The following is a 71,196-nucleotide window of genomic DNA, read 5'->3' on the forward strand; positions in this document are numbered from 1 at the left end:
GTGTCTGTGGAGGCCAGAGGTGCTGGAGTTCTAGGCAGTCGTAAGCTGCCCAGTGTGGGAGCCAAAGGTGGGTCCTCTGCACAAGCAGCACAGGCTCCTAACCCTGAGCTGGCTCTCCAGCACCGCCTTTTATTATTTGAAGCAGATCTTTCCATGAAAGAGGAGCTTCCTGCTTTGCCTGAGAGCCCCAGGGATCTTCCTGTCTGTGCTTTTCAGCTCTGGAATGACAGGTGCATGCCACTATGCTCAGCTTTTTTTTTTTTTTTTTTTTTTCTTTTTTTCGAGCTGGGGACCGAACCCAGGGCCTTGCGCACTAGGCAAGCGCTCTACCACTGAGCTAAATCCCCAACCCCTATGCTCAGCTTTTAAGCGGGCTCTCGGGACTTGAACTTGGGTCCTCATGCTTGCACAGGCTTGCCCTTCACCCACTGAGCCATTTCCCCAAACCTGAAATGCTTGACTATTAAAGGAACAACCACTTCTATTCATAACTTACTAGGCTGGAAATCCACCCTCCCCTGAGACCCCTCCCCCCTCACAGTCGGGGAGGGGCTATGTGCCCCACATGTATACAGGTGCCCTCGTGGTCCAAAAACTTAGAACCAGAGTTACAGGACAGTTGTGAGCCATTTGATGCTGATGCTGGGAACTGAACCTGGGTCCTCTGGAGAAGCAGTACTTACATGCTCCTGACCATCCAGCCAGTTCTCCAGCCCCTGAAAAATCCCCATTTAAAAACCAGCAGCAGGGGGATTTAGCTCAGTGGTAGAGCGCTTGCCTAGCAAGCCCAAGGCCCTGAGTTCGGTCCTCAGCTCCAAAACAACAACAACAACAACAACAAAAAAAAAACCAGCAGCGGCGCCATGCTTGGTGGTGTGCACACGTAGCCCCTGTTACTCAGGAGGATGAGCCAGTCGGGCTGCTTGATCCCAGGAGTTTAAGGCCTTCCTGAGCCACCCAGTGAGAGTCTTATTCAGAAAAACAAAACAAAACAAAAAACCAACCAACAAACCAAAATAACAACAAAGGCCAAGCCAGCAGGGGGAAGAAGGGAGGAGACATTGAAAATTACATTTATTTACTTGTGCGTGGGGGAGCAGACATGTATGGAACCTATGTGGTGGTCAGATGTGGTGGTCTGTGGTCCCCAGGATCAGGACCATGCTGATTATCAGACTCAGTGGCACGGGACTTTCCCCTGCTGGGCCACTGAGGGGGACCCTGCAGGTGTTTATGGAAACAAGGGAAGCGAACCACACAGAGGTGAGAGTGAGAACCTGGTGCTGCTTTACTTCATCAACTTGGATCAAGCCTCTGGGGAGTCTGGTGCCAGGGCGTTTACTGCCGGCATATTTACACCCTGTATAATTTTGGAAAAATGTTTCCTGGTATAATACAGTCCTGGAGCACAAGGAAGCATAATTCCAGCAAAACTCGTCAGGGTTCATGTCATTTATCCCAAGAAAATGGGTTCTAGCGATCGACGACGACAACCTGGACCAGCTTAAGGGCCCAAGGAAGGGATAGCCTGGTCTCCGTCATACAGCTAGCACGGAGGTCTTCTGGGCTATTAGCCACTCTTGGTCCTGGTTGTGGAAGCTTGGGAAACCCCTGGCTCTATGAGGCATTTAGGTTCCTAACCACCTCCTGCGGCCGGTGTATTGGAGGCTTTCCACGGAGATCTCTGGCCCGGCCCGGCCAGGTGGGAGGGTTCAGGCGAAGGGAAGAGAACACAAGCGGGAAGGGGGAGTTACCTCTTCCCCCTCCACGGCTGGTGCTGCTCCACCTCCGTCTCCCCCACTGCTGCTTCAGTTGCTCCAAGATGTCGGCTGGGCTGAGCCAGCAGGAGGCTGACTAGCCGCTGAGGGGTCCAGGGGAGCTTCTGGTGGCGATTTTGGGAGAGAGGGTCTCTTCCCCAAGTGGCAGCTCTTATGACAGAAGCTCTCAGAGGACAGAGTAGTTCTTGCACCCCTTACTCCTTCTGGGTAGGATCCTTATATACAGTTTTGGGGTGGGTCAGGGTCCGACAGTAGTTACTTCCTATTGGCTTGCTCTGAGAGCTTGGGGATACCTCATCTACATGTGGGCGGGCTTGGGGTGCTGCTCCTACATGACTGATGGTCACAAACCTCTTTACAGGGGGCTGTGGCAGGGCTATATCTATATAAGTTTATGTTGATCCTCCTGATTCTCGTCACCCCACAGGACAGGAGTCACAGGCTTGCACAACCACGCTGAGCCTTTTATTTATTTATTTATTTATTTATTTATTTATTTATTTATTTATTTATATTTATTTTTAAGGTGACAGGAGTCTGGTTTCCAGGGAGTTTAAGGAAATGCCTACATCCCTTAGGGTCCCTGGAGTTTCAAACCTCAGCTCAACCAGGAACCAGGATACCTTTCACAGCCTACTACCCCACAACCTCCAGTCCTGGTTGTAGGAGCTTGATATGGTCTGGCCCAACGGATAACACAGATCAACAGGCAGTTAATCACCTCCAATTTCCAGCTTTCTGGAATCCATTTCCTTGAGAGGACAATCCCGTGTGTTTAAGGTCCTGTTTTTGTCTGGAGATGGGGGGCGGGGGGTAAGGGCCTCTGTGCCGTGCCCCTAACATGCCGTCCTGAAGGGTCACTCAACGAAGCCCTTCCAAAGCGTTGGCTGATGGGCGGCCAGGCAGCTGCCTCACACCTGGGCAGGACAAGGCCACGCTAAATATTAACACGTAAGGAGATTAGCACAGATTGCGGGAGGATTCTCACTGGGTTAAAGGCCATTTGCTTACAAATCTCTTTAGCGCTGGGGAGCCTCTGTCCATGAGGAAGTGGGAGCTATCAGGTAGGAGGCCTAGAGGAAGAGCTGCTCTTTCTGTGAGAGGGGTTGATGTCAGCTGCTGTGGGGAGCTCTGAGGGATGAAGATGAAGCCGGTTTTCTCTTCTCCAGGGTCAGAAACAAACGTAAATATTAAAAAAAAAAATTGTTAAAAGTAGAATCAGATTTCCAATATAGGACTTGAAGAAACCTTTTATTTATCTTTTCTTTCTTGTGTGTGCACGTGGTGTATGTACATGTGCGAGAGAGGGTCTGTGACTGTGTGCACATTTGGGGTCCTGAAGAGGACCTCAGGTGTCCTGCTCTGCACTCTACCACACTTTGCCTTATTCCCAGAGACAGGGGACCTGCAGCTTGACTGGTCACCAGAAAGTTTATGTTGATCCTCCTGATTCTCGTCACCCCACAGGACAGGAGTCACAGGCTTGCACAACCACGCTGAGCCTTTTATTTATTTATTTATTTATTTATATTTATTTTTAAGGTTTTATTTATTTTATGTATATGAACACACTGTAGCTGTCTTCAGACACACCAGAAGAGGGCATCAGATCCCATTACAGATGGTTGTGAGCCACCATGTGGTTTCTGGGAACTGAACTCAGGACCTTTGGAAGAGCAGTCAGCGCTCTTAACCGCTGAGCCATCTCTCCAGCCCAAGCTTTTTATTTTTATAGCCTTTAAAAAAAAATTATGTGCATGGTTGGTTTGCTTGTGCATATCTGTGTACCATGTTCACCCAACACCAAAAGTGGGTGTCAGATCCCCTGAACCTAAGTGACAGATGATTGTGAGCCATCATGTGGGTGCTGGAAATCAAACCCGGATTCTTCAGAAGAGTGGTCAGTGCTCTTAACTGCTGAACCAGCCATCTCTCCAGCCCCCGCTACACTGGGCTTTTATATGGTGCTTAGAACCAAACACGGGTCTTCACCATGCAGCGACCAGCGCTCTTGTCTACCGAGCTGACTGCCCAGCCCCAGAACTCTCTTTGCTGTTGCTGCTGTTTGTTTTTAGTGAGTAAGCTGGCCTCATATGCACCAGGTAGTAGGGGATGACCTTGAATTCCCGATTTTCCTGTTTCCACTGTGCGTTCCCCCAAGTGCTAGGGATCGTAGGTGTGTACCACCACCCCCAGCATGGCCTCTCTCCTACCTGGAACAGAGGGGGTGCTGTTTGTGTGGGCAGCACTTTTGGACCAGCTTTATTCAGGAAAGGTGGGCAGCCAGTTCTCATGTTGCGTCTTCCTTGATGGTCCCTGCTTCTTTCCTAATGTGAATTTATTAACGGATCCGTCCACAACTGCGATGAAGCCTGCCTCCTCCTGCCGCCGATGCAGCTTAAATCCACACCTTGAGACTTACTTTGGCCAACTGAATGGAGCAGAAGCGATGTCTTTCAAATTTTTTTTTTTTTTTTTTTGTTTTTTTTTTTTTTTTTTTTTTTTTTTTCTTTTTTTTTTTTGGGGCTGGGGACCGTCTCTGTGTTCTTTCTTTCTCTCGCCCCCAAGGGGTGGGTTTAAAGTTTTTCCCCCCCCCTGCCCGGCTTTTGGTGCATTCTTTCTCCTAAACGATTTTTTTTTTTTTTTGGTTCTTTTTTTTTTTTCGGAGCTGGGGACCGAACCCAGGGCCTTGCGCTTCCTAGGCAAGCGCTCTCCCACTGAGCTAAATCCCCAACCCATCTTTCAAATTCTTGAGCCTCGCTTTCTTTCTTTCTTTTGTAGATCCGAGGTACGATTATTTTTTTATTCCTAAAAGGCTTATTTTTGACTGAGCTCCCTTAGAAGTTGAAGCTCTCAGAGCGTTCGGCCTCCGATTCTCGGCAACCTGTTCCTGTAGTGTCTTGTTTTCTTGAGAGGCCTTGTAGCTCCCACCCGCCAATGCATAGACTATTCCTACCTTGAGACCGAAACGCCTAGGCGGACCGCTGGCTTTGAGGAACCACGTGGCGAGGCTGCAAGCTAACAGCTATGGCTAGCTCATCTTAGCCTCTTTGGAGCCAGCGACTCTGTTAGTGGATCGTACTTGCATAAATAGCTCCAAAGAGACCAGTGGGACTACACAGTTGAGTCCAGCTAGTCACAAGATAAATAATAAAGCACTGTGTATGTATGTGTAGTGCGTGCGCACACTCCCCAGCCCCATATCCTCCGCACATGCGCACAGAAGCCAGAAGACTAGTGCTCCTCCAGCAGTCTCCGCCTAGTCCTTTGAGATGAGGTCTCTCCCCGAACCCGGGACTCAAGTTTCTTAGCTGGGCTAGAAGCCGGCAAGCCCTTTCTCTGCCTACTTCAGACAGGGGCTACACGGGCTGCTGGACTTACTGTCTGGATACTGGGATCTGAACTTATGCTCATAATTGCACCCTCCAACCCCTACAGCTACTATTTTAGGCTGTGGCCTTCTGCAATGGCTTGCTGTGCAGCCATGTGTAGGAGACTCAGCCTTCTCTAGTTTGTTTTTGTCTGGCTTGCCACCGTGCCGCATGGGTAAAGCAGGGAGTGGAAACATAAGGGGTGGCAGAATTTTGAAAATAGAAATCCCTTTAGCTCATTCCTTATGATCTCCCCAGTCCTCTGCAGCAGCCGTCGCTGAGCCGGGTGTCTCCAGCGAGGCAGACCATTGGCGACCTGACCTGACATTCTCTTTCCCTGTAGCACCGCTCTGATTTTAGCAATCTCCCTGACAAAGGCAGGCTATTTCTGAGCCTCTTTTGTAACGAGGAACTGCCAGATGAGAATGTATAATGGGCTTTAAACGGAAGCGTTCTGTGAGATTTGCCAGAGAGACTTCCTAAGCGGAGCTGACTTAAGAAAAGGTTTCTTTCTCGTTCGTCTGTCCTTCCTTCCTCGATTAGAACTTACCTGCTTTGGTTGGAGCTTTAGTCATCGTCATCTTGCGCCATGAGGTGACTAATGACGAGAAGTATGTACCGGGAATAGCAGGATTAAACGAGAAGACTGAGGGGCTGGATGGTTCAGTGGTTAAGAGCCCTATTCCTCTCCCAGCTCCCACATGATGATTCACAACCATCTGTAACTCCAGTTCCAGAGGTCCTGATGGCCTCTGTGGACATTGCATGCATGTGGTACATAAATATAGATATAAATATGGGCAGAACGCCCATACACATAAAATAAAAATAAATAAATCACAAGCCTAAAAAAACAAAATAAAGAAAAAACTCATTGGAATGGTCATGTCACTTTGCATTGTCTTGCTGTGATGGCTGACACCCTCACTAATGTGCCTGTGTGCCTTTAAAAAAAAAAAAGATTTATCAGTGGTAGAGCACTTGCCTAGCAAGCGCGAGGCCCTGGGTTCAGTCCTCAGCTCTGGAAAAAAAAAAAAAGACCAGCTTTTAGCTCAGGGAAACCATCTTTGCTAACCGTGGAAGGGCATGTACCTCCTCCTATCAGGTTGGGAAAATGGTTATATTGTTAGAACACTGTTCAAATAATTCTTCCTTATGTTTATACTTAAAGATTAATAAAACATCTTCTATGTCTTAATCATCAAAAAAAAAATTATGTGTATGAGTGCTCTATCTACACCTACATACCAGAAGAGGGCATCAGAACTTACTATAGATGGTCGTGAACCACCGTGTGGTTGGTGAGAATTGAACTCAGGACCTCTGGGAGAGTAGTCAGCTCTTAACCACTGAGCCATCCCTCCAGCCTCCGTGTCAGTAGGCTTTAACATTTACATCGGTTTGTGTTTCTGACTCTAGTTCCTTACAGGGAGGTTGTCCCACAATTACTCTTCAAAGGCCCCATAGTCTTCCGTTGGCGTTAAGATTGGTTTATAAAACGTAGTCCAGGGCTGGAGAGATGGCTCAGTGGTTAAGAGCACTGACTGCTCTTCCAGAGGTCCTGAGTTCAAATCCCAGGGACCACGTGGTGGCTCACAACCATCTGTAATGAGATCTGATGCCCTCTTCTGCTGTGTGTGAAGACAGCTACAGGGTACTTATATGATAAATAAATAAATCTTTAAAAAAAAAAAGTAGTCCACAGAACCAGGTGGTGATGGCACAGACAGCACTCAGTGGAGAGAGGCAGTTGAGTGTGAGGCCAGCCTGGTCTACAGAGAGTTCCAGAACAGCTAAAGCTACACACAGAGAAACTCTGTCTCAAACAAACGAACGAACAAAGAAAGGAGCCCACAGGCAAAGTGGAAACTTAGGGGTTCTTTGGCAAGTTGGTTGGATGGTGTTTTGCTGGTCAAACATGTGAAGGAATGCTTCATTAGAGTGGACAGAGGTGCGAAAGACTAAGGCAGACTCAGGAAGCAGACGCAGGAGAGAGGATGCTCTGCTAAAACAAGCAGGTGGAAGGACTGGTAGTGGATTCTTTGCTAATGACACACATGTATTCGTCTGCCTTAATTTACATAATTGAGCTGCATTTGTCGGGATAGAAAGAAACTGGCCAAAAAACTTCCGATGGTGTGCTGCAGTTTTTTACTGCTTCCATGGACTTGGGGTGATTGACAGAGTGACGTTAGCTGAGACAGACTCACGTACTGAGGCGAGATACATGCCAAGGCAAGACCCGTGGAGGACACGGGATGTTTGGAGAGCGAACAAAGAGGACTCAATTGGCAATGAAGGAGGGTGAGCTCCGCTTGCTTGTAGCGCTAGCTGTGCAGTGCTTGTGGGTCTCACATCTTTGCTGATCTTCGCTTCCCTGAGAGAGGCACAGCTGAGAACTTCTGGTGTTCCGTCCGGGTCCCCTGGCAACTCTGCTAGGTCCAGTCGTGACCGTTGCTAACCCAACTCTATTGAACTGGACTGCTGGCGTACCCGTGAAGTGTTTACGAGTGGATCGAGCCTGCTGACTTGTGAACTGAACTGCTGAGTTCCAGACAACAAAGAGTTGCTCCAAAGAACCTTTCTACACAGGTCCACTCCCCGCCCCGCCCCTCCTCCCCCATATCCTTTCTTTTCCACTACCTTTGGTGGGTGGTGGGCTACAAGGGAGGGTAAAACGTTTAAAAAACAAAATTAAAAAGAAGGTTTGAAAAAAATTAAAGTTACACAGAGGCTCATGGGTGGAGCCACGCCGTCCCTCTGCTAGTCTCCAGACATGTGAGGTTCCTGCAGTCACAGACTGGCATGGCTGCCCCAACTGCAGATTCTGAGACAAGGATTTGATTGATAGGTGAGGGCACCATGGTGAGCACTAGGAGTGGAGAGAGAAGAGAGGGAAAGCAAGATCACTACAGAACAGACTCCCGCTTTAGGCATGTGGGGCTAGAAATGACAAAACAAGAAGAAAACAGGAACATTTTGACCCCAGCTCCCACTGGTTGTACATTGCTGGGGCTCTCCTTGCCTGGCCTCGTTTGCTTTCTGGGACGAACAGACCTGAGCAAGCCTGCGGCCAGAGCCAGGGCACTGGTGGTCTTGCTTCAGTAGGAAGTGGTCTGTCAGGAACCGAGATTGCTCAGGGAACGGGAGCACAGCTCTGACGAGGTCTGCAGAATACACCCCAGACCTGAGAGCTCTAGCCTTCTACAAACAAGGACTACAAACAAGGAAGGACTAGGTGTTCTTCTATGATGCTTTCTTCTTCCTGGGGTCGGGTGTACATGCGTGTGTTTTGCACATGTGTGCACATGTATGTGGAGGCCAGCGGTCAGCCTCAACTATTGCTCCTTAAGTGTCATCAACCTTGTTTTTTTTTTTTTTTTTTTTTAAAGATTTATTTATTTATTATATATAAGTACATTGTAGCTATCTTCAGATACACCAGAAGAGGGCATCAGATCTCTTTACAGATGGTTGTGAGCCACCATGTGGTTGCTGGGAATTGAACTCATGACCTCTGGAAGAGCAGTCGGGTGCTCTTAACCGCTGAGCCATCTCTCCAGCCCTCAACCTTGTTTTTTAAGATTTACTTTTATTATTTTAAATCAGGTGTGTGTGGGGTGGGGCTGGGGTCTGTGCATGGCAGTGAAGGTACCTGAAGAGAATGGCGGATTCTACATCTGAAGTGACACAATGGTGTGAGTCACCTGACATGGGTGCTGGCCTCTGAACTCTCCAGTCCTCCATAAGGGCAGTACTCCTAACTACTGAGTCATCTTTGTTTTTATAGACAGGCTCTCTCACTAGCCCATTCAGCTACACAGCTAGCCCCAGGGATCCACCTGTGTCTGCCTCCTACTGCTGGGATTACAATGTGCAGTGTCACCTCCATCTTTTGTCACGTGGGTTCCGGGACCTCAACTGAGGTCTTCGTGTTTAAAGCACTTTATTAGATGAGTCAGCACTCCAGCCCCACCTGAGGTGTTACTGACTCTCAGAGCAGCAGACTAGGAGCCTCCTTCCTGAACGTTGATGTCGGCTCCTAGACACTCCTCCAAACCTCATGGTTCATCCCAACATAGGAAAAGACAGCCTATTTTACCAGGCTAGGTCAGCTGATGAGGAAGGAGGTGGCTTTCGGTCTCCTGAGAAGGAGAAGAATACAGCTGGCTGGCTGGCCATCTGGCATGTCCCTTTTCTGTGTTATGATGCCATCGAGTTTCTAAAAACAACCTAAGCCTGCAGTCTGAGGGTCTGGCCAAGTCTGGACCAGAGGTTCTGCTCTCAGAGAGGTTTGTCCAGGGCTGACACGGGTGTCCAGGACAAGTGGTGGAGGACTGCCAAACATGACAAGTGACTTAGTGCTTTTGCCATCCGGTTTCTTTATCAGAAAATGAGGAGAGTTAAGGGGAGCTGTCTAGGGCATTTGCAAGCTCGGGGATTCTAGGACTGAATGTTACTGGCCTGGCCTGTACCCTCCAGCTGAGGAAAGTCATCCTGTGTGACAGACTTTTTCTTTTGGCATAGTGTCTCATGCAGCCCAGGTTTGCTATGCAACCCAGGATGACCTTGAACTCCTGGTCTTTCTGATTCTGTCTCCCAAATGTTAGGATTATGCACATGTGTTACTATGCCCAGTTTATGGGGTGCTGGGGATCAAACAAAGGGCTTTGCAGATGCACACGACCGACTGCACTGCATTCCCAGCCCAGAGGGTGCCAGATGTTTGGGGTGTGTGTGTGTGTGTGTGTGTATGGTATATGCATGTGTTGCATATGTGTGTGGGGTGGATATGCTCTGTGTAATTGCATGTAGAGTTGCAGGAAGTAGAAGTTGGGAGGCATTCCTTAAAGTTTTTTCCACTGTGTTTTTTGAGACAGTATTTCACTGAGCCCAGAGACAGATTGGCTGGCCTGTAAGCCCCTCGAATGCTTCTGTCTTTACCTCCCAGTGCTGTGGTGAGAGACACATGTGGCTAAGCCTGGCTTTTAAGTAGGTGATAATATTGATTGATGTCAGGTTTGGTGCCTCAGTAGAGAGAAACGCTCACCCAAGATGCTATGTCTTCATTTTCTGAAGGAGCAGAGGGGTTCAGCCTTCTTGGGAAAGACTGATCCTTGGCTAGCTCACTCCAGTAACTTTATTCAAACCGTATACAAGGTTAATTGGGGCTGGGAAGGGTTCCAGCTACCAAAGCTATCTTGCCCTTGCTGCCCGTGAGAGCAGACAACCCACATAAATCAATCCCAGTCTCTTTTGACCATGGCTAAGCCATAATCAAAAGTAAGAACTCCACGTTTGGGCTGGAGAGATGGCTCAGTGGTTAAGAGCACTGACTGCTCTTCCTAAGGTCCTGAGTTCAAATCCCAGCAACCACATGGTGGCTCGCAACCATCTGTAATGAGATCTGATGCCCTCTTCTGGTGTGTCTGAAGACAGCTACAGTGTACTTATATATAATAAATAAATAAATCTTTAAAAAAAAAAAAAAAAAGAACTCCACGTTTGTCCCCAGCTCCAAAAAAATAGAAAAGAAAAAAAAAAAAAAAGAACTCCACGTTTGCCAGGAGTGTCTTAGGGGCAAGGTTGGTGCAGCTGCATGTTCTCAAGTGCAGATTCTCTAGAGAGACAACATTTCTTTGAGGTTCAGGTAGTCTCAAAACAATTTCTCAGCCTCTACTGATTGACCCAAACATGGCAAAAGCTGTGCTAAAACATTTCCCTTAAAGCCAGGCACAAAGGTTTGCTATACATTTTACTACATGGTAGAGATCAAACTCAGGGCCTCATGCCCAGTGAGTAGTTCACCCAATGTGCCACTTTTTGTCAACTTGACACCCTGGAGTTATTGGGGAAGAGAGAACTTACCTGAGAAGATGCCTCTATCAATTTGTCCTGCAGTAAGTTTGTGGGACTTTTTCTTTTAGTGGTTCATGTCAGAGGGCCTAGCCCATTGTAGGCAGTGCCGCCCCTGGACAACCTTGTCCATGCTGAGCAAGCCAGTAAGCAGGGTTCCTCCATGGTCTCTGCTTCAGTTCCTGCCCTGACTTCCCTTCACGACGGACACGTAGCCAAATAAAACTTCTCTTCCAAAGTTGCTTTTAGCCGGTGTTTTATCAGAGCCATAGAAACGAATCTGTAATAACCACTGAGCCAACCCGTCAGCCTGGATTTACCATCTTTTGACCCTGTAATCTCGTCAGGGAACACTTCAGTGTAAAGTGATGTAAAAAAAATAAAAGGAATTAGACACAGTCATAGAAACTTGAAGAAAATGGCCAAACGACTTACGGTACAACCAGACAGAGTACAGCTGAAATGACAGAAATATTTCAAAGAACCTTTTTCTTTGTGGTGCTAGGGAATCAAACTCAGGGCCTTGTTCTTTTTTTTTTTTTTTAAGATTTATTCATTTATTTTATATATATATACACACACACACACACACACAAAAACACACACACACTGTAGCTGTCTTTAGATATACCAGAAGAGGGCATCAGATCTCTTCTACAGATGGTTGTGAGCCACCATGTGGTTGCTGGGAATTGAACTCAGGACCTCTGGAAGAGCAGTCGGGGCTCTTAACCACTGAGCCATCTCTCCAGCCCCCAGGGCCTTGTTCTTGTTAGGCAAATACTTCACTACTGAGTTTCATCCCCTGTTCAAAGAACTTACACAACTGTATAAACTGCATGTGATTCATGGGAAACCGAGCGTAAGGCTGTACACGTAGAAGAACCCTAGCTGGTTCTAATAGACAATTATATTATGTTAGATCTGGAATCAGGCAAGAGGGTCAGGAGTTCAAGGTCACCCACAGCCAAGAGAGTTCAAGGCTGACCTAGATTACATAGGATCCAGTCTCAAAAAAAAAAAAAATTGAAAAATTAAATTAAAAAAAGATCTGAAATTTATTTGTATATTTTACTTATGCGTTGATAAAATATAGCCAAAAGCAAATTTTAACCTCTCCCTTCTTCACATTTATTTTTTTTAATGGGTCTTATGATGTAGCCCTGGATGGCCTGCAACTTACTATGTAGACCAGGCTGGCCTCAAACTAGTAAGAGTCTCTCTGCTTCTGCCTACTGAGTGTTGGAATTACAGGCAGGTGTGACCTACCACGCCTGGCCTTTCATGTTTCTTAAGTGTTCTATAGTTACCAAAAACACATACAGTTATTTTGTCAAAGAGATAAGAAAGGTGTTTTTGTCTCTTTAGAGGAAGTATGAGTGCTGGAGAGATGGCTCAAAAGGTTAAGAGCAGTGGCTGCTCTTCCAAAGGTCCTGAGTTCAATTCCCAGCAACCACATGGTGGCTCACAACCATCTGTAAAGGGATCCGATGATCTCCTCTGGTGTGTCAAAGACAGCGTGTTCATATACATGAAATAAATAAATAAATCTTTGGGGGGGGGGAAGAAGAAGAATCATGAAAACAGGGTCCACTTCGGCCTCTTGTGTGCTAGAGCTCTCGTGTGGGCACCAGGGACTACACTGTCAACTCCTGCTCCCTGGGTTTGATTAGCATAGGCAGAGGGGATCAGCACCATCATGACTTGCTGCGACACTGGAGTCAGAGCTTTTGAAGTACAGATGCTGCCTGCCTGGTTTTCAGGGGGGTTTCCATGCTGTCAGACTTGCTTCCCCTATAGAGAAAGGCTGACATCACTCGTTCTTAGCACAGAGTTGGGGGATGGGAACCACAGAGGAGAATGTTGCCATTTATGGTTGTTTGAATAAGAACGGCTCTCAGAGGCTCTTAGTTTGAATAGTTGGTCCCCAGTTGGTGGAACTATTTGGCAAGGATTAAGAGATTTGGACTTGCTGGAGGAGGAAGAGGAGGAGATGTGTCACTGGGGGTAGGCTTTGAAGTTTCAAAGGACCCCATTACTCCCAGTTAGCTCTCTCTGTCTGCCTCATGGCTGACTCAAGGTGTGAGCTCTCAACTATGGCTCAAGCACCTGTCTGCCCGCCTGCTGAGGGACTCTACCTCTCAGAAACGGTAAACATGTCCTTTATGAGAAGCCCTAGTCACAGTATCTTACCAGAGCAATAGAAAAGTGACTCAGACAGCATTACAAGTTGCTTTTTTTCCATGGCCCACAGTAACAGCTAGCTAGTTCTGCTAATTAAAGTCAACTAGACCTTGTAAAGGTAACAGTGGGATTCAAAAGATCCTACCTCAGGGGCTGGAGAGACAGCTCCAGTGGCTAAAGGGGACCTCCTCTCTGAGCACCTGCATTTGTGGGTTCATGCTCATAATTAAAGATAAAGTAATTATTCAAAAAACCCGATAATATTTTTATATGCACACAATAAATAAATATAAAAAAGTTTTTTTTTAAAGCCATGTATTCCTAAATAAAAGCATATGGTATGGAAGCCAGGTATGGTGACACACCTTGTAAATCTCAGCATTTGGTCAGTCAAGGTAGGAGGATTAAATGTCATTCTCAGTTATACTTTGTGTCTGAGGCAAGCCTGGGTTACGTGAAACTATCTCAGAATACCAAACAAACATACAAACAAACAAACAAACAAACAGGAAGATGCCGTAAAATGACTCAGCAGGTAAAGGAACTTACCAACAAGACTGGCAAAGTGAGTTTGATTCCTGGAACCGCCTCCCAAAAGTTGTCCTCTGACTACTTTGACATACATGTTATCATAAAACTCTCTCTCTCTCTGCCCCCACAATCCAAACGCACGCATGTGTGCGCATGCATGCATGCATGCATGCACACACACACACACACATACACACACACACACACACACACAGAAAAAAGTTAAAATAAGAGGTGAGCAGTGTAGCTCTGTTGGCGGACGGAGTGCTCACACAGGAAGGCCTGTGCTGTTCCCAGCACTTCAGGAAATTGGCAGACTGGAGCACATTCGCAGTCTTAGCACACACGGGCAAAGGCAGAAGGACCAGAAGTTCAAGGCTACCCTTAGCTACACAGAGAGGGAGGGAAGCCAGTGTAGAATATGTGAAATCCTATCTCAAAAACAAAACAAAACAAAAAAGTATAGCAGAATCAGGGCTATTAATTTTATTATAGTGGAATCAGGGCTATTAATTTTATCTTCATAAATAAAGGCCATCAAACAGGAAGACGCCCTAAACCCCAGTGGTTTAAAGCTCTTCACCAGTTAAAACCTTAGTAGAAGCGATCTGTGGACCTTTCCCTGTTCTTGTAGACGGACAACTCTCTGGCTACTGGGTGGAACAGAAAAACCCCTCGTTTCCCCGGAGGGCTGAGGACACTCCCCCAAAAACCCAGGCCGGTCTAGCGAGAGCTTTTTATATTGCAGTGCCCTAAAAATAACACCCTCACTTGCGAATGGGTTGGAAGCCGTGGTGGCCGGTTCTTTACATCCACCTCCGGAGCAGCTGATCAGAAGCCCCGAAGAAAAGGAATTACGCAATGATTTGCTGTCTTGCATGGGCAAGGCGGGGGATGAGCTTTCAGCGGAGTGACACAGGGAGGGCTGAGGATAATACAGAGAGAGGAGAGGACGCAGCGAAGGTGCGCGCTCGAGTAAACAACGGATTAACAGCAGGCTACACAAAATCCCTGTTCCGCCCGGGCCTCGGTGAGACAATAGAACGTTAAAATGGAAGGATGCAGAACCAGGACGAACGACAGATCGAGGCATCTCTTTACAGCGCGAGAACCTCAGTAAATGAAATGGTTGTGCTGGCTGGTTTTTGTTTGTCAACTTGTCACAAGCCAGGATCGTGTAGGAAGAGGAAATGCTATTGTCAAAATGCTTCCATCAGTTTGGCTTGTGGGAGGGGCCAGAACACTGGAAGTGCCACCCTGGGGAGGTGGTCCTGGGTGGTATAAGAAGGCAGGCTGAGCAAGCGTAGGGAACAAGCCAGTAAGCGGTGTTCTTCAAGGATCTCAGCTTTCGTTCCTGTCCTGACAACTCTCAGTGAAGAATATGTAAGCCAAACAAATCCTCCCCTCTACACGTTGGTTTTGGTCCGTTTTAACACAGCAATAAAAAGCAAACTAGATGATCTTACTGTAAAATCAGGTGATATGGCACAGTGGGTAAAAATGCTTGCCGGCTGCAAAAGCCTGAGCGTCTGAGCTGAATCCCTGGAACCCAACTTTAAGAAAAACCAAAGCCAGATGCTGGGGTGGGGACGCCTGTAATCACAGCACTCCGGTGGGGGTGGGAGGAGGGGAGAGAAGCTCCTGGAAGCTTACAATCCAGCATTCTGTGTGAAGTGACAGAACTTAACCCCAGTCACTTCTATCATTTGCTGGTCTAGTTTCCAGAGATTAGCTGAGTCTTTTGAGGATTTCCAGAGATAATTCATGAAGCACATCTAGCACGATATAAAGACTCTGAGAGGCATCTGGTGCCTGGCATACAGTTAATTCCTGAAGGATTCGTTTCCTTTTATTCTAGATCCAGGAAAAGATACTGAACTCTATCTCCAACTTTTAACCTCGGAGCCCAGTAGCTCAACAGGGAAGAAGCAAGAAGGCCAACAAAAGGTTCTTACCTTGGAAGAGGCTCAAGAAATGATCTCCTACTGAGCTACATACATCTCTAATCGACTTTGTAGTTTTTACTGTGAGAGGGTCATACTGATTTCCTGAGCTGGCCTTGAGGTCATTCTGTAAGCCAGACAGGCCTGGACACTCAGGTATATCTCTTTATGTCTGGTCTTACCCTGAATGCAAACTGACCGCACAAGAGGAGTTATTAGAGGCTGCAGAAGGAAGAGAGACTGAATCCGGCACTCGAAGTGGGATGTACGTGCAACTCGATGCTAAGGCAAGGTTAGGTGCACTGTTAGGAATGCAAGGTGTATATTCTATGTAGGGGGTGTACGAATCAGGCCAGCGTGCATGAAAACCCAGATCATTTGGGAAGTTCTCCATCCTTAAAATGTAGGAGAGACAGTTCACTCCCACTTACCAAACCTGGGCAACTGCACTTCCTTGTGCTTTCTTGCACGTTCATCCCGGTGACAATGAGGCTGCTTCACATCTGGTTGTTGGAGTTGACTGTTCACCAAAGACTCTGCAGTGACCTGGGAGAGGGGCTCTGGGCATGGCTGTGGGGGAGTATCTTGAAGACCAGCTGTGGGTGGCGTCATTCCCTGGCTGGGGTCCTGGAATGTGTACCTGGAGAAAGGAACTGAGCATTAACCTGCCTCTACCCCTCTCTGTGCCTGACTGTGGATGTGGCATGGCCGCTGCTTCCAGCCCCATTGTCCCTTTGGCTCTCCCACAGTGATGGACTATACCCTTGAACTCGAGCCAGAGCAAACCCCTTCCCCTTAAGCTGCTTTTGTGGGATATGTCTTTACCACAGTGACAGGAAAAGAAACTAACAGGTTTTGTGGTTCCCTCCACCATTATGCATTGTAAACTCCAGACCAGACAGGAAGCCAGGGCTACACAGTGAGATCTTGTTTCAAATAAATGAATGAATGAATAAATAAATAATAAAAGAAAAAGGAAACGATAAACTCAATAGTCACTGTGTAATCCCAGAGTTTGTGGCACTTACATAGGAAAATTGGCAGCAGGGTTCAAGGTCACCCTGTAAGACACACTGAATTCTAGGCCAGCCTGGGGCTACGTGGTGAGATCCTATAACCAAAGCAAAGCAAAGCAACGAAGCCTATTTCTTTCTGCTTAGAATGTTGGCTTGTGGTCCAGCTATGGCTATCCATCAGAAAGTGTATTAGAGATGAACATTCAGTTGCTGTCCTACGGTCTTTTGAGCCAAAGTTTGGGTTTTAAGGAGTTTCCAGGGGTGTACTACATTTTCATTGTCAAGTTGACCCATTTGGGGAAGGAACTTCAACAGAGGAATTTCCCACATCAGATTGGCCTGTGGCCTTGTCTGTGAGGGATTATCTCATTTGAGACATGGCAGGGCCCAACCCGCTGTGGGCAGCACCATCCCTGTGCAGGTGGCCCTGCAATTTACAAGAGGCAGTTGAGCATATGCTGATGAGTGACCCAGTGTAGCGGAGAATAGTTAATCTGCTTTGAACTCCCAGTGGGTGATCTCGCACTTCTAGCCACCCACCAGAGCTCTCTGGATTCAAGAATGAAAAGACACACACACACACACACACACACACACACACACACACACTCTTTATATTTTAATATGCCTAACTAGCTCAATGGTTGGGCACTTCCAAACCTCCCCACTAGTAGCAGACATTCCCCTCCAGTATTCTTGAGTTAACACTTACTAAATCTGTATTTTATCTTTGCTGCCCTGTTTCCTTCTGGGCAGCCCCCCCACGGGGACGATTTTCCTTTGCATCTACATTGTGTTTTTTGTTTTTTGTTTTTTGTTTTTTGTTTTTTTGTTTTTGTTTTTTTTTGCCCAGGAATCCTGAAAGTCCCCCCCTTTCACCCTGCCCAGCCATTGGCCATTGGCTTTATACTGATTAATCAAAAACCAATTGTGGACAGGGGCCCTCAGCATCTGCCCACGCAGATTCCCATGCGATTTTGGGAACTGAAGTAAGACAAAGCATTAGAACCAATCTCCCACAACCCGGTTTATGAGCCAGTGAACACTGTCTACATGGTTCCTGCATGGTAGGCTGTGACCTGGAAGTCTAGCATCCTTTGCTAAATTGCTTTCGGTCATAGTGTTCGTGACAGTAACAGAAAAGCAAAGTAAAACAATGTATTCACTTGAGCCATCCAAACATTAAGAAACTGCTCTATAAGTGTTTGCCTAGCAAGCGCAAGGCCTGGGTTTGGTCCCCAGCTCGAAAAAAAAAAAAAAAAAAAAAAAAAAAAAAGAAACGAAACTGCTCTATGGAGTAGCTTTATAAATGTGTCCCAAATAAGAATAACTAGGGGCTGGGATGTGGGTAGACTGCCTAGCCGGCAGGAGGCCCAGAGTTCAGATCCAGGTAAAACAGGCATAGCAGACTGTTTCTGTGATCCTGGTATTCTGGAAGGAAAGGCAGGAGGATCCGAACGTCAGGTTCATCCTCCACTCCACAGTTTGAGGCCAGCCTGGGCTACGTGATTCTGTTTTCATCTTGTGTGTATGCACATGTTTGTGTGTGTGCACGTGTGTATGTAGGCACATGTATACGTACACGTGGTGTAGATGTAGGCTCATGTGTGTGCACAGGTGTGTGAAAGTCAGAGGCTTACATGGGCACTTTCCTCACTCGTCTTCCACCTGTTTGGACACAGGGTCTCTCACTGAAAGTAAGAGTTCCCAATAGGGCAACCGACTCTCTCACCCCCTTCCCACATGGTGTTTTGTAAGTACAGGGTATAAGAGATTCCGATTTCAGACTTACTTCGCTAAGAGTGGGGGGAAGTCATAATTAGCTTTAGACTAAACTAAGTCAGTACAAACAAGCATGACGTCACCTACAGCTACAAAAGGTAAAAAATAACAGATTTCATATTTATTCCCATTACGCCTAACGCAGAACCTCCAAAGTAGAAAGACCTAATTAGTAACCTCTGGGACCAAAGTCAGCGGACCTCCAGCTACAGAACTCTGAATAAAATTCTCTTCCTTTAGAAAGCAGAAATGGCAGTAGAATATTAGCTCTGGGGATTTAAGAAGCAACATTAAAATGTCACCACCAAGCAGGGCATGTAGCTCGACCATTAGAGTTCTCATCTAGCGTGCAAAGGGCATTGGGTTCCCCACCCCCAACCCCTCATAAAGCCTGGTGTAATGGTTCTCCCTGCAGCCCTGTCACTCGAGATGCTGAGGCAGGAAGACTGTTGTAAAATCTGAAGCCGGCTTGACCTGTGTAGTGAGCTATCAGCCGGTCACTGTTACAGAGGGGACTCCTATCTGAAAAGAACAAAAGACGTGTGGGAATGTGATGGTTTGTTTCTATGGATTATCAATCTGACAAGACCTAGAACCACCCAGGAAAGGCTCTGGGCTTGCCTGGGAGGGGCTCCCTGGGTTAGGCTGCCCCCTGGGCGTGGTTGTAAAGGACTGGCATTTTTTTTGTTGTTTTGTTTTTGTTTGCTTGTTTGTTTGTTTGTTTATAGGCTCTCTCTACATAGTCCTGGCTGTCCTAGAACTTGATATGTAGACCAGGCTGGCTTTAAACTCAAGAGTTCTTCTTGTCCCTGTCTCCTGAGTGTTGGGATTCGAGGTGTATGCCCAGTCATGAAGAATTCTCTTGATTAGGTTAGTGGAGGTGAGAAGGCCCACCCTTAAAGTGGGCATCTGGGGTCTGACTTGCTAAGAAGGAGGAAGGCCACTGGAAGGCCTCGTGTGTCTCTTCCTTCTTCCTGGCTGTGGATGCGGTGTGACCAGCTGCCTCAAGCTCCTGCTATGTCTTCCCCCACCACAAAGGACTGTCCCCTGGAGCTCTGAGCCGAAATAAATCTCCTCTCTTAAGCTGTGTGTGTGCCAGGCATCACAGCAGCAGGAAAGGAACTAACATAGGGGATTCCAATACACTAAACGGACAGTTCTCTTTCTGCTGTTTCCTGGGGGAGGGATCTCTCTCTCTCTCTCTCTCTCTCTCTCTCTCTCTCACACACACACACACACACACACACACACACACACACACACACACACACGAATAAAAGAAATTGTTTTGTGGGTATACGACAGGATTCCTCACAGTTTCAAGTTTCCGTTTAAGGTCTGAGAGAAATAGAGAAGTTAAAATTGACTCAGGTTTTGGGCCTGAGCAACAAAGGGTTTCTCTGTAATGGAGAAGTGGCTAATGAAGCTACTATGGGAGATGGCCAGTTTAGTTTGGGGTATGTTGAGTTTGAAATGCTTAGTAAGCTGGAGAGATGGCTCAGTGGTTAAGAGCACCCGACTGCTCTTCCAGAGGTCATGAGTTCAAATCCCAGCAACCACATGGTGGCTCACAACCATCTGAAATGCTTAGTAAACCTCTGCATGGAGACGTGATGTGGGAAGGTGGGTATATTAGTTTGAGCTGCAGAAGACGCTCTGGGCTGGAGAGAGAAGTCTACAAGTCTGTATCATATGCAGACATCCTTTGGTGTCTGTGTGGTGCGAATAGGCATTGGTTGCAGTGATCAAGCCAGCTCTGTCAGTCTACTGGGTCTCAAGGGAGGGAGTGAGGGTTGAAAAGAAAAAGACAACTAAAGGACACTATAACATGACCCCAGGAAGTTCTGAGGCTGAAGCGACTTCATTTTTTTTTTCCAGTCTGCTTTAATATCATTCTAGATACATACAAAGAATATGGTCAGTCCCAAGGCATAAACAGAGTAGTTAAGGAACAAAGCATAAAAAAAAAAAAATAAATAAAAGGTCCCCTGATTACTGTATTCAGGGTCTTAACAAGACCCATCAAGATACAGTGAATGCATTCCCCAGCTGTATTCATCTTCAGCCTACTTCCTAGTCTTAACCCAATGTCAGATTCTTGCCAAATTTCTAGAAGCAGTCCCAAGAGCTCTCCACATCCCAGGACCCTGTGAACACTACCCACCATCTGATGATGCCAAAGTCCCTCGTAGAAATGGTGCTGTGTTTGCCTATAACCCATGCATATTCTCCTGCATATCCTCATATACTCTTTCCCTCTCTCTCTTTCAGACAGAGCCTTGCTTCCGATTTGCCCATCTCAGCCTTCCTAGTGCTGGGATTGCAGGCGCGTGCCACTATATCCAGCCCACGTTGTTTAAATCTCAACTTCTTCCATTTTGGATTGTAGTTCTACACAGCGTTTCATAACTGGATTGGGGTTATGAAAACTTTGGCAACAATCTGGGGGTTTTGGACAGACAACTGCAGATGATTAAAGAATCAAATGTGAAGGGGATCCAGGGTGTTTCTGGCCCGACTCACCTGGCAGGGCGTCACCACAGTCGTGGTTCTGAGCACACGTGCACCTTCGCATGGTGCATGCTAGTAGTACGCCGTGCAAAGGTAATGGATGCTTCCTGAAACAGGTCAGCTTAAGTGTGAGGCTTTTACATCATCAAGTTTTCTGATCTTACAGAAACATGCATTTACAGAACAAAAGCCTTTTAATAGTATCCAGTTGCCATTCCTCAGCTCGTGAGCATCAAATTATCTTTGGGTAGTAATGTGTTAAACTGTTTGATTTTTTTAAGAAGTTGCTAAATGAGTTATTAAATTTCGGAAAAAAAAAAAAAAAAAAAAAAAAACACTAAAGGGCAGCTTGAGAGATGGCTCTGTGGTGGAGAGCACAAATTGCTCTTGCAGAGGACCTGGGTCTGGTTGCCAGCCTCCCTGTGGCTACTTGAAAGGGCCTGAGGCTCCAGTTCCAGGTGAGCTATGCAGTATTCCAGCCTCCACGGTTACCTGCATGCGTGTGGCACAGATATGCTCTAATAAGTGTATGTGCACACACACATACGCATGCCCATGCGTGTGCACAGGCAGTCTTTTTATTTTTTTAATCATTAAATGAGGGTCTGGAGAGATAACACATCAGTTAAGAGTACTGGCTGGTCTTGCTTGGGACCCCAGCATGATTTCCAGCTCCCACATGCTGGCTTACAACCATATAACTCCCAGGTGATCCAACATCTTTCGGCACCAGGCACTCCTGTGGTGTAGATGGATGCAGGAAGCTAACATTTATACGCATACGATTTAAAAAATGAAATCGTATAAACACAGATGAAGACAGAAAAATCACATTGCATAGAAAGCAGCCTGGCACATGGTAGACATTTATAAGGAATCATGCTAATCAGGTATATATCTTAGTAGAAGAATGCTATACATCACAGGAATGCTAAAAGTCACAGGAACTGGGAAAGGGGATAACATTTGAAATGTAAATAAAAAATATCCAATTTAAAAAAAAAAAGTAATGTCACAGGAATACAACTCCCCTGTTTTGTTTTGTTTTTGTGTGTGTGTGTGTGTGTGTGTGTGTGTGTGTGTGTGTGTGTGTTTTGTTTTGTTTTTAATTTTGTTTTGAAGTGGGGTCACATGTAGCCCAGGCTGCCCTTGAGTTGAGTGCGTATCTAAGGATGACCTTGAACTTCCCATCCTTCTGTCTCCACCTACCAAATGCTGGGATTATAGGCCGGTCCCACCACACCTGGTGTATTTCAGTGCTGGGGATAGAACTCAGGGCTTCATGCACCGGGGACAAACACTCTACCAACTGAGCCGCATCCCCAGCCCCACAGGAAACAACTTCGACCTCAGTTTACATCTTTAATGAGCTATCTGACTTCTCAGACCAAGCAAACCTGACATGGAAACCACAACTCTGTGTATAAACAAAACTGAGAAAACTCGCGGAGGGAAAACGATGGCTGAAGCAATACACAGAAAGTGAACTCAGAGGGGCCGGAGTTCTTGGAGCTTTCCTTTGAGGCTGTAATGTGGGAGGCCATCGTGGGAAACCTAGGGTGCCTGGGAAATCTCTGGGTCCTTTCCTGATCACGACGACAGGAGTCTTAGCTGCAGGAGGTTATTATGACCACCGTTAGCAGGGTTTGGCCAGATATGGTTGGGAAGGTTAAGACAACCATTCATAATAATTAAGTAGGTGAGGGAGTTTTCCTCTGTAATGACCCCATGGGAGGTCAGTGGCTCAAGGTCATCAGCATTCACACAGAGTCAGAGCCGCCCTTAGCTGTGTGAGTCTCACATATCAGTAAAGTGGGCTGGAGAGGTGGCTCTGTAGGCAAAGGGCTCGCAGCTTGAGGGCCTGAGCGAAGATGTCTAGAATCCATGTAAAGCCAGACAAGCAGGGTTTCTATATCAGGTGGGAAGTGAAGCAGAAGAATCCTCGGATGCTCCAGGGCCAACTCGTGTGGTCTGAGCCGTGGCAAACCACAAATGCACCAACCACAAGAGACCCCACCTCAAACACGGTGGAAGGTGGGGACTGACACACAACATTGTTTTCTTGAGAATACACACATACAGATACACGCAGAGACATATAAACACACACATGCATAAACACAGATACAGACAGACAGACACACACACAGAGAAAGACAGACAGAGAGAGAGAGAGAGGGAGGAGGAGGGAGGGAGAGAGAGAGAGAGAGAGAGAGAGAGAGAGAGAGAGAGAGAAGAGGTCTGCAGATATAGCTCAGCAGTTAAGAGCACTTGCTCCTCTTCCAGATTCAATTCCCAGCACCCATATGGCAGCTCACAACCGTCTGTAACCCCATTCTAGGGAGTTGATGCTCTTGTCAGGTCTCAACTGGCACCAGGGCATAGGCATGTATGTGGTGCACAGACATACATCCAGGCAAAATACCCAAGTACATAAAATAGTAAATACATCTTTACAAAAAGATTTAAAGATAAAAACAGTAATTAACGTGCACTGAGCACTAATGATTTTCTGGGCACAGTTATAAATCTTTCATGTGAATCATCCCATTTAATCTTCCTTTTATCTCCACCTTACAGAAACCTGAAACTCTGCTGGGACAGAACCTAGTAAATGCAGTGGTTGTGGATTTTCTCACTAACATAGCAGTATTGTTCAGGTCACGTGAGCCAGCTGTCTTCAAATATGGAAAAAAATGTTCGAAAGCCAGACTATCTTCAGCAATTGCTCTTACTGTGAGCATGACAGCCTTAAAGCCACCGACTCTTTCTGGAAAACGGGCTTTAGATATGCCGATATATTTAGCTAATAAAATTCTAATAGATAATTATCTGGGGTCTAGCTTAGGTTCTCTGTGCTTGTGTATTAATTAACCATGGTGACGGAGGGATGACTCCTGTAGGGGGTCTTTTCAGATCTCACAGTGGACATCTCAAACATCAGACCAGAGGCGGGCATGGTGATGTGCACCGGGTAACCTGCCTCAGCACTTAGGACCCTCAGGCAGGAAGATCAGTCAAGAGTCTAGCCTGGGCTATATGAGATTCCCATCAGGAAAACAAAAACAAATCCATCAAGACCATTAATTTTACAAGTGTTGCCAGCATTTATTGTCACGCTGCCTCATAGAATCTGGAAGAACCGGCTCCAGATGTGAGTCCAGCTTGAGGTACTCATCATCCTTTAAAGAGGATGTAAAGAGGAAAGACCAGAAATCCAGGACCCCTGGGGTAGTTAAGGCTGCGGACCCCTCTTGGCCCGACTGGAGTGTGGGCAGCACAGGAAATCTACGCCGATCCCAGGTTACCGCCCCACTGAAGGGTGGGAGGCTGAGCTGCTCACCTGACATGCCCCGCCCGCCCGCTGCAGTCCGGATGACGGGTGGTGCACTTTGGGCAGCGTTTCAGCTTGGAGACACAGGGAAGACCAGCGTTACCAGTGCAAACGTATAATCAGCCCGCGCATGCGCAGCCCGGCCTGCCGCGCACGCGCAACAGCGCCCCGCTCTCCGAAAACCCCTCCCTAGGCCCCGCCCTCAAGCTTGGTCCCCGCCCCCGCAGGCGCGGTCAGCTCCCGAGCCCCGAACGTCCATATCCGGGTTCCCTCCGCCGCTGCCGCCGCCGCCGCTGCCGCTTCGCTCTTCTAGCCTTGTCAGGAGTGGTGTGATTCCCGACCAAGATGGCGGCCGTGGGGCGAGTCGGCTCGTTCGGTTCATCTCCACCCGGGCTAGCCTCGACTTACGCCAGCGGACCCCTAGCCAACGAGCTGGCTTCGGGCAGCGGCGGCCCCGCGGCGGGCGACGATGAGGACGGGCAGAACCTTTGGTAAGGACCGCACCCCTCTCCTTTCCCCCGCGGGTTATCTCCTCGCCAGGGCGGACGCCTCTGAGATCCCCGAGCCCCGCGGGAGCTGGGAGCCGGGCGGGGCCTCACGGGAGCTGGGCCGGGCGGTTCTAGTCCTCGGTCGGGCCCGGTCTCAGCCTGCGCTTTGCTCCCGGTTAGGTCCTGCATCCTCAGCGAAGTCTCCACGCGCTCGCGCTCCAAGCTCCCGACCGGGAAGAACGTGCTGCTGCTGGGTAAGTGATCTCTGCTGTGGCCGGGGTGCACGGTCACATCCGCTCGCCCACTGCCTTTGTGCGGACAGTCGGCCGGGCTGCGCCCCGCCTCCCGGCTTGCGGCTAACAGCTGGGGGACAAGGGGTCCCGGGTCCTTCCGGCCTGGACCCTCTGGTCTTTTCTCCACCCTGGGATGTGGGGTGGCTCTGTCATCTCCGCTGGGAGAGACAGAATGAAAATAACACCCGAGGGAATCCCAGTGGTCTGGGATTCTACCTAGAAAAATGGGGACAGTTTTTCTGAAAGAGCATTGGTAGCATGAGGGCTCTTGGTGAGAGCTCCAGCGCAAATGCATGCCATTAATATTTAATAGCTGACTCTTTTGTGTAATTGACAGGAGCCAGGGACTGGGTCGTGATGAGTGTTATTTGAATCAGCGTTCTCCCGTTCTCCCAGTGCTGGGTGCTCGGGTTGCAGTTGCCTTTTTAACTGTCACCTAATAACTCTGAAATTTGTAAAGGGCAGTAGAACAGCGTTCTCATTTAGTGCCTTCAGCCGAATGACTAGAGTAAGGGAGACATGTCTCTCGCCCTTCTCTTAGGTAATTTTTTTTTTTTTATCTACTGGCTGCAAAGTAGGGATAAAGGACCAAGGGACAATAAACAATCCCGGCTTCACATTTTTGCAAGCCTTTCCAGCCCCAGGAGAAATTGCAACCCCCACCTTTTCTTTTTACTTGCAGGATATTGGGGTGTATAATAGGATGGCAGTAATATTTTAAAACTTGGAAGTGGGTGTTTCAAGACTTCAGATTCTTGATTTTAGCCAAAAGGTGGAGGGAGAGGCTGTGCCTGAGGAGTTTTAGCTATGTATGTCTAAGAATTGCTACCTGAGATGCTCCACAGGTGACAGGTAGGAAGAAATGACTCATTTTCTGTGATCCCCACCAATGACAAGCATATGCCTGTGTTGTCGAAAGCTGTGGTCAAGCTCGTTGAAAAATCAGTGTTGTGCCTTGCCCAGCTTTTCCTGTGATTGAAAGCACCATGTGCAGCGTGCAGATAGCCAGGACTGAATAAAGGCCCGTCAAGTACAAACCATTCGAGTCTACTGGTGTCCGCAAACCTCAGTTCATTCACCTTGCAAATGAGAGTTATGGGAAAACAGTGGCTGCCTCCTAGAGCTTCGGGAGGGTCAGATGGTCCACCGTGTAAAGCCAGGTAGCACAGACTCTTATGATAGACTTGAGTGAATGAGAAAGCATTCCCGGGAAGTCTTTAACCAGTGGATTAGGGATGGCAGTGGAGTTGCCGCTCTGCCTGCTGCTTGCATTGCTCTGTGCCCAGGAAACCCATCTTCTTCCTTAAAAACAAGAAAGGATTACTGCCTAAATAAGTGGTATCAATAGAGCAGAGGTAAAATAGGGCCCCAAAGCAACAAAACAAAAACCAGTTCCAGGGAATGGTTCTAATTACTAATGTAGATTACTAATGTAGACAGATCGTGTGTTGGTAAAGTGAACTTAAGACTGAATGACCCCCTTGGAGTGGATTCTGTTTAGTTACTCTGTTAAATAGATTTCTTTACGAATCTCAACAGTAAAAATTGGCAGTCTTTGACCTTTCTGGTGTTTTCTAGATCCTTCTGACATTGGGTCAGTCTATAAGACTTGAGGTACATAGAGGCCCCACACTCCTAGGCTAGATTTTCTTTCAATGAACTTGATAGTTCAGAAAGCTCCATCCGGTGTCATTATATAAGCTTGAAATGTCGTGTTTTTCTTTCAGTACTGTTAGGGTTTTCCTGAGCCCTTTTCAGGTTTGGGAAAGGCTAATCGTTGATTTTTTAAAATACCGTTTATGCAAATGCAGTTACTTTCCAAACTTCCTTTAAAGAGTGCATGGAGGGATTAAATGGTCAGGTATTGTAAGCAGTGTTTAGTCTGCGGTGGTAGAGGAAGGACATACACAGTGGGTATTACAGTTGTCTTTGTTCCTAGTTGTAAGGTATCAGGCCAGGGAGATGCTTGACTCTAATCTCTCACTCATGAATGATGGTGGTGTTTTGGAGTCTAAATTCAAAGAAAAGAAAGCCAGTCTGAGCCCATTAACAAGACTTTGAATTTCAGAATTAGCCTAGTAAGAAATAGCCGAGTAAGAAAAGATGATATATAGGCCTCTGTCTGAATCCCTTGCATATCCACCCTGCATATCCACACATCACAATTTAACCCTTAGCTTGCTACTTTACCTGTCCTCCAAGTAGGATAAAAACACAGGCTTGTTGGGGTGGCGGTGGTGGTGGCGGTGGTGGCGGCGGCGGCGTGGGCGGCGTGGCTGTTATGTGCACATGAATGCAAGTGCCCAGAGAGATCAGAGGTGTCAGATTTCTCTGCTTCATGTGGATGCTGTGAATAGAACTGAGGTCCTCAGGAACAGCAGTATATTAACCGCAGTATCTTAACCACTGAGCCATCTCTCAAAAACATTTCATACACATCTCATCTGTGGTTCTATCCTGCCCTATATAAAGGGGAGATGATAGCCCCAATTTATAGATGAGGTGGTAGTTAAGCAGGTCCTACACAGTCATACTGTTAAGGGCTCTGTGTGGCATGGCTCTGGTATAGAGCTTTCCAACTGGGTTGAAGGCCCGTCAAGACAACCATGCCATACAAAACTCTTTTTTTTTTTTTTTTGGTTCTTTTTTTCGGAGCTGGGGACCGAACCCAGGGCCTTGCGCTTCCTAGGCAAGCGCTCTACCACTGAGCTAAATCCCCAACCCCACCATACAAAACTCTTACTACTCAGTGGTTATTTTTGACCCAAAATACAGTAATTATTTAAAGGAAAAGAATCTGGTCTTAATCCAGTACCCAAGAGGGATAGGCCTGAGGAGCACACATTCAGGTGCTGGATAGGGAGGCCTTGTCTGTCAGAAGAAGCTGTGATTTGGTGATGTCTTCGTGTTATCCCAGTTTTGGGAGGTTCAAGCAGGAGGATCAGGAATTGCACACGAAGACAACAACAGCAAACAAACAAGAGCAAGCAAGGATGGCCGAGCATTTGAGAGCCCTGGCTGCTCTTGCAGAGGGCACAGGTTCAGGTCCCAGGACGCACATGGTGGCTCACAACCATTTGTAACCCCAGTTCCAGGGGATCTTCTGGCCTCGTCAGGCTTACAAATGGGGTACATACGCACGTGCAGGCTAAACATTCATAAACATAAAAAAACTCCTTAAAAAAACAGGAAAAGAAGAAAATTGCAGTGCTTATTGGGTTTTGGATGTGGCTATTGAGGGTATGACCGGCCATGACACCTGTGCCTAAGCAGCCATTTAGTCTACGTAGGCCTGGCTCATGGTCACGTCCAGGAAGACTATGACAGTATTCGGTCATTTTATCTCTATCTGTATCTTTCTCCTTTCTTAGTGGAGGAGTGGGTGGTAGGGATTGAACCTGCAGCCTCATACAGAATAGGCCCACACTCTTAACACTGAGGTACATCCTGAGGCCCTGAAACTGTCTTTTGAGGAACAGGGATTAAAGATCACCAGGGTTCCATGAATAAAGGAAACATGGTTTTATTAGTTAAATTATGCTGATGTTGTTTTCTGGTGTAATTGATTATAAGATTATGATGCTAGAAAATCAAAGAAGAATGTCTCATATATAGTACTGAGTTGAAGATTCGCATAAAGTTATGTGTTTATTATGCATTACTACTAAAGAGGCCAATTAAAATATTATGAATAGGGCTGGAGAGATGGCTCAGCGGTTAAGAGCATTGACTGCTCTTCCAGAGGTCCTGAGTTCAATTCCCAGCAACCACATGGTGGCTCACAGCCATCTGTAATGAGATCTGATGCCCTCTTCTGCTGTGTCTGAAGACAGCTACAGTGTACTCACATACATAAAATAAATAAAAATCTTAAAAAAAATGTTATGAAGATCAGATGACATATTGGTATCTTGAAATAGGGTCAGAAAAGTTTTCTGTAGAGGATCAGTATGCTTTCTGAGTCATATAGTATCTTGCAACTCTTCAGTTTTGCTCTTTAGTCCCCAAACAGCCACAGGTAATTCATGAATGAATGAAACATAGCAGTGTTTCAGTTAAACTTTGTTCACAGGAACAGGCAACGGGCTAGCTTTAGTCTGACCTGGAATTGCTGGATTCTCCCGTTTTGTAACCCTTTGTTGTCGTTAGCTTTAACTCTGAGTAAAGATGACAGCTAATGGAGGCCTCGTGTGGTTTGCAGTATTTGGCAGAGTGGATGCTCAGTGAGTGCACGCTACATGAATGATGAGTGACTCCATATAGTTGAAAAGAAATTTAAGAATTCAGAGGAGTGGACACATTTACCCCAGTGTCACTGTCAAAAACAGAAAGCAGAGCTCCAAGAGTGACAGGTACAGACTGGTAGAATGGTTCTTGCTTGCACTGGAGTGAAGCCCAATGAAAGAGGATGTGAGCACAAGCACTGTGAAAATTCATAGAGTAGCAGGGCATGGCGGCACAGCACGGACTTCCCAGTAGGAGGTAGAGCAAGAAGATTAGGAATTCAGAGTCGTCCTCATTCCATATCGAGTTAGAGTTCAGCCTGGGCTACATGAGACTTGTCTCAAAACAGCCTTAAAAACAGAAAGTAGGAAATGCCAAACAGAAGAGTCCCGAGGTTAGGACAGTGGCTCAGCAGGTCACCTCTTCATTCATTTCCTCATCGGGTTTTAGAATTCTACCGTGCAGAGTCATCCGTGGAAAACTGGGCTAAGCTTCCCTTCCTGCCCTCCAGAGGCTTGTAAAGATGAAGTGTCAGTGTGAAGCCCGCCATGAGAGACTGTGGTGCTGGGAGACCAGTGGGGAGACTTTGGAGAGAACACCTGCTGAGGAAGGTGGCGTTGCCACAGACAGGGAAGGAATCCGTCTGACCTAGGCCTCCTGACCTATAAATGGAGATAATTTCATACTTCCTGGTATTAAATGAACCGAAAGACACTATAAAACCCTTTAAAGTTGGAGGTCACTAACTTAAAAGTATTACATGTTTCATGCTAGAGAAAGGAAAATAAAGTATTAAAAAAATGAAGCCATCTTGTCAAGTGTGTGATGCACACCTTTAATCCCAGCACTCAGGCGGCAGAGGCAGGTGGACCTCTGAGTTTGAGGCCAGCCTGGTCTACACAGTGAGTTCCAGACCAGCCAGGGCTACATAGTGAAATACTGTCTCACAAACAACTACCATAGCTCTGTTACCTAAAGACTATTGGTATTTCCATGCCTCTGGAAAACTTCCATTTGTGTTTGCTTTTTATATAAAAAACAGAACAAACAAAAGACACGTCCCGGGCCTGGGGTGTAACTCAGGAGAGTGCTTGTCTGGGTACAGCTCTCAGCATTGCCAACTGCGGCACACCTGATGGCCAGCACTCAAAGGCTCCAGCAGGGAAGTCAGATGTTCAAGGTCATCTTCAGCTACACATAAAGTTGGATTCCAACCTGGGCTCTGTGAGTCTTTGTCTCAAAATAAAAACAAGGCCTAGAGATGGCTCAGTGAGCACTTAAGAGCGCTGGCTGCTCTTCCATAGGCCCTGGCTCAATTCCAGGTACCCACATTTTGCCTTACAACCATTTGCAACTCCAGACCTAGGGGATTCTACACTCTCTCAGTCATCTGTGGATACTGCACTGACATAATTCAGGCAAAACGGCAATTCGTATAAAATAATTAAAAATTTAAAAATTGAAAGCAAGACTTATTTATAGTTTTACATCATAAAAATAAAATTTTCACATTTTACAGTCAGATATTTTTACTTCCTGTACTATGTTCACTTCATGTAACAAGGTTTTTATCCATGTGAGTAGATATGATTTTATATATTTTTAATATTTATTTTTGGGGTTGGGGATTTAGCTCAGTGATAGAGTGCTTGCCTAGCAAGTTCAAGGCCCTGGGTTCGGTCCCCAGCTCCGGCAAAAAGAAAAAAAGAAAAGAAAAAATAATATTTATTTTTATTGCTAAGTTGAGTGGCATATGCCTTTAATCCAGCACTCTGGAGAGAGAAGCAGGTGGATCTCTGTGAGTTTGAGGTCAGCCTGTCTATGTAATGAGCTTCAAGCCAGCCAGAGCAGCACAGTGAGATCTTATTGCAAAAGAAACAAGCAAAATACTCCAAATATGTGTGTGTGTGTGTGTGTGTGTGTGTGATTATATAAATGTATATATTTATTTAATATGTATGTACTTTATATACTTATTTATATTCATTATTCATATGTGGTACTTAAATGTATATTATTCTGTGTGTGGTACGGAGTGAGGATAACTTGGTTGAGCTACTCGAGCTAGTTTTCTCCTACTTTTTTTTTTAGTTTGAAAATTGACAACTTTTATTATTCTCAAAAGGCATTATATTACAATGAGATTTTGTGTTACATATTTGTGATCTGAGCATTCTGTAGGCTTGGGGGGTTTAGTTTGAGACCAGCCTGTGATATGAGAGAGTTCTGTGTGTGATTGAGCTACGTAGCAAAGTGGTCTCTCACAGCAGCGAATAAATAACTTAAGACCGTAGGAACAGCATCAGAAATGGATTGTGGCACTTTAGGCCTTTTCTTCAAGGCATCGTCTAACTGACTAGGAAGTGGTATTGTTCCAGCTACTACAGTCATTGAATGCAGTCCTCATGTTGGTGTATGCTAACTTACTTGCACATCTTTATGACAACCAAAGGTCTAGCAGAAGACTGTGATGAAATGTAAAGTCAAAATTGACTGCTAATAAAACTAAGCTTATAGAAATTCTACATGAGCCTACATGTGGGAAACCCTTCCAGCTTTATGTGGGATCCAGAGATCAAACTCAGATTGCTAGGCTTGCTTGGCAAGCATTTGACATCCTGAGTCTTGCCAGCCCAGCTTTATCTTTTCTTATTGAATAATAATATATTTGGCTGTATCATAATTATAGTTGCTTACAGGTCATTATTGTTTTCCATGTATCCAGTATTATCTCTGGGATCAATTCCTAAGAGTGGAATTGCTAAGTCGCATATACCCTGGTTGTTGATTAAGAGTTCAGGGAGACTTTGCTCTCCAGAACAGAGGAGCATTGACAGCCGTTGGGATCAGCAATTACTGGCATTAGTGTTTATTGAATTAAACTGATTCTTAATTCCTTTTTAATCAGTGATATTTGGAATTATAACTGAGAATGAGTTCTAAAGTCCTCATGTAATGGGGATTGCGAAGTGATGGGAGCTATCCTGTGTTATGACAGTTCCTTCTGCTGAGGCTTTCCCAGTAGTTTCTGCTGTTTGCAGACAGGGGCGTCACAGTTTCATGAGGATTTGTCCTTTTGCTCTGCAGATACTCCTGGATGCTTCTGAGCCTTTAGTCTGAACAGGCGTGTGTAAAGGTTTGCTCATGGCACTGAGCCCTATTCCCATTCTAAACTACTTAGGAGGGAGATGCCCAGGAGAGGTGGGAGCAGATCCAAAGCCCCCATCTCTGGATTCTCCACCAGCACTTGGGATGCAGAGGCAGGTGGATCTCTGTGAGTTCAAGGTCAGCCTGGATACATAGAGAGTTTCAGGACAGTCAGTACTCCATAGAGAGATCCTGTTTCAAAAACAAAAACTAAAAAACCTCTCATGGCTTTTGTCACTAGTTCGTGTTATATCATGCAGGGTCAGCATGACGGGTTGGGGATTCTCTCTTGACAGTTTTTCATGATGTATCCTGGTTGATGGGGTGTGGAGACAGCAGCCAAAGCTCTGCAGAGAAGCTGTGTGCTGTGTGGCACCAAACCTGTGCTAAGCAGGAGTACAGTGTCTCAACAGAAGAGAGGATGGGCTGGGGGGAAGTGCACAGTGCTTTTTAATTTGACCCATTGTCATGAATGATGGGGGAGCTGATCCAGGCACAAGGTGTGGTGTGGCTTTGTGTTCATGAGCACTGGCAGAGTTTAAGTTGCTTTGTGTGTCAACCAGTCCTACTCCCTTTGTATCCTGTGAGCTGCTGTGCATTAACTTATGTGAAGCCTGGGAACAGTGCTGTGCTTTGGTATCCATGGTAGCAGTCATAGCACCCACTGTGTGTGACTTCTCACTTTCACATGCTTCATGATGCTCTTCTAGAGTACCGCTGCTGGCCTTCCAGAGGAGTTCCATTTCTGACATGTCGCAGACCTAGTGAGTGAGTGACAATAGTAACAGGATTTCAGTCCACCACTCTGGAGATGGGGTCTGGTCTCCATGGAGAAGCTACCTATGTGTCCAGGTTCATACAGCTGATGATATGTTATAGTTAGAGATCACATCTGAATCGTCACATTCTTCATCTGTAAATTGACATTACAAAGTATATTGGCAGAACGGTGGGGTGCACTCCTTTAATCCCAGCAATCAGGAGGCAGAGGCAGGCAGATGCTGTGAGTTCAAGGCCAACCTGGTCTACAGAGTAAATTCCAGGGCTACACAGAGAAACCCTGTCTCGAAAAACAAAAACAACAAAACAAAACAAAAAGCTATCAAAGTATCTTAGTATGTGCTGGTGAGACAGCTCAGTAAGTAAAGTCTGCTGTTGCCAAGGCTGATGTCCTGAGTTAGATCTTTGGCATCCACATGGTGGAAGGAGAGAACTAAGACACCAAACACGCACCATTGCAAAGGCCTCCCTCACCCCATACAATATAGACATACATCACGCATACATATAAAACTTTGATTATATGTTGTTAGATATAGATTATACAATATGTGTTATACATTGTATATGTGATATTCTCTCCTCTCTCTCTATATATATATGTATATATACATATATATGTATATATATATACACACACACACACACACACACACACACACACACACACACACATACTTTTTTTGTTATTACATCCCTTTGTTGAATTAGAGATTTTTCTTTCAGGGACCACCAGCATAAATTTGTCCTTATGCACGTCTGGTGATTTTGTAGATTGTCAGAGACTATGATTATTTTGGTTTTTAAATTTGAATTAAGGAATCAGAATTATAGCTGTGGTTGCTTAGAGAAAACTAAGGTTCTGTTAAGTGCTTAGTCTTGTGAGTGGCCTATTTGAGCAGAGATTGACAAATGACTTGAAATATAGGCTTTACTGTGGTATGCAACAGGGACCAACAAGCCTTTGCTCATTCACTGGACAGACATGGGCTCTTCAAAGTCTCCAATCTTGGCTGGGGCAAAGCAGTTTCCAACTGACATTCAGGGATTGGCCCATAGTGATTTTGAATGACCAACAAGCTAAGAATGACTTTTGTTAAAGAGCTGTGGGGAGGGCAGTGAGATGGCTCAGCGTGTAAAAGTGCTTGCTGCCAAGTCAGACAGCAAACCTGAGTGTGGTCTTCAGGACCTGAATCGTGGGAGTAGGAGCAACAGCTGCCAGTCCTCTGACCTCCACACATGCTCCATGGCACATTTGTGTACACACACATAAACACACAAGCACACAAAATAAATGTAATTATTATGTTTTAATGTTATAACCACAAGAAGCTTTCTAGCCTCTTTATGTGGACATGAAAATAACTATTATAATAGTATTTGCCCAGGCTCTCTCTCTTCTCTCCCCGTGCCTCATGTTTGGAGAGAGTCTCCATATCTAGTCCAGGCTAACCTCAGACTGCGTAAGCCCTTTGTGTCCTGCTTATGGCTAGAGAGCCTGCCTGCAGGAGCATGTGTTGTGTTTGTTGTTTGAGACAAGGTAACCTAGGCTGGCTTGGCACTCACTATCAGTCCCCAAACTTGAGGTCTCCTGCCTCATGCGTTACCTTCTCAGTGCTGGATTGTGGTGTACTCTACCATGTTCTACTTGGGCCGTGAAGGTTTAATTGCAAGGCTTGAGAGATGACCTAGTGGGCACAGGGGCTTGCCACCCCACCTAATAACCGAAGTTTGAACCTTGGGACCACATGGTAGAAGAGAAGTGACTCCTACAAGTTGTTCTCTGACTTCCACATGCACACTTTTGCATATATGCATGGTGGTGGGGAGACAGACAGACAGAGAGACAATAAGTTACTGTAAAAAATAGTTTTTAAAAGATTTTAGGGGTTGGGGATTTAGCTCAGTGGTAGAGCACTTGCCTAGAAAGCGCAAGGCCCTGGGTTCGGTCCCCAGCTACGAAAAAAAGAAAAAAAAAAAAAAGATTTTAAACCCAGCATGGTGGTGCACATCTTTAATCCCAGCGCTCAGGAGGCAGAGGCAGGTAGATCTCTGAGTTTGAAGCCAGCCTGGTCTATAGAAAGAGTTCTAGGACAGCCAGGACTATATAGAGAAACCTGGTCTTGAAAATATTAAAAAAAATCTTTTTTAATTAAAAAATAGATTTTAACTATATTTGTTTTTCCTGTTTGTTTATTTATTTACTTTTCTTCATGTGGCTGGAAATCAAACCCAGTGTCTTGTGCACGCGAGGCAAGCTCTCAGCCACTGAGCTATGTATATCCCCAGCCCTGTGCCTCATTTTGAAAAGTTTATTTTATGTGTGTACATGTGTATGTGCCTGTGTTTGAGTATGTGCATGTGTGATGAATGCCTTTGGAGGCTGGATCTCTGGAGCTGGAGTTACAGGTGGTTGTGAGCTACCCTACAGGCATTCTGGGAGCTGAAGTCCAGTCCTCTGAAAGAGCAGGCGCTCTTAACAGCTGAGCTGTTGCTGTCAAATTATAAAAAAGACACTCTATTATCCTGCACGAGGACAGGCACTGCAGTGCCCCAAGACATCTGGTAGATACTTCATCTCAGTCAGCAAAGCGTCTCACCCGCTTTGCTCCATCCCATACCACACTGCCGATGGCTACTCTCTGAGCCTGAAAGCAATCTCTCTACCCATCCAGTTCCCAAGGCAGGTTGCCACCATGCCAGACATACACGTGTCTCCAGCCACCACACACTCTCTTGAACTTAAATCTCCACATGAACGAACACACAACACAACAACCTCTGATCCAATTGATAAGATATAATTTTCTCATCTAGACAGCACAAAATCCTGTACACACCCATCCCTTAAGAATATTCATAACAACCTGTAAATGTGCAGACAAGAATTTTAACATCTGCCTCCATGTTCTCTCCGCTGCTTCTCCCTTCTCTCCAGTCTCTTCCTCCTCTCTAAAACTTTTCTCCTGCCCATCCTTCCTTCTTGTCCAATGGCAGGACTCGTTTTATCTTGTACCTGCCTTCACCTGTGTAACGACATCATCCTATACTGAGCCAGCTCTCCAGCCCCACTTCCTGGTTTTATAGAGCCCACTTACCTACTTTAAGCATAGTGTAAGAAATGGAGATGTGTGTCCACATTCCTGTCTGTTATCCTTTTTGCCCTTTGGTTTTTAGACAGTTAACAATAAAAACTGTTTTTTGAGTTAGGTGAACTCACAGTGAGTGATCCACCTGCTTCTGTCTCGCGTGAGTGCTTGGATTAAAGGTGTGCTGACATTGTCACATCTGGGCCATGTTATTATTTAAAGTAGGAAAGGGGATTTGTGAAACTCATACTGAGCTGATGGCACCTTTCAGTGGCTGCTCTGCAGAAGCCTAGAGATGAATAGATACTTCTGTCACACTATTTAGGCAGTGGGGCAGTGAGCAAAACAGACCAATATGGGGCCTCTGCAGTTCCCATGTGGAGACCAAGTACAGAACATGTGTGCTAGTGAGCTGTGTGGAGAACAGTTAGCAGGCGGTAAGGAAGGCTAGGAGACACACTTTTATTTTACATTAGTATCCGTATTAGTGTTTGGTGGTGGTTCTAGGGTAGAACATGTTGCCTGATGCATGATGGGCCTATCACAGAGCCACACCTCCGCCCTCTCTTTTTTTTAATTTTAGGTGTTGTTTTTTTTTTTTTTTGTTTTTTTTTTTTTTTTTTTTTTTTTTTTTTTTTTTTATTTTCTAGTGAGGTGTATTTTTCCACTGATTTTTTTGACTCTGTAAATAGTATTTTTTTTTTTTTGTGTATGTTATTGTGCCATGTACATGTGTCTTTTCTTTGTGTGTGTGTGTGTGTGTGTGTGTGTGTGTGTGTGTGTGTTCATGCCTTGGCACACAGGTGTATGTGCCCTGGCATGATGTGGAGAGCAGAGGACATTCTCAGGAGTCAGTTCTCTCTTGCTTCCACCTTGTGAGTCCAAGGAACTGAACTCGGGTTGTTGGGTTTGGTGGCAAGTTCCTTTACTCTTGCTGACCATCTTTTTTTTTTTTTAAAGATTCATTTATTTTATGCATATGAGTACACTGTAGCTGTCTTCAGACACACCAGAAGAGGGCATCAGATCTCATTACAGATGGTTGTGAGCCACCATGTGGTTGCTGGGAACTGAACTCAGGACCTCTGGAAGAGCAGCGGAGTGCTTTTAACCACTGAGCCATCTCTCCAGATCCCTGCTGGCCATCTTAATGACCCTTTAGTTTTGTTTTTATTTTAGACAGGGTCTCAGTAAGTTGCCTAGGCTTGAACTTACTGTGCAGCCAGGACAAGATTCGAACTTGAAATCTTCCCACCTTAGCTTCCTGAATACTAAGTCTGTCCCAGACCTAATCTTTTTTTGATTTTTGTTTTTCAAGACAGTTAACCTTGGTAGCCCTAGCTGTCCTGGAACTCACTCTGTAGACCAGGCTGGCCTCGAATTCAGAGAGCCCCCCTGCTCCTGCCTGCCTGAGTGCGTTACCCACTACCCAGCTCCCCAGACTTGAATTTAAGAGTCTGACTTCTCGCTTCTGCCACACAGTCTCTAAAATATCTAAACTGCTGGTAGCTCTCCATGGTATAAGGACAGTTTCACTTTCTTAGCCTGGCATGCTGGCCTCAAGTTTGTCCCCTTGTCTGCTTTCTTCATAGCCCAAGCTTGGGAACCTATCTCACTGCACAGATGCTGTTTGGGACTGGAGGCTGAGCCACCACACTAAGTGTTTATTTGTCCTTGTTAGAAGGACACTTCTTTTGTACTCACTTTCTCTTCCTGAAATGATTAACTCCTGGTGGTTAATTAATCCTGCAAGGTTTGGCTGAAGTGTTGCCTTTGCTGCAGAGCTGTCAGACTTCCTTGTCAGCCGACTCCTCTCTCCTTAGGGCATTGGCTGTGGCAGGTGGGTTTCTGTATTTCTAGTGTGTGGTTTGAATGCAGGAGCAGCTCTCTTAAGCATTTCCATAGTTCTTCTAACAGGGTAATTAAAATGATTTTTAGCATGAGAATCTGCTCCAGCCTCCCTCCTGGGGTGATGGGTAGAAATTCTCTTCCTTATAGTTCTCAAGCAGTTACAAAGACAAGCTAATGAGGTATAGAGCTAAGAGAATTCACATTGCAAGACCAGTTCAACAGTTTTGACATAGCCGACTTTGCAACGGTTAAGCATGATGGGTTATCATGGGAATTACTGTTATTATCATAGATATTACTGTTTTTAACCTAATCTCTTGTTTTGATGGCTAGTTTAATAGTATACATAAAAGTAGCGCAGAATACTCATTTAATTGCCACATTCTTTTTCTTAATTAGGTGAAATTATACATGCTTGCAGTGCACAACATACTGTGTGGGACATAGGCACCTTGGGCAATGGCTTGTCATGTCCTATGTTGCCAGTCTTGTAGTAAGAAACCTCAGCATGCTCTGGGCAGTGTTGTCCCCCCCCCCCCCATACTGCTGCATATTCTAGGCAGTCCCCTCATAGTCCCCACACGACTTGGTGTTGCACTTCCTGGTGCTTACTGCAGGCAGGAGAGCTCTCATACTGCCTTTCCTTTCTACCTGAGACTGTGGCCTTTGTGACTTTGCCTCACCAGCTCCCCAGATCCTGGGAACCAGCACTTCACACTTTGTTCTGTGAGCTCAGCTTCTAGCTCTGTATAGAAGAGGGTATTTGTGGTATTTGTCTTTTTTCCCTGGCTTACAGTTTAGTCCCATTTTCACAAATGCCAGAATTTCTTTTATGATTCCATAGTGATCTACTGATCTACTGTGTGTCTGTTCTTTTTTACTTTTTTTTGAGACAGGGTCTCAGGTAGCCTAAGCTGGTTTCAAACTCATAAAGTTGATGATGGTTTCCAACTCATATCTTCCTGCCTTCCAAGTCCTAAATGCTGAGATCATAGATATGCACTACCATACCTGGTTTTACTGAATTTTCTTTAATCCAGTAATCTGTTTATGACTTGAATTGGGTTTCATATGCTGACATGTGGATAGATAATGCTACAATGAACAGTAGCGTGCAAACACCTTTTCAACATACTGACCCTGTTTAATATGTACATGTGTATGTGTGAGTGAGTACACATAATATCAGACTTCTCATACACATTCATGGCTATTATTGCTCATAATGAAGTACTAGAAATGATTTGTGAAAATAACTAGTCCTCCACTATGAAATATGGTAGTGAATGCTATGAGGTACCCTCTTTTCTGGGACTAGGAGGTTTGAGGTTTATAGTATAGAAGCCTGGCTTGAATTAGCTGTGTGGCCCAGGTTAGTCTCCAGCTCTCAATACATTGCCTCATTCTACTGAGTGCTAGGTACAGGTGTGCACCACCGCTCTCAGTGTGTGATGGTTAGGTTTTTCTCAGTTTGATACAAGTTAGAGTCATCTAATAAAGAAGGAGTTTTAACTGAAAAAAAGCCTTTCGTCTCTCCTGGAACTAGGCATGCACCATCTCAACTGGCACTAGGTCTACATCTGCTGCACAGACACGTGCAGGCAAAGTACTCACACACACACACACACACACACACACACACACACTAAAAATATGATGAAGAAAAATATTGGGAAGAGGTCTCCTGTAGTCTAGGCTGGTTTCTGACTCAATTTGTAGCTGAGGCTGACTTTGAACTCCTGAACCTTCTGCCTCTACTTATTAAGTACAGAATTGCAGACATGCTTTTCTATACCAAGTTCATGTTGTGCTGGAAGGGAACCCAAGGCTCTGCATGTTAGGTAAGACTGCCAACTAAGTTACATCCCAGTTCTTAAACTTTTATCTGCCAAGTTTAAGTCACATACTTCCCTGCCATTAATATTTTTAAGGCTATTTCTTACTTTCGTCAGTTCCATATTCCTTCTCTTCTCTTGCCCAACTTACTGTCCCTTCTCTGCTCTCCCAGCCCTGCGTCTCATGGTCAGTGGTCAGTAATGGTTCTGCTGGGGACCCCAGTTCCCTGTCCTGATCAGTCCAGTAGGCCAGGTACTCTCCACAGTGTAGGTATGACTCAGATCAGGCCAATGGGAGTTGTCCCCAGGTCAAAAGTGGTTACATTCTCATAGTCACAGCCGAGGACAGATTTTAAGTTAGAGATCAACCTGGGCTACACAGTGAGACCTTTTCTCAAAAAGAAGGGATGGAGAGTACTGGAAAAACAGCTCAGTGGTTTAGAGACCATTCGCTTTTTGCTGAGAATCTGCTTGGTTCCCAGTCCCCATGCTGGGTGGCTCACAACAATGTGTAATTCCATGTCCAGAGAAGTCAGAGTCTCTGGCCTCCACAGACAGTGTCTCCCCTCACCACCCCGAACTCATTCACATAATTTTTAAGGTAAATATTTTTTAAAAACCCAGAAGGAGGGTGTTGGCTCTGTTATCATCCTTGCCCTCCGAGATTGTGGTATCCTTTGTTAGTTTGCCTGTACTCTGATCTTTAAACAACAAAAGTATCTCTATATAGCTGAGATTCTTCAGACTGGAGGCTAAGAGGGAGCCCTTCGAACCTTACAGACAGACCAATCTAGGCTGCTGTAAATGTGTTACTTTCTGAAACTGTGGCATCCTACTTTGTCACTCTGTCCCATGGAAGACAGCGTTTATAGCAGGATGGACCAGATTTAGCACTGGGAGAAGGGAGTGGCTGTGGCGTCTGTGTCCTCAGTGGTGCAGCTGCCCAGCAATCTTCTGTTGGATTACTGCTGTGGCTGACACCGGTGAGCTGGCCTTCACATGGTGCCATGAAGTGTCCCGTGTCCACACTGAAATCACACTGACTTTTTTAACTGTACGTGTCTAGGTGAAGACGGAGCTGGGAAGACAAGCCTCATAAGAAGAATCCAGGGGATAGAGGAGTACAAGAAGGGACGAGGGCTGGAGTATTTGTACTTAAATGTGCATGACGAAGACAGGGATGGTGAGTGCGGCCTCCTGAAGTCAACTCGGAGGAACTTTGCTGTTCCCCACCACAATTGGCTTTTGTCCAATTTGTCATTGCTCAGCAGGAGCTCTGAGATGTCACTTGGGTCAGTTATGTATAGACACGTTTCTGTTGGTGTGAAGGAGTTTCAGATAGTATGGTTGTAAGCATGTTACGGTATTCACATGTAGGATGTTAGTTAGCCTTCTTGTCAGCCTTAAGAAACAATCTCAGTTTTGAAGTTCGCTTTCCTTTAGTGTGGTGATTGTTTTGCTCACCCTCCCTCCTCCCTCCTCCCTTCCCCCATTTTCCTATATGTACTTGTAATTGTCCCCATAGTTGTTTACACTTGCTCAGCCCTTTTTTCTTCCACAGGACACTGACCTTTCTGAGTGGGTAATTTCTTGAGTATATACAGCTCTGTCTGTTGATGGTAAAATATAAACATGATATTTACTGTCTTGACCCTGATTAAGGAGTAGGAAAAGGGAGGGGGCTCTCATCCTGTAGATGCCTGTTACATCATGTCAAGCCTTTCTGAACTGTCACTTGACCCAAAGAGTTGAGCTTCATCAATGGTAACAGATATCTCCTGTGCATAATTAAATGACTTAATAGTGCTGTTAAAAGAAACTGGATTCTTTGTTTTTTTTTTTGTAGATCAAACAAGATGTAATGTATGGATCTTAGATGAGACCTATACCACAAAGGGCTACTCAAGTTCTCTCTGGATGCCCTTTCTCTGAGGGACACTCTGGTCATGTTGGTCGTCGATATGTCAAAGCCTTGGACTGCTTTGGATTCCTTACAGAAGTGGGCAAGTGTGGTGAGAGAACATGTTGACAAACTGAAAATCCCCCCTGAAGAAATGAAGGAAATGGAGCAGAAGTGTGAGTGGCCAGAAAATTCGGGCTCCTATTGAGATATCTTAGCAGACTATAAAAACCAGACACGCCAATGTGGGCTTCCATTGAGATATCTTAGCTAACTATAAAAGCCATTCCAATTGTTTTCTCTATAAACAAGATTCAGTGAAGGAAATACAATGACTACCATTTTGAAACTTAGTTAGAATGATGTACAGAGTTTTAATATTTAATATACAGGGGTTGGGGATTTAGCTCAGTGGTGCTTGCCTAAGAGGCCCTGGGTTCGGTCCCAAGTTCCCCAAAAAAAAAAAAAAAAAACATAATGGTAAATTCTTTGGTAGAAATATGTTTTACTCTTGTCAAATGACTATTTGTCTTCATTCTGAAAGATCATTTTTACTGGTAAAAATATGAGCCTTCCTTCAGTTTATCACTTCCAGCATTTTTGGGACTGGTAGCTTATCAACTTTGTTAGTAGCAAATGTACATGAAAAGATGTTAACATAATAAAAAGATGCTAATTTGGTTTTATTATTTACAGAGTTCATTAGCATGCAGGTGTCTTTGCCTGTGCAGTCATTTCCCCTCCTCCCCTCAGTCCATGCTTGTTTTAGAACCATTGCTCTGTGCTCCAGTTCACACTCTTGTGTGTTGTATGTGAGTTGTTCTTGCTGTGCATATGTCTGTTCATTTTTTTTTTTGAACAATGTCTCCCTTTGTACATTAGGCCAGACTCAATTCTTCCCCTGCTTCCCCCATGAGGAGGTTGCAGACATGCCACTTCACTACACTGTCTTAAAAGATTTTAATCATAGTTTCCTGTCATTGATGATCACTGTCTGTGAAGTTGTTTCTTTCCCCAACACCCCTAGTCCATGGTTGTATTAGAATCACGTGTGTTTCTAGTTTACGCTCTTATGTATGAGGTTGTGTGGGTGTGACCTATAGATCCCATTGATTGACTAATTGGTTGATTTACTTATTTATTTTATTTATTTATTTATTTTGGTTTTTCGAGACAGAGTTTCTTTGTGTAGCCTTGGCTGTCCTGGAACTCGCTCGCTCTATAGTCCAGGCTAGCCTCGAACTCATAGAGATTTACCTGTCTTTGCCTCCTGAGTGCTGGCATTAAAGGCATGCACCACCAATGCCTGCTGACCCCTTTATTTTTAATTTTGTGTGTATGTTGTAAGAAATGTTCATATATGAGTACAGGAAGTCTAGAAGAGGACTTTGGATCCCTGGAGCTGGTGAAGTTACACTGTAGGGAGAATCTCTTAGAAGCATCATGTGTCAATAGAAAAACCTATGGCCAATGAGCTAATCAGGAGATACGAGGCGGGATGCTGGCAGGAAGAGAAAGGAGTCTGAGAAGTAGTGTAGTGAGAGGCAAGAGAGATTTACAGCTGAAGAAGGAGGAGACGGAAGTAAGCCAGCAGATGCTGAACTCAGGATAGAATAAAGGGGACATCACCCAGGAGGGTGTGACGAGACAGACTCATGGCAACAGTGCAGATAACCAGCCACATGGCAGAATGTAGAAAAATAGACAGGTTATTTTAAATTATGATCTGGTCAGAGAAGAACCTAGCTCTGTGGCCAAGGCGTAAATACGTTTGGGTCTGAGTCTTATTTCTGGGAGCACATAGCTGGGAGGAAGAAAGACCAAACTTCTGCATTACACCGTGGCGCTGAGAACCAAATTCTGGCAAGAGCTGAGCCATCTTTCCAGTCTCTCCACTTTGTGTTTTGAGACTGAACCTGGAGCTCACTGGCCGGTGAACTGCAGACATCTGGTTGTCTCTGCGTCAGCAGAGCGTGGATGACCGTACTTACTACTGGGCCTAGCTTGTCTATGAGTGGTGGAGATATGAACTTGAGTCCTTGTGTTTGTCCAACAAGTGCTTTTCCAAGTTAGTTATCTCCCCAGCCCCTGGTAGAAACTTCCAACCAGCAAGGAGTTGTGGACATACCTAATGAAGATCTGTGTTCAGGCAGAGCGTGCTAGCTCATGCTAGCTCACTCCCAGTGCCCAAGAGGCTGAGTGAGGTGAATTCCAGGCCAGCCTGAACCACATAGGGAGAACCTCTCACAAGAGAAAGAAGTCCCCAGCAGAGTGTGGTGGCTCTTGTCTGTAATCTTAGCTCTTTACAGACTGAAGCAGGAGGATTTAAGAACAGTCTGGATCACTCCTGCCTCAGGTATGCTAGGAATACAGGTGTAGTACTGTGTATATTTAGCTCCCATGGTGACTCCCTGGAACTAGAGTTACGGATGATTGTTAGACACCATGTGGGTGCTCAGGATTGAGCCCAGGTCCTCTAGAAAAGCAGCCATCTGTCTAGCTGCAGGACTGTGCTTAAGTTGGGGATTCTTTTTCTTCCATGTTTAGTTCTATGTAATTCATTCCTTTAAAGAAAACAGAGGGCCAAAACTTCAGTTTGTGTATGTGTGGGTGTGTGTGTGTGGGTGTGTATGGAGTGCACACGTGGAGAACCCTATGCACAATAGATCATATATTTTTACTTGCGTGTGTGAATTCAGGTAAAACTACATGTGGAGGTCAGAGAACATTTGCAGGAATTGGTTCTCTCCTTCTATTTCATGATTCCCAGGTATCAAACTCAGTCATCAGGCTTGGCAGCAGGGACCTTTACCACTGAGCATCTCTCTGGCCTCCAAAGTCCTATATAGCTAACTAACCCTATTCAGAACCCCGCTGTGTAGAGCGAAATCAGGAATGTGTGCCCTGCCTGTATATACTTTTCCTTTGTAGATGTAGCATTTCTAAAGTCGGTTTTTGCTTCTTTTCCTATGTAGGATGGCATCTAAGCCCAGAAGAAGTAAGTTTAGGTTGTGGCAGGGATGAGGAAGGCTCACTAGCGCTGTTTCTAAACCATTTCCTCTGACCTGCAGTGATTAGAGACTTCCAAGAGTACGTGGAACCTGGAGAAGACTTCCCAGCCTCCCCTCAGCGAAGAACCACGGCTGCACAGGAGGACAGAGATGACAGTGTCGTCCTACCCCTGGGCGCAGACACACTCACACACAACCTGGGCCTGCCAGTGCTCGTAGTCTGTACAAAGGTCAGTTTGCTTCCTGACCTTGCAACTGTCTTGTTTTGGGGGTGTTAGTTTTCCTAGACAACTTGTTTTCGTTTGAGACAGGTCTCGTGTGTCCACGGGCTGTCATCTGATTCACTTTCTTCACGCCCTGGTCTCTGGACGATGGGCACAAGCATGTCCTGCCACACTCATGAAGTGTCTGGGGTCTGAAGCGGTGTCTTTGACAGAAAATAGTATTTCAGATGCATTGTTCTTGGTTGAAGTTCATCTTCAGAACTTTGGTTAGACCTCACTATACCGTTAGTTCCTTAGAAACAGTTACAGGTGACATGATGGCTTATTTATTATTGTTTTACTCTTCCCTGTATGTCTGTGCATGCAGTACCCTCAGAGGTCTGAGGGGATCAGGGCTCCTGGGACTGGAGTTGTAGATGATCGTGAGCTGTCATGAGGGGACCCAAGAATTGAACCTGGATCTTGTAGAAGAACATCCAGTGCTCTTACCTCCTGCACCATCTCTCCAGCCCATAAAGGCTTTGTTGCAGTTTGTTGCAGTTTCCTCTCCAACCCCAATCGGCCAGTACAAAGAAAACGCAACTCAATTAATATGAAAACAATCTAGCGTCTAGATTGGGCAGATCCACCCTACACTGTCCTATTCCTAGCTCCCAAATCCTTCATCCCTTGCACCTTTTATTTGCCAGGTCTCCAGCTTCTCCTTCTCCCACGACAACTCTCTCCTCGCTTCTTTCCTTTCTCCTCCCCTGACTCCTCCCCTCATGACTCCTCCCCCTCCTGACTCCTCCCTCTGCCCAAATCTTGAGCTCTTGCCTTTATTTTACAAATTCAGAGAGAACTCCAAGGCAAACCACAACAAGGCTTAGTATTTTTATAAGTAAAATATCTTTTTGCTCTTTGGTTTTGGTTCATTTCTTTTGTTTTGAGACAAGCTCTCACTGTCTCACCTTGGCTGACCAGGAACTCTGCTCCCTCTGTCTCTAGCGCTGGCATTAAAGGTGCCCTCCACCCACTTATTGTTCTTTCCATTTTAAAGCTAGAATTTTTTTCTTATTTATTTATTTATTAATGTACATGTGAGCTCTATTAGCATATATGCCTGCAGGCCAGAAGGGGGCATCAGAACCTAGGATACATAGTTGTGAGCCACCATGTGTTTGCTGGGAATTGAACTCAGGACCTCTGAAAAAGTAGCAGACAGTGCTCTTAACTGTTGAGCCATCTCTCCAGCCCTTGTACTAATTTCTTAATGTTAGAGGAGTTAAGTATTTTCAGATGAATGCCACCCTTCCCCAGTCCTGCACCCCAGGATCAGGATGAACCTAGAGCCTTGTGTAGCTAGGCAAGCATTTTAGGTAACATTGTATCCATAGTCTTTTAAACTCCTTGTATCGCCTGTTATGTAATATTGATATGAACTTGTTCTTTGTGTATTTATGAAAAGGTGCTGACAGAATCACTGTTTTCAAAATTCCGTTGGCTTACTGGATACACACCCGAATCCCAGCTTTCAGGAGTCAGGAAGCTCGTGAGCTGCAGACCAGCCTGTGTTACATAGCTAGACCTTGTCTCATACTTACAAAACAAACAAAAATTTCTCTTAACTTATTCTTTTATTGAATATATTTTTCAATGAAAAGATACTTCCTTTAAGGCATAACTTACCTGCCAAAGCCCACTTTCTTTCCCCTTGGTACTAAGTAACGTGTTTTTAGTCCATGTGGGGTAGTTGAGAAAGTTTCAGGACAGCAACTGCTCTATTCCCTTCCACTGAAACCCAGGCCTTGGATATGCTAGGTGGACGCTCTGCCTTGATGTTTACACTGGAAAAGATGCACGTGATGAGACGAGGGTCCCAAGGTTTTTCATCTTTGGGATAAAAATGATAAAAAACTAAAGGCTTGGCTTAAGTTTTAAATTTTACAAATTATCAGTAATAAGGAGTGGGATGGAGGTTTGTTTTTTTTTTTTTTTCGGAGCTGGGGACCGAACCCAGGGCCTTGTGCTTGCTAGGCAAGCGCTCTACCACTGAGCTAAATCCCCAACCCCGGGATGGAGGTTTTTAAAGAAGTGAAAACTTGGTATCTGTTTTTCTATGGTGATTTGGTGGGGTGTGATGTGAGGTCTTTTCTGTAGAATTTCACATACCTGGGATCTGTGTACAGTTCAACAGCTACTTATTCCCATGTTTGTCAGGGTTTTAAAACCACAACTTGATTTATAAAAAACAGTTCTGTATTTTAAAGGAAAAGCACTGAGTTTAAGGGGACTTGAGTCTTTAATAAATGACTGGTCTACGTACTGAGTTCTAAAACAACCAGGGCTACTCAGAGAAACCCTGTCCATGGGGTGCAGAGGGGAATTAACTGAAATGACTATCTGGACCTGACATGTAAGAAACAGTCTCCCTAGGGGCTGGGGATTTAGCTCAGTGGTAGAGCACTTGCCTAGCGGAAAAAAAGCAAAAAAAAAAAAAAAAAAAAAAAAGAAACAAGGCCCTGGGTTCGGTCCCCAGCTCCAAAAAAAAAAAGAAAAGAAAAAAAAAAAAAAAAAAAAAAAAAAAAAAAAAACAGTCTCCCTGAATCCCTGTGTTCAGTCTTAAAAGATGATAGAGGTGGTGGTGGTGATATTTATTTTGCATGTGTTGAGCGTTTCTATAGTAACTGTGGAAGTCGGAGAACAATTTGTGGGCATTGGGTCTCTTCTCCATTCTTTGGGACCTGGATGGAATGCAGGATGTCAGGCTTCCCAGTAGGTGACAGCTACTGAGCCACTTCACCACTGTCATTCTTTACGCCAATGTGGTTGTCACACTGCTGTCCCTTTGAGGACACACACTGTTGGTGCTCTAATGTTTTGTTTCCGTTCCCTAACTTTCCCTACACATTCTCTGCACTTTTTTAGTGCTTATACACTAAAGCGCACCTGATGGTGTCTTAAGGTTTTGTGAAATGCAGTGAGCCACCAAGCCCAGCTCAGTTAACCCTTTTTATGGAGGGAGAGGATGCTGGGAATTAAACCCAGGGGCTCACACATACTCTGCTACTGAGCTCCATTCTCAGTCCTTTATTTAGGTTAAAAGCTCTTTAGTAAATTGTCATACTTCACCAAACAGTACCAGTCAGTCGCCAGTACAGTGAAGTTCTTTAATCATTTGAGGTGTTGCTCAGTGGTTTATAAAATGAGCAAGCAGGTGTTCATGATTACATAGGAAGACTGTTCTGTAACGTGTGTATGACAACTCTGTATGACATGTGACCTCAGACTAATGTTGCACAGAATAATTAACAGGATAAATGCTTTTTATATTCTACACCTTCAGTTTGGAAGGGGTGCAGTGAAAATTACTTGGGTGTCATCATGGTTAATTAAACACTTCATCTTCCTTAGTTTCTCTGCAGCAAGGCAGAACTGTTCCTGCTCACGTGCGGGGCCTTTCACAGCCAGCCTCACAATGTTATGGTGAGGCCAGATGGAAGGGAGAGTACCACCATGTTCTGTAGAGCTGGCGTGGCTTAGACTGAATTCCGTCATTGTAGGAGAATGGCGCCTGAATGCCACATGAGACCACTGGATGTAGCTCTGCTGGTCTTGATTCCTTCATGTTCTCCACTGTCTGGAGCATTGTGGCCAGACTGACTGTGACACAGAGGCCAATATTGTCAAGGTTGTCTGTTGATATTGCAGGTCCTGCCCATCTCTTACCATAGTGTAGTGGTGACTCGTTATGTTCCCCTGTCAACAGTTGAAGTGTTTGATTGTTTACATTGACCTATTGGACTGCGGTGGTTAAAGTTGCTGTAATGCCGTCTGATGATTGCTTTATCTCCACAGTGTGATGCCATTAGTGTCTTGGAGAAAGAACATGACTATAGAGATGAACACTTCGATTTTATCCAGTCACACATCCGCAAGTTCTGTTTACAGTGTATCCTTCAACAGAGTGCCCTACTAAGCAAAAAAACAATTATGATGGACTTATAGAAATTCTGTGAGCATTATTCCACCTTTCCTTGAGTGTCAGGTCACTCACATATGGCATTCTGAAGTGTTGTTACTGGAATCGTAGGTTTGTTCTGTTCTCTCTCTGCTCTCTTTGGAGGTGGAGTGTGGATAAGTGGGAAAAAACAGATTTAGTCAAGGCCAGTTCTGAAGGGATCCTCTCTCAGATCTTCATCTGGGAGAAGGGCTCAGAGGTACATAGGGCTTTTCTGGGACACACAAGGCGTCTAGAGAGAGGACGGGCAGGAAACCCCAGGCTGAGTGGAGCTAGCTGGCTTTTCTCTGGAGTATTGCTATGTGTTTTCTTTTGAGACAGACTGTGTAGCTTAGCCTAGCCCAGAGCCTCCTGCTTCAGCCTGCAAGTATTGGGATTCTAGACTGCACCTCTACACTCAGCTCTGGGTAGGACCTTTTCAGAGTGGACATCTCCCTTTTCCAAACCATCTGGGTCAGCAGCTACCATTTTTTTTTTTTTTTTTCTTTTTTTCGGGGCTGGGGACCGAACCCAGGACCTTGAGCTTCCTAGAGGCAAGCGCTCTACCACTGAGCCAAATCCCCAACCCCACAGCTACCATTTTTTAAACAGACATTGCTTTTCTGAAGTCAGTTTATATGAGCTGAAGAAGAAGCCTCTCTTTGTTTATAGTAGCACACTTAGGGATGGGTCGGAAGATTGGGAAGAGGGGTACAAGTAATGGGTCTGGCCTGCTCTGTTACAGTGTGGTGGCAAGTATTTACATATTACTGTTACTTTGCTGTGTTTAAAGAATGTGCTTGGGCTGGAGAGATGGCTCAGCGGTTAAGAGCACTGTCTGCTCTTCCAGAGGTCCTGAGTTCAGTTCCCAGCAACCACATGGTGGCTCACAACCATCTGTAATGGGATCTGATGCCCTCTTCTGGCCTGCAGGTGCATACATGCAGGCAGAAAGCTGTGTGATGTATACATAATAAATAAATAAAATGTTTAAAGAAGTGTGCTTAAGAAAAGTGATTATCAGGTTGTGACAGTTGGAATGAAGGTGTCCTGCACAGGCTCCTGTGTCTGATCGCTTGGTTCCCAGTTGGCTGTGCTGCTGCAGGACAGTTAGATGGTGTGGCCTTGTTAGAGGATGTGTGTCACTGGAGATGGGCTTTCTGCAGGCACAGTCTATAAGCCAAACCCTTACAAACCGACACAGGAGACTCTTTCTAAATTACTGTTATTTGGCTTTTCAAGACCAGGTTTCTTTGTGTGGCTCTGGCTGTCCTGGAACTTGCTCTGAAGACTAGGCTGGTCTCAAACTCAGAGATCCATCTGTCTCTGCCTTCCACATGCTGCAATTAAAGGCACATGCCACCATTGCCTGGCTGAAATTCTTTTTTTGAGACAGGGTCGCATGTACCAGACTAGCCTCAAACTTTCTGTCTAGCTGAAGATGACTTAGAACTTGTGATCGTCCTGCTTCTCCTTCCTGAATGCTGGGTACCTCAGAACTTCTTGCTGACTGTATCAGCACATTAGACACCCAGGACATTCCCCCTAAGCACTGCCATGTGTATATACATACGCATGTTCCCCTGAAATGTGGTTTATGGTGCCTTATGAAGTGCATACTGTTCTCCTTAATGAGCTGGTTAGACGGTGCAGCGCTGATTTACACGTCCGTCAAAGAGAACAAGAACATAGATTTAGTTTATAAATACATCGTCCAGAAGCTGTACGGGTTCCCCTACAAGATCCCTGCGGTGGTGGTGGAAAAGGACGCAGTGTTCATGTAAGTGCACTCAAAGCGCAGTTATCCTGCACTGGTGCTCAGTGTCTGCCAGGGACTGGAGCCTGGGTCAGGGGATGGTTCGTAGCTCAGCTGTTACAGTAAATGATGACCAAATACAGAATGTGGACTTGGTCTTACATTCCTCCTGGGAGGGCTGGTAGAATGCTTTTCTAGCATGCATGAAGTCCTGCCTTGGATCCCTGGGGCTGTAGCTCAGTGGGTAGCACCCCTCTGCATACACAGAGCCCTAGGCTCCGTCCCTAGTGCTGTGCACCCGCGACTCTCCAAAAATGATCTAGGGGTAAATGAAAGAGTGATGTGTAAATGGCTGATAGTTTTATGTGCTTTTCTCTCCAGTCCAGCAGGGTGGGATAATGATAAGAAAATAGGAATATTACATGAAAATTTTCAAACTTTGAAAATAGAAGATAATTTTGAAGACATCATAACCAAACCTCCTGTCCGAAAGGTAAGTCTTAAAATGGCCTTGATACCTAGACTGAAGCTGAGGGGAGGGCAGTCTGATGTTGAGGGCACAGGGAGAAGACATTCTCTTTGCCGTCAGAAGAGTTGTTTAGTGGTTTGTGCAGGCATCTGTCCCGCAAATGTCAGGCAGGCGCTACCCAGTTGCCTAGTGTTGTGCCTCGTACATTTATTTACCTTTGCAGACGCTGGCACTGAATCCATTTCTACACACTTTGGAAACCACAGCTTGGCATGGAGATCTTGAGCAGTTAGAGTAGATGGAAGCTGTGGACTTCAGAGACTACAGCTCTTCCCAGAGCCACGAAAGCATTACTGCAAGGATTCTCTCCTTTCTGCCATTGAGCGTTACTGTGGATCGTGGCCATCGTCACTGGTCACCTGTATTGGCCATAGCTATCTAAACCTTCTCATTTTGCTTTAGTCTTGACTCAGGTTTTATGACTAATGTGTGCATCATGACTTTGTGTTAAGCTGTATATACATAGCGTTCAGTAGATAAATACAGATAGAGCTGTTTCTGAAAGTGACAAAGATGAGTATTTACATGTAATCCTCCTCAGAGACTTAGCCCAGCACTTTAGGAAAGAATGCTCCTGATGTAGTCTGTACCACGAACCTTATTGAGTTGAAGCGCTCTCACTGTAGGTGTCCATTTCCTGTGTGTGGGTTGTTAGTGGTGGGAAAGCGAGCTCAGTGAAAAGTGCATCAGCATGCTGGTTTGGTTTGGATAGCTCTTAAAAGAAATACACACTTCAAAAGGAGGAAACCATACAGAAACGTCCCCTCTATTTGTGTAGGCGTGTGAGTTGGTGTTGGTGTATGTGCAGGAGCACAGTTGCCTCTAGCGGTCAGGAGAGGGCATTGGATCCCCTGGAGCTGGACTTACAGTGAGCTGTGAGCTACACAATGTTGGTGTTGGAAACCAAAATCAGGTCCTTTGCAACATCAGCGCACATTCTTAACTGCTGAGCCATCTCTTCAGTGCCAAGACTAAGCTTTACGGTGTCCTTTTCTTCCAGTCATTGCACTTAGCTACTGTTTAGGTACAAAATGCCATAGGAAGGAGGAGGCTATGTGTACAGTAATAAGCTGACCTGTAGCTGGGCCCGCTGCTAGGCGCCCGTAACCCCAGCTCTTGGGAAGCACAGCTGGGAGGCTTGCCACATGTTTGAGGCTAGGCTTTGAGTTCCAAGCCAGCCTGGACTGCAGAGTGAGATCCTATCTTAAAACAGTAACATGAGCTCCAATACGTAGGTCATCCAGCAAGTGGTAAGGAGTTCTCAGCTGTGGAAATAAGCAGGATCTGGAGGTGGACTAAGAAGGCTGGGCCTGAGGGCAGCTTTTTTAGGATAGCCACTCTGAAAGGAAGGGAGAGTATCAGAGCCAGGCTACAATTCAGGGGTAAAAGCTCTTGTAGTGTCTGAGGTTCCACATTTCATCCCCATACCATACAAAAAGAAGGGACTGTTGTGAAGGTGACGGATCTGAAAGTGTATGTACTCCACTGAAGGAAAGTCCACAGAAGACAGACACTGAGAAGAGTTGAGAGGTGGGCAGGCACTGGAGGGGAGAGGCTGAGTTAAGACCCTGGGGGCTTTATCTAGGCTGCAGTGAGATGGACACTTGCAGAATTTGAACAAAGGAGTGATGTAATGTGACTTAACCTTTGAAAGGCTCACAGCCCCTGTAGGGGAAGTAAACCGATCACATGTGTAACACTTGCAGTTTCTTCTTAGGAAGCCATAGAAGAACTTTTTTTATTTCAGGGAAATCAGGGATAAGTGGCATTCATGCATTGAGATATTCCTGACTCACTTAGAACACCCCATTGCTGGACCCCAAATTAAATAGGCATGGCTGAAAGTCCTGTGGCTCTAGGGTTGAGCTTTCAATAGAGTGACCATGAGTAGCTTTCAATGTAAAGCTAACAAGGGCATCACTTATGTACGTAGCGGTAAAGTTCAAGTTCTCGATTGAACCATTTTTCGTTAGTCTAAGCTGTACCGTCAGTTACTAGAGGTGTTAGCAAAATGTGTTCAGCTACTCACAGCATTCTTCCTACTCCTTCCAGTTTGTGCATGAGAAGGAGATTATGGCAGAAGATGACCAAGTGTTTCTTATGAAGCTACAGGTATGAAGCTACATTAGAGGTAGTCTCAGTGGAATTCAGTATTCGTAGATGCTTTCGTTTGCCCTCAACCCTAGGTACATTTATATAGCTATCTTATACTTAGATTTTTATTATGCTATGTATCTGTTTCATGTGTTTGAGATGGGGTGAAGTATGCATGTATACCACAGCTCCTGTATGCATGTACACCACAGCTCCTGTATGCATGTACACCACAGCTCCTGTATGCATGTACACCACAGCTCCTGTATGCATCTATACCACAGCATGTATACCACAGCTCCTGTATTCTATACCTCAGGTCCTGTATGCATGTATACCACAGCTCCTGTATTCATGTATGCATGTACACCACAGGTCCTGTATGCATGTATACCACAGCTCCTGTATGCATGTATACCACAGCTCCTGTATGCATGTACACCACAGCTCCTGTATGCATGTACACCACAGCTCCTGTATGCATGTACACCACAGCTCCTGTATGCATCTATACCACAGCTCCTGTATGCATGTACACCACAGCTCCTGTATGCATGTACACCACAGCTCCTGTATGCATCTACACCACAGCTCCTGTATGCATCTACACCACAGCTCCTGTATGCATGTACACCACAGCTCCTGTATGTACACCACAGCTCCTGTATGCATGTACACCACAGCTCCTGTATGCATCTATACCACAGCTCCTGTATGCATCTACACCACAGCTCCTGTATGCATCTACACCACAGCTCCTGTATGCATGTACACCACAGCTCCTGTATGCATGTACACCACAGCTCCTGTATGCATGTACACCACAGGTCCTGTATGCATGTACACCACAGCTCCTGTATGCATGTACACCACAGCTCCTGTATGCATGTACACCACAGCTCCTGTATGCATGTATACCACAGCTCCTGTATGCATCTATACCACAGCTCCTGTATGCATGTACACTACAGCTCCTGTATGCATCTATACCACAGCTCCTGTATGCATGTACACCACAGCTCCTGTATGCATGTACACCACAGCTCCTGTATGCATCTATACCACAGCTCCTGTATGCATGTACACCACAGCTCCTGTATGCATGTACACCACAGCTCCTGTATGCATGTACACCACAGCTCCTGTATGCATCTATACCACAGCTCCTGTATGCATCTATACCACAGCTCCTGTATGCATCTATACCACAGGTCCTGTATGCATGTACACCACAGGTCCTGTATGCATGTACACCACAGGTCCTGTATGCATCTATACCACAGGTCCTGTATGCATGTACACCACAGCTCCTGTATGCATGTACACCACAGGTCCTGTATGCATGTATACCACAGCTCCTGTATGCATGTACTCTACAGCTCCTGTATGCATGTACACCACAGCTCCTGTATGCATGTACACCACAGGTCCTGTATGCATCTATACCACAGGTCCTGTATGCATGTACACCACAGCTCCTGTATGCATGTACACCACAGCTCCTGTATGCATGTACACTACAGCTCCTGTATGCATCTATACCACAGCTCCTGTATGCATGTACACCACAGCTCCTGTATGCATGTACACCACAGGTCCTGTATGCATCTACACCACAGCTCCTGTATGCATGTACACCACAGCTCCTGTATGCATGTACACCACAGCTCTGTATGCATGTACACCACAGCTCCTGTATTATCAGAAGACACTTTTGAGGGTTGGTCCTCCTGGGGATTGAACTCAGGTCACCAGGGAAGATGACAACTGTCTGTCTCTACACCTTTAACCATCTTGCTACAGATGGCTTTTAATCTTTTAAAAATTAAATCAATTATATTTTAGATTTAGTATATTTTGTATATGAGGGTTTAGCCTGCATATGTGTATGTGTACCATGTGTGTGCCTGGTGCCCAAGGGGGGGTCTAGAAGAGGAATCTCCTGCAACTGGAGTTTACATGGTTGTCAGCTACCTGCCATATGGATGCTGGGAATCGAACCCAGGTCCTCTGGGAGAGCAACCAGTGCTCCTAACTGCTTTCTTGGAAAAGAAAAAGTTAAGCTGTATATATTTTCTTTAAAAAGACAGTAATGTAGACTATGAATGTCTAAACTATAATTCTTTTTTTTCCCCAGTCTCTTTTAGCAAAGCAACCTCCAACTGCTGCTGGAAGGCCCGTGGTCAGTATTAAATAGACTTTGACCATCTATTAATGCTCAATACATGCTGTTGCAGTTCTCTTAGTCTCTCTCTCTCTCTCTCTCTCTCCCTCCCTCCCTCACTTAATCTCTCTCTCTCTCATACACATGCATGCACACACACACACACACACACACACACACGTGTGCACAGACACATGCGCATGCCCACACAGACATAGAGACATGCTTCAGGATAAGATTCATTCAGTCGGTTATCAGGAACTGTGAGGTGTTTTAGAGAGTCTGCACTCCTTTTTAGAACATTGAAATCAGATAAAGATCTTCTCAGTGTGTGTTTTATAACAAGCCGAGTGTGTGTGTGTGTGTGTGTGTGTGTGTGTGTGTGTACTTTCACAAACCGCCAGGACATCTTTTTTTTTTTTTTTCTTTTCTTTTTTCCGAGCTGGGGACTGAACTCAGGGCCTTGCGCTTGCTAGGCAACCGCCAGGACATCTTACAGAGGAGTGCAGTTACAGGATAGCTCCGTGCTGTAGCTGGGTAGTGGGACTTGGGAGGACATACTTGCCTGAGATTGGTGGCTGCAAGCGCTCTGGCTCCCAGGCTTGTGCTCAGAGCCCCTCATTATCCAGTGTCTCACTCCTTTCCCACCAGTGCCATGACTGGTGTCTAATGTGATGGGCCTGTGGGTTCTCTAACCTGAGGACAGACGTGTAACACGTGTCAGTGAGTGGGGGAAAGCCCATTAGCTTAGGTGGGGACGGTAGCTGAGTATTTTACTGTTATGGAGGTTTTAAGTTGTAATATTCTTGCTTTTCCCATTTTTACCTAGGATGCATCACCAAGAGTCCCTGGAGGCTCTCCTCGAACACCAAACAGATCCGTGTCATCCAATGTTGCCAGCGTGTCCCCCATCCCTGCAGGATCAAAAAAAATTGATCCCAACATGAAAGGTAGAGCCCTGTCCGTTGGGGAAGCGGTGCAGTGTATTTTCCATGAGCACACTTGTCTGCAACCCACCTAAACGGTCCCTTTCCTGCACCATCCTTTGTGAGCTTTGCTTTGTAGATCGGAGCTCACAATCAGGCTGTAAACAGGACAACATCTTCGCAGTACATCACAGCTCATGGTGAGAGCTCTCAGCTGTCACCTGTGAGAGCCCACTGGACAGCGTAATTTTGGTAGTCAGTCTAGGTTAGCGAGTGGTTTAGCTGGTAAAGGTTCTTGTCATCCAGCTGATAACCTGAGCTCAGTCCCAGGCACACAGAGGTGGGAGGAGAGAACCAACGCCATAGTGTCTGCTGGCTCCACACGTGCAGGGCGGTGCCACCTCACTCCCACCCACACGCTCACACACGTCACACACATGCCCAACACTAATACACAAGAATAAAAACCGTCCTTGTGAATGCTTTGTGTAGGAGTTGATGAGAGTGTGAGTAGTTTGCAATAACTTATAGAAAAATGGAATCTTTGTTCTAAAAAGCTTTTTGTTTGTTTGTTTTGTAGCTGGAGCAACCAGCGAAGGGGTCCTGGCAAATTTCTTCAACAGTCTGCTGAGTAAGAAGACTGGCTCTCCTGGAGGCCCCGGGGTCGGGGGCAGTCCTGGAGGAGGGGCTGCAGGTGCAAGCACGAGTTTGCCGCCATCCGCCAAGAAGTCAGGTAGAACTGCCCGAGCAGGGCCTGTGGTCGGCACGTAACCTCGCCGAGCATGACGGAGTCACATGTGCCTTTAGAAACTGTCAGAGGATCTGATTTCAGACCGGGTTCAGACTCAGACTCAGACTTTCTGTGTCTCCCAGTCTCTGGGCCACTAACCTGCCTTCTCTCTGGGTCAGCCAGGCTGGGCATTCAGATGTAACTCCAGTCTTAGCCGCATGTCTTGTTCTGTTTCTGAGGTTCCTTCATGTACTAACCTGTAGCAGAGCTGCTTTCTATCACGGCTCAATAATACACCATTGTGTGGACACACCACATTTTATTTGGCTTGTTTTAATTTATATTTTTCTCTGGCTGTCCTGGACCTAGCTCTGTATTCCAGGCTGGCTTTGAATTCATGGCCATTTACTACCACTGCCTGCCTTGTATCTTTTTCTTTTTTTTTTTTAATTAGTTGGAGCAGTATTTGATGTTAGAGTTCCTGGGTCATATTGTATATTAACTTCTGTGGGGAGTTTTCTTCTACCGTGTGGGTTCCAGGGATCAAACTCAGGTCATCAGACTTGGCGGCAAGTGCCTTTACCTGCCACCATCACACCAGCCCCTGCATTTAAAGATTGGAGAATGACCAGAGTTTCAGGGAGTTGGCTCCTGTTGCTCCTTGTCAGATTAGAGGGCCCTGGGTCTCCTGTCCTCCGTCCTCTGCTCGTTTGGAGGCAGCTGCCCTGTCTCCTTCCAGATCACAGATCTGCTGTTCGCTGTTGATTGCTCACTGCCCTATGCCCTAAGATAGAGCAAAACCCACGTATGAGGGTAAGGAACGGGTACCCTGCCCTGCCCTCAGTTCAAAACAAGGACCTGCTTTTTGTTCGTTTGTTTGTTTGTTTTTTAAGATTTATTTATTTTATGTATGTGGGTACACTGTCGCTGTCTTCAGACACCAGAAGAGGGCATCAGATCCCATTACAGATGGCTGTGAGCCACCATGTGGTTGCTGGGAATTGAACTCAGGACCTCTGGAAGAGCGAGTGCTTTAACAGATGCATCTCTCCAGCCCCCAAGGACCTGTATTTTTAAGGATGTTTATATAATTCAGTAGGCTACATAAAGTTTTTTATTGTTGGTTTGTTTTGTTTGTTTGTTTTGTTTTATTTTTGAGATAGGGCCTCAAACTCAGGATGTAGCCCAGGTTAGCTGTGGTCTTAATGGTAGCCTACCTCTCTCAGACTCCTGGGTGTGGGGATTGTGGGCATGGGCTGCCCTGTGTGGCTGCTGTTTTCACTTGACACTCCAACTCCCAAGACAGGCTCCTGATATGAAGCCTACTCGACCTTGAGCTCAGCAGTCCTCTGCCTGATCCATCATAGGCAGCCTTAGTATGAGTCTATTGTCAGTGAAAACAGTGGCCAGTGCTCTGGGGAGCACTGTGTCTTAGTAGGAAGCATAGTCAGTGAAAGCATTGGTCAGTGCTCCGGGGAGGACTGTGTCTTAGTAGGAAGCATAGTCAGTGAAAGCATTGGTCAGTGCTCCGGGGAGGACTCTAACTCTTGTTCTTTCTTCTTGAAATGCACTGTAGGCCAGAAACCTGTGCTCTCAGATGTTCATGCCGAGCTCGACAGAATCACACGGAAACCTGCTTCTGTTTCTCCTACAACACCTCCATCTCCTACGGAAGGAGAAGCCTCCTGAAACACCAAACAAAGCCGTTTGTTCGTTCTTCCGGGTGACTACAGCTTGTCTCTGCCCTCTCCTTCCCAGTTGGAATTATGATGGGCGGGACGGAAGCTTTTTTACACACAAAGCTTATGTCCTTTTTTTTTTTTTTTTTTTTTTTTTTTTTTGTGGCTGCCCATTTTTAAAAGAGAAGCTACACAGAAGAAAGACAGTTTTACATTATGTAGAATAACTGTTTGCATTGCCATTCTGCAAAAGGAAGAAATTTTGATTTAAAAAAAAAAAAAAAACTGTCTAAGACTGCAGTAGAACTAGGTGATCCTGTCCCCTAGGCGACATAAGCCAGACAGGGACATTAGGGACGGGCAGAAAATATGTAATTTTGGCAGTTGATTGACTCAGAAGTCTACACTTTTTTCAGGTAAGACTATTCCAATCACTTTTAAAGATACCATGTTTTTCTGAAGAAGACTGGTCAGTTGTCAGATTTCGCACACCAACCAACAGCTGTGTGGTGACGCCTGCGATGTGCTGAGAAACTCACAGTCGCGCACTCCGTGACCCATGAGCCACTATCAAATGGACCAGAACCAGTGGCCAAGAGGCTCCTTTAATCAAGAGAAAGAAAGCACACCGCCTGAGGGCGAGAGATGCAGAGGTTGTGAACGTGAAGAGAGAACTGGCTTTGCAGTTGTTTATACACATATATATATCTATATATATGTATGTATATATATGGCTCTGCCTTAATATACTCCTTTTTGTTCATGACTTTCAACTGTAATCAGTTAATAAAGTATTTATTCTCTGCATTCAGGGTCAAATAACGTGTTGCCTTTTCTTACATTCCAGTTTGACTTGTCAGCAAAGGAGTGGAATTTGTTAGTAATGTGGAATGTTTGACTGGACAGGGCTGTTAAGACTCTGATCTTCCTCAGACAAATGGAAGTCACTCACAAGCTTCCTGAGTTTGGGAGTTTTCCTTCAGTCCCTTCTCCCACGGGCATAGAGAATTACAGCTGGGTTTTCGTTGGTTTTGTTGGTTTTTGAGACAAGATGCCATATATCTTGTGCTGACCTTTGATTCACTGTGTCGTCTAATTTTCCCCAACCACCCCTTCAGGGTTTTTTGGTTTTTGTTTGTCTGTTTTTGAGGTCTCATAAGCTAAGGCTGGCCTTGAACTCCTGATCCTTCTGCCTCTATTCCCAGTACTGGGATTGTGCCTGGTATTCTGTGGTGCTAAAGATTGAACTTGGGGCCTTGCCTGTTAAACAAGCACTCTATCCACTGAGCTAGCTACCTTCCAGGGCAGTTTCTTTTACCAACACTCCTATGAATAAAAATAGAATCTTAAAAAAAAACTACTGTGTGTGCTTATGTCTAGACATGCACGTGTCTTGGAACGTGTGTGTTGAGAGGTCAGAGGACAACTTGTACAGTTGGTTCTGCCCTTCCACGCTGTGGGGCCTGGGATGAGACTCAGTTGTCAGGTTGGCACCAAGTGCCTTTCCCAGTGAGCTGTCTCACCAGCCCTGTAGACTCTTACTTAATGGGTGTAGCTGGGGTTTTGTAGTTCGGGAGTTTTGTATTCTTTGAGAGCACATGTATACATATATACAATATATTTCGATCATATCCACTTCAAGTCCTCCAGACCTCCCCCAATACCTCCTTTTCCCAGTGTCATGTCTTTTCAATTTTTTCTAGCCCACCAAGTTCAGTTAGTGCTGCCTGTATGCAGTGAGTTTGGGGTTATCTAGTGGAGCATGGGCCACCTACTGGTGGCCACATCCCTCAAAGAAAAATGACTTTCCTTCCACAGCAACAAAATAGACCGAATTCCTCAGGTAGGGGTAGGGCCTTGCCCCTGCCCCATGAGTGCTGGAACACTGACTGATGACCTTTTGTAGGTAGGTAGTCACTCACTGCTGCTGTGAATGGGAAGTATGACAGCCGTGTCACATGCAGAAGACACCCTTTCAGAGTCCTACCCAGTGTCTACATAATCCCTGCCTCCTCTTTCTTGATGTTCCCTGAGCTCGAGGACCAAGTGTAGATATAGATGACAACTCAGGGACGAATTAACCATTCCTCACTGCAGACAGAAGCTTCTCTGACCAAGCTTGAGCACAGCCCAGATCTACATATAAGTACTTAGACCGCAGGCAGACAGCGAGACCAGCAGAACACTAGGTCCTCACTCAGCGTGATCTCCTGGCCATAGGCTTTTTGCCAGCTTTACAGAAACAGGCATGGATGTTCTCTTGTGGAGCAGGGCCTCAACGTCAATCAAAAGTGGTTACTTCCAGAACAGTCGGACTGTTGATACATCTTGCCTAACATTGTTTTAGGCTTGGTTGTTTTTGAAACTATATCCCACTATGTAGCCCAGCTTGGCCTAGAATTTGAGATGGTCCTGCCTAACCCTTCCAAAGGCTGGGGTTACACACTTGTACCATTCCTGCTCCCACCCCAAATTAGAAACTATTTTTAAAACTAGTGCCACTAGAGCGGTGGGTAGGTAAAAAGTGTGACCAGTTCTGCCTTTTTGACGAGCTTAGTTTCCATTACTGTTTTAGAATGTCCTAAATCAGGTGATGTTTTTATTGAGGTTCGCCTTAAAAAATACTCCGCTAATTTGGCCTATTAGACCCTTCAGGTGGATTTATCTTTTTTATGTTCTAAATCAGGAATATCCCCAAGACTCATGACTTGAATCCTTGTTCTCCCTGGTGGTGGTGGTGGTGGGGGAGGTAGGAGAGGTGGGGGAGGAGGGGGAGGTGGGGGGGGAGGTAGGGGAGATGGGGGAGGTGGTATTGAACCTGAGAAGTTGGTTCCTGGCTGCAGGAAGCAGGTCATTGGAGATGTACTTTTGAAGGGCTCATCGTAGCCCCCCAGCTCTCTCTTACCTCCTTGTCTACCATGGGTTGAGCCTTTCTACCACCCCGTGCATTGCCTGCCATACTATTCTGCCTCACCATGCGTGAACCCAAAAGCAATGGAGGCAAAGAACGCTCACGAGCTAAAGTCCTCATGCTGTCGTGCCAACGAGATGGCCGGTGAAAGTGCCTGCCTCTGGGCTAGAAAGCTGGCTCAGAGGTTAAGAGCACTGGCTGCTCTTCCAGAGGTCCCGAGTTCAATTCCCAGCAACCACGAGGTGGCTCAGAACCATCTGTAATGTGATCTGATGCCCTCTTCTGTCATGCAGGCAGACATGCAAATAGAGTGCTCAAGTGCATAAAGGTTAAATTTTTTTTTAATTTATTTATTTATTTTATGTATAAGTACACTATAACTGTCTTCAGACACACCAGAAGAGGGCATCAGATCTCATTACAGATGGTTGTGAGCCACCATGTGGTTGCTGGGATTTGAACTAAGGACCTCAGAAAGAGCAGCCAGTGCTCTTAACTGCTGAGCCATCTCTCAGCCCCCCCTTTTTTTTTTTTTTAGTAGCTGGGGACCAACAGGGGCCTTGCGCTTCCCTAGGCAAGCGCTCTACCACTGAGCTAAATCCCCAACCCCAAATGTTTTTTTAAGATTTATTTATTTATTATATATAAGTGCACTGTAGCTGTCTTCAGACACACCAGAAGAGGGTGCTCTTAACCACTGAGCCATCTCTCCAGTCCAAGTTAAATGTTAAAAAATAAAGGAAGAGGGGTTGGGGATTTAGCTCAGTGGTAGAGCGCTTGCCTAGGAAGCGCAAGGCCCTGGGTTCGATTCCCAGCTCCGAAAAAAAGAACCAAAAAAAAAAAAAATAAAATAAAGGAAGAAACTGGAGGAGCAGGCTGCCTTCGGAGCTGCATGCCTTCTCTATAAGCAAGAGCACTAGGCTGTGAGAATTCTGGGAAGGAAATGTGCATTTATCTTTTAAGGGCTACTTCCACTTTTTTTTTTCCCCCGAGACAGAATTTCTCTGTGCAACAGCCCTGCAACTAGCTCTGTAGATCAGGCTGGCTTTGAACTCACAAAGATCTGCTTGCCTCTGACTCCCAAGTGCTGAGATTAAGGGCATGTGCCACCACCGCCCAGCCTAATTTTTCCGATTTTAAAAAATAATAAAAGGCTGGCCTCCAAGCCCGAGGACCTGTGTTTAATCCCTGAGATCCATGTAGAGAAGAAAAAACCAGACATGTAACATGTCCTCTGATTTCTGCACATGCTCTGTAGCAGTGTACCACTCTGTAGCACATGTAATTTTAAAAACATCAATTAAAAGATAAATGCTTAGCTGAGCAGTGGTAACACACACCTTTAGTCCCAGCATTCAGGAGGCAGAGGTAGGCAGATCTCTGTGTTTGAGGCCTCCCTGGTCTACAGAGTGAGTTCCAGGACAACCATGGCTCCTTAGAGGAACCCTGCCCCAAAACAACAACAAAAAGCTTATGCTGTTTTCAAAGGTATTTTGTCAGTGATGAAACTTGACATCAAGGTCTCTTTCTGCTTTAGATTGTTTGAGACAGTGTTTCACTCTAACTCAATTTGCTGTCCTAGAACTTTCTCTGGCCCAGGCTAGCCTTAAACTCTTGGTGGTCTTTTTGCCTCAGTCTTTCCAGTGTTAGGCCAGCAGATGTGAACACCAGATCTGGCTTTTATATTGGAAATGCTTTGCAAATATTTGAATGTAAAACCTCAGTAGCATTATCTTTTCACTAAATCATTAACGCTGGACTGTGTCTAGTGGCATACAGCCGTTATCCTAGCTCCTGGAAGACTTAGGCAAGATCAGTCCCAGACTAGCCAGGAATACATAACATGTATCTCATTTCAAGCAAAACCAATCCAAAAAAAAAAAAAATCTGTTTAGTTTTACAGTGCTATTTGATACCTTATGATTTGATGTAACTGCTAAAAATACATAAATGTACAAGTGAATAATTTGTTTCTGGGTAGAGAAAACTGTCTCTGTATTTAGGGGGAAATGAAAAATCTTTTATTTGACCTAAAAGAAAGACATTAGAGCTGGACTTGATGCATGCACATCCATTACCGGGAAGACTTTAGGCAGAAGGACGGAATGTTTAAGGCTGGCCGAGGCCATCTAGTGAGAGTTATCCTAAAGGTAAATGGGCTGGAGACGTGTAGCCCAGGAACGATATGTGTGGCATACAGATATACTCAGTATTGAGTTGAGGCAGGAGTCACTGATAAAATCTAGACCAGAAAGGATCCTGCAATTTTAGCAATATAGGGGTTTAAAATTTTATTATAAGTATTATTATTTGGGCAGGTATATGAGTGCCACAGCATGTGTGGAGGCCAGGGGACAACGTTCAGAATTTGGTTCTCTTCGACTTGATCTGGGGATCAAACTCAGGCAGTCGGGTTTGTGTGGCAAATGCCTTTATCCATAGAGCCATCTCATTGGGCCTGGAATTCTGCTTTAACATTGGGTTGCTTCTGGTTTGATGAGAAGGTAGCCCAAGACTCTCTTCTCCAACTTGCTCTGATCAAAGAATGACCTCGAACTCCCGATCCTCCCGCCTCTACCTCCCAAGTGCTGGGTTTACAGACCTGCGCCACCACAGTCCACTAACTTTGTTATTTTTCAGCAGAGTGTGGGTGTACAAATACAGAAGAGTGTATGGTACAATTATATGGTTTGAAATATCAGAAAATGGCCACCTACAACCAGCACCAAGATAAGAGAACATTCCACCCAGAAGCTTCTAATGTCCCTCTCAGCCAACATGCGTGCTTGCCCATACCGATGAGCACACGTTTCTGTGGCTGTCTCTTTTCTAGAGAAAAGAGTGTCTGGAAAGAGGCGGCTCAGTGGTTTGAGCACTCACTGCTCTCCCAGAGATCCCGGGTTTGTTTCCCAGCACCCACAACCGCCTACGACTCTTCCAGCCTTTATGGGTACCTGCATGCCCATGGTTCCCCTGCACACACGTATAAATCAGAAATAATCTTAAACACAAAGAGAATAGCCAGGACCTAACTCTGCCACCTGTGGAAGAGGGCTGGGCAGGAGCACAGCAGAAAAAGATTCCGAGTCACCCTTTTCCCTGCTGCTGAGATGCCAAATCTTTTAAGTTCAGACTCCATTTTAGAGAACCTGACCTAAGTTTGAATTCGGGGAAACTAAGAGGCTGGTATGTATCTAACATGAGATTCCAAGTCGCCCCCCAACAAACCCCGAGCCTAGCTCCAGTCTCTAGGTTAATCCCCAACAAGACCAGCGTTTCCAGGTTATTCCCCCAACAAACCTGTACCCCCAGGTTTCAAGCCTGCCCCCTGCCTAACGACCACCAATGCAGAGGGAAGCAGAAATTAAGTTTATGATACGACTCGCAGCACCAATTATGTTAAAGGCCACAGTAGCTTTCCTGTAAGATGCTTGCACATGGACTCCCTGCTTGCCGCTTACCATAAAACCTTGCCCTATAGACGTTCCAGGCTCCCCCACCACCAAAACCATCCTGCATGACATTCGTGCATTGGGGAGGCGGGGAGGCGGGGTCCAAGCTAGCTCAAATAGAAAAGACCCTGCTGCGTGTATCAGACCGGCTCCTGTCTGGTTTTTTTAGGGGGATCACTAACATTTCCCTGGCATTGCATTGCCCCCGCTCTCACTTTTTGGAGTTGGGGGTATCTTAGGGTTTCCATTGCTGTGAACAGACACATAACCAAGGCTACTCTTAATGAAAGACAACATTTAATTGGGGCTGACTTACTGGTTCAGAAGTTCAGCCCATTATCATCATATCGGGAGGCATGGCAGTGTGGCATGGTGCAGGAGGAGCTGAGAGTTCTACATCTAGATCAAGAATGCATCTCTCAGGCTTTTAGAGGGGTCTCAAGCCCACACCCACAGTGACACACTTCCTCAAGGCCACACCCATTCCAACAAGGCCACACCCACTCCAACAAGGCCATGCCTCCTAATTGTGCTGCTCCCTGGGCCAAGCATATTCAAACCACCATGGGGAATGTGTGTGAGACAGGGTCTCTGTGTAAACCAGGCTGGCCTCATGGTCACAGAGATCTGCTCGTCTCTGCCTTCCGACTGCTGTGACTAAGGGTGTGCACCATCACCTGGCCAGCGTTGCTTTGGTTTCTCTGTTCTGAAACAGGGTGTCATGTGGCATCCGGCTCACTGTGGAGCTGAGGATGACTTTGAACGGCTCCTGCCTCTACCTCGAGGAGCCCTGGGGTTGGAGGTGGATACCACATCTAGCCTGGCTTCCGTCTGGTTATATGAGTAGTGGGATGTGTATGTATGCTGTGTAAATGTTCCTGTATGAATAGATGCTCATGTACTAGGCATCACACAGAGATCAGAGTTGCTGTAATTCCAGGCATTGGTCTTCACCTGCCACAGTGTTTGTGCTTGTGATAGGGCTGTCCCGTCCACTGCCTTAGCTGGCGCATGAGTTTTCCGCTCGTCTGTCTCTATCTCTTGTCTTCCCATAGCAGTCGGCTGGGAATTCAGACGCACACACGCCACTTCGTCTGGTCAGGTTTATATAACAAGCACCTCCTTTCCTTTGCTGACCTGTCTCCCTGGCCCTTGTTTTCACTTTTTCTAAAAAAAACATTTATTTTATGTATATGAGCACAGCTCTCTTCAGACACACCAGAATCGGGCATCAGACCCCATTCCAGATGGTTGTGAGCCACCATGTGGTTGCTGGGAATTGAACTCAGGACCTCTGGAAGAGCAGTTGGTGCTCTTTCACTTTTTAACCTTTATCAATTGTTTTTTTTTTTGTTTGTTTGTTTGTTTTCCCCCCCAAGACACTGGTTCTCTGTATAGCTGTGGCTGTCTTCGAACTCATTCTGTAGACCAGGCTGACCTCAAATTCAAGAGATCTGATTGCCTCTGCCTTTCAAGGTTGCAATTAAAGCTGTGTGCCACCACTGCCTGGCTTTTTGTTTTTGTTTTTGTTTTTACAGTATTTATATATTCATTTTAATGTGTATAGGTGTTTAGCCCACACATATATCTGTGCACCGCTTGTGTGCCTGGTGTCCTCAGGGGACAGAGGAGGGCGTTGGACCCCCTGGAACTAGAATTACGAATGGTTGTGAACCACCGTGTTGGGGCTGAGATTAGAACCTGGGAAGAAGAGTCAGTGCTCATCACCATTGAACCATCTCTACAAACCCCTAAGAACTAAAATGCACTTGGTAGGTAAAGAAAGGAAAGAAAACAAACAAAACCCTATCCTAGCATAAATTTCTCTTAATGGTTATAAAATAGTTCCCAAACTCCCTCTAATCCAAACTCCTCAGACTGGACCCCACCCTCTTCCATCCCCGAGTACGGCTCTAAGTGGTCAAATTGTTTCGCACTAAAGCACTAAGAGGCCCTCAGCATTTCCAGCTGGTCATCACTCTGCCTAGCGATGGCCGTGCCTTTGCTCTCTGTCGTCCTCTGCTGGTGGAAATGAAACATATCGATTGGTAATGTAGTTTGAGCCTTACTAAATTCCTCTGCCTTCAGGGCTGCTCCATTTAGCCCAGAATGGTGGAGGGGAGGTGGGCGGCGGGGGATGGGTGGGGGCGTGGCTTCCTTCTGCATTCATTATGGAGTAAACCTGGACTCCTTTGCCTTTCCCAACACTGTTTCTTGTGTTCTTGGCTGCTCTTTGGCTTATCTCCCACTCCGATGTTTAAACCTGGGGGCCTTCTCATACGCTCAATACGAATACCGTGGTGTTCAGAGTCAGCTTTCCCCACCACCCATTTATGAAGGGGTACTTTCGTCTACAGGTGCGTGTTCTCCACTGTACTGTCAGTTCAAGGACAGTAAACCCACCATGACTTTAAAATAGCAAACTTTTAATTAAAATTTATTTATTCCGGGCTGGAGAGATAGATGGCTCAGCGGTTAAGAGCGCTGACTACTCTTCCAGAGGTCCTGAGTGCAATTCCCAGCAACCACATGGTGGCTAACAACCATCTGTAAAGAGATCCGATGCCCTCTTCTGGTGTATCTGAAGACAGCTACAGTGTACTTATATATAATAAATGAATAAATCTTTAAAAAAATTTATTTATTCCTATCAATGCGTATGGATATGAGTGCGTGCTTGCCTACTGTGCATATGGGGGGACAGAGGACAACTGAAGATCCAACTCAGGTCTACCAGCTCGTGAGACAAACACCTTTACTGGCTGAGCTATCTTGCTGGTCTAAATAATAATAATAAAAATGAATTAATGATAATTATTATTGTTATTATTTTTATTTGAAACAGACTCTCATGTGGTCCAGATTGTCTTCAAACTCACTTTCTATGTAGCCAAAGCTAATCTTGAACTTCCGGTTCCCCAAGCTGCTGAGATTGAAGGTGTGTCTGCCCTCACACCAGGTTTTCTGACTGACTGGGGCTCCATGCACATGTATGCCAGGCAAATGCTTTGGCAACCGTCTTCGTTAGGGTTTAAGTGCTGTAAACAGACATCATGGCCAGGGTAACTCTTAAAAGGACAGCATTTCGTTGGGGCTGGCTTACAGGTTCAGATGTTCAGTCCATTATCATCAAGGTGGGATGATAGGGCATCCAGGCAGGCATGGTGCAGGAGGAGCTGAGAGTGCTACATCTTCATCTGAAGGCTGCTAGCAGAAGACTGGCTTCCAGGCAGCTAGGATAGGGGTCTTAAAGCTCACACCCACAGTGACACCTACTCCAACAGGGCCACACCTACTCTAACAGGGCCACACCTTCTAATAGCGCCACTCCTTGTCCGAGCATATACAACCCAAACCATCCCAGCAACTGACCTACATCTCCAGCCCTGTCTCAGTATTTTAGGTCAGCGTACAAAGCACGGTCTCCATCCTGGCATTTCACGCATGTCTCATCGCGCTTGGGCCTCAGTCATGCCCCGCCCCTTCAGCTGGCTCCTCTCTTCCTCTGTCTGCAATTCTGCTTTCCTGCGCTCCATAGCTTCCCGGCTCATCTCCCTCAACGACTCCCTCTTATGAGTTCCTTTCTAGTTTCATGATATACAAACACCCCATGTAAATACACAGACGCACACACTAATTTAGATAAGCTGTATCCTGGGACTGGAGAGATGGCTCAGCAGTTAAGGGTACTTGATGCTCTTGCAGAGGACCCGGGCCGGATTGCCCACCTGCGTGGCAGTTTACGGCTACCTATAAGACCAGTCCCAGACTCCGATGCCCTCTCCTGACCTCCGTAGGCAGCAGGGATTTACGTGGTATGCGGATTTACATTTAGGCAAACATAAATTTAAACTTAAAAATTTATTTTTTTTCCTTTGTATATTTGTGCAGGTGTGTGTGTGTGTGTGAGAGAGAGACACAGACAGAGACAGAAACAGACAGAGACGGACAGAGATCAGAGACTTACACACACACAGAGTGAACGTATGCATGTGTCTGGAGAGGCCATTAAAAGGACAATGGGTATCTGGAACTGGAGTCAGAGGTGGTTGTAAGCCACCCTGCGTGGGTGCTGGGAACCAAACTCAGATTCTATTAAAAGAGCAGACATTGCTTTTAACTGCTGAGCCATCTCTCCAGCCCCATAAATACAACTTTAAAACCCAGGATCTGCATATGAAAGAGACCATATGGTCTTCATTTTTTGAATTTGTCTTATTTCCCTTAACAGGAACACTCTGTTGCATTAATTTTCCTGCAGATGTCACAGTTTCACAAAACAACAACAGTAACAACAGCAACAGCAACAACAACAACAACAGCAACAACAACAGTAACAACAACAGAAACAACAACAGCAACAGCAACAACAGTAACAACAACAGAAACAACAACAACAGCAACAACAACAACAACAACAACAGCAAACTTGAGTAAAATTCCACTATATGGTCTGCATCTCTTTTGACCATTCATCTGTTGGTGGGCATGGTCAGTATTACATGCCATTTATCAGTTTCTGATACTCTGATTAATCTTTTTGTTAATTGTCCTTTGGAATTGTCGTTAATCTGCCTACTGTCCTGCCAGAAAGGATTTTGTGTCTCTGGTTGGCACAGGGCAGTAAACTGAATACCCAGATCTGGTTTTCAGTTGTACTATAAACATCCAACAATACTGAAACATAAGAGCTGGGGAAACAGCTTAGCTGGTAAAGTGCTTGCTGGCATTGATGACATGAGTTCCATCCCTAGAACCCATATAAAAAAGACCCATGTAGTGGGCTATGCCTTTAACCCCGGAGTTGACAAAGTGGGACACCATCTCTGAGTCTTCATCGCCTTTTAGCCCAGCCTATCTGTTAAGCTAGGTTCAAAGAGAGACCCTACCCTCAAAACAAGGTAGGCAGTGCCTGTGGAACATACCGGAGGATGACTTCTGACCTCCACACTTGCACCCATTCGAGCTTGCACCTTCATACACGGGTGCACACCCCGCCCCCCCTTGGAAGGATGACTATCTGAGAGATGGAAGATAGTGGTACCAGAGAAATAAGTCAAATCTCCATGGGAGAAATTTAGGGGTGCAGCTCAACGGCGGCGATGGTGGGGTTTGGATACAGAAGGAGCTGAGTTTGATCTCTGGCACCTTTTAAAAACAAAACAGGCAGAGGGAGGACGGGCACATGCCTGTAATCTCAGCACTTCAGAGATAGAGGCAGTAGAGGCGTGAAGATTATCACTAGTTCCAGGCTGGCAGTGCCTACATAGTTCTAGGCTAGTCTAGGCATGTGAGACCTTGGTCTTCTTTCTTTTTAAATCAGACCGAAACGAAACTAAAAGACACAAGTCAAATCAGGGCGGAGAGGTGGTTCAGTAGGTAAAGGCGCCAGCCACTAAGCCTTTCTCAGGAAGGACTGACTGACTCAGAGAACTCTTTTCTGACCTCAGCAGGACGCTCCGCCCTAGATAGATAGATAGATGGATGGGTGGATGAGTAGATAGATTAAAATTATAGATTAATAGGTAGATCAATAATCAAAGTGTAATTTAAAAACCCAAGATCAAAAAAGCTGAAGTCCACCGAAAGCATGAACCTGTGGAGAGTTAACCAGAGAGCAGGAAAGGCAGAGGGGCACCGCGAACAATGGGCGCGGCGAAAGCGTGGGGGCGTGGCAAATGGAGGGAAATTCTATGGGCTGGGGAGGGGGGGAAGCAGCAAGCGAGGGGGCGTGGCGAGGCTGAGGAGGGCGGAGTTGACCGGAAGCGTGGGCGGAGTCCCAGGAAGTGACGCCCCCTACATCCCGGCGGAGACTTTTGCTGGGCGAG

General features: G+C 45.7%; 2 protein-coding genes across 2 annotated transcripts in view; both read left to right on the plus strand.

The window, feature by feature from the left end:
* The first annotated feature begins 24,581 nt into the window (after positions 1–24,581).
* Positions 24,582–59,827, plus strand: Dync1li1 (dynein cytoplasmic 1 light intermediate chain 1). Its single transcript, XM_032911005.1, is given in 14 exon segments — positions 24,582–24,797; positions 24,975–25,048; positions 41,080–41,196; positions 41,860–41,889; positions 41,892–42,089; positions 44,985–45,154; positions 48,986–49,079; positions 50,772–50,907; positions 51,265–51,376; positions 53,465–53,524; positions 55,644–55,688; positions 56,500–56,620; positions 57,177–57,329; positions 58,903–59,827. Coding segments are annotated over 14 exon segments (1,569 nt in total). The 5' UTR covers positions 24,582–24,651; the 3' UTR covers positions 59,016–59,827.
* An 11,318-nt stretch (positions 59,828–71,145) lies between these two features.
* Positions 71,146–71,196, plus strand: part of Cmtm6 (CKLF like MARVEL transmembrane domain containing 6) — an 18,079-nt gene continuing 18,028 nt past the window's right edge. The window contains exon 1 of the mRNA XM_032911006.1: positions 71,146–71,196. This exon is cut by the window's right edge and continues 154 nt beyond it. The gene's annotated coding sequence lies outside the window, so the exon portion shown is untranslated.

This window comes from Rattus rattus, chromosome 8 (assembly GCF_011064425.1).
Source record: "Rattus rattus isolate New Zealand chromosome 8, Rrattus_CSIRO_v1, whole genome shotgun sequence".
Classification (NCBI taxonomy): Eukaryota; Metazoa; Chordata; class Mammalia; order Rodentia; family Muridae; genus Rattus; species Rattus rattus.